The following is a 72089-nucleotide window of genomic DNA, read 5'->3' as shown; positions in this document are numbered from 1 at the left end:
TGACACAATCAGAGGGGAAAAATTTTATCAAAGGAAAAAATAATTCTCTTTTCAGTAAACCGCAGAGTTGATCTAACGGCTTTATTCGATTTCCATCATTTTATTCATGTTTATTTAAAACATTTTTTTCTCTTCCTCTTCCTCTCTCTCTCTCTCTCTTTCTCTCTCTCTCTCTCTCTCTCTCTCTCTCTCTATATATATATATATATATATATATATATATTTTTATTTTTTTATTTTTTTTATTTTTTATTTTTAGTCATTCAATGAATTCAGAAATTTGTGACGTGAAATGTTTGAGTTTGAGATTGTTGGCTAATTTTATTCTGAAGTATATATATATATATATATATATATATATATATATATATATATATATATATATATATATATATATATATATATATATATATACATATATATATATACATACATATATATATATATATATATACATACATATATATATATATATGTATGTATATATATATCTGTGGAAATATGATTTTTTAAAAATTATATTTAACTTTTTATATACACAAATTCGTAATTTAAGAAGCTCAATGTAATTACAGAGCATATAACAAATAAATGACAAAGTTCTCTCTGATTCTCTCTCCTCTGATCTCGAGCGTGTAGTTCAGTGGGAGAAGACGTTGCTGGTTACCTTTAATGCATCCAAAACCAAACTCCTATCCTTACATCATCAACGCTCTGATCCCCATCTGGCATCAGTTGTGATGGATGGCTCTCGTCTGGGTGAGGCCCCGTGTTTTGACAAGCTTCTGGGTTTGACCTTTACTCCTGATCTGAAATGGAACACGTACATCAAGTCTGTTGCCAAGGTCGCTGGAAAGATGGTGGGATCCTTCTACCGCTACAGAAGATATCTCACTACTGATGCAATTCTCTATCTATATAAAAGCCAAGTACGTCCAAGGATGGAATACTGTTGCCATATCTGGGCAGGAGCTGCTAAAAACAGCCTATCCTTCCTTGACAGAGTACAAAATAGACTTCGTGGCTTAGTGGGGGATGCCCTTTTCTCTACCCTGCAACCTCTCTCCCACAGAAGAGACGTTGTGAGCCTATCCTTGTTTTATCGTTATTTCCATGGCAGGTGCTCGTCTGAACTCCAATCTCTGGTCCCCCCTCGCCAATCTTTCACGAAAAACACCCGTCTTGCTGAATCCACTGTGAAAAATTTCCCCCACTCTATATCTGTGCCTAAATCAAAACGTGGATTCCATGAACAAAGTTTCTTTCTTAGAACTGCACGCCTGTGGAACTCTGTTCCGTCTGCCTGCTTCCCACCGAACTACAACTTGAATGTCTTCAAGTCCAACGTTAACAAATTCCTAATGAACCGCCCCCTTAAGTAAACACTTCATCAAATCTCCACACTAACCTAATGTACTTGCAATAACCCTTATCCATGAGTGGCTTCCGGGCCTTGATAAGTGGTGATCACTGTGTAAAAAAAAAATTTAAAAAAAAATAACAAACAAATGACATAAGTCTATATTCCAAATTTCATGATGTTGACCATCTTACAATTTATTCCTTTAATTCCGTTGACATTTACAATTCTTGACAGTAACTGTTTCGTAGCACAAAATCATTCACTTAATTATTATATCAATCAATCAATCTGTTTTTCCCTTTACTCATCAGAAGCAACAATCAATTCACCAAAAGAAAATATAATGCATGGTCACATCATGATATATATATATATATATATATATATATAATATATATATATATAAATGACAAAAGTCTATATTCCAAATTTCATGATGTTGATCATGCATTTTCTTTTCTTTTGATGAATTGATGGTTGCTATTTCTTCTGATGAGTTAAGCGCAAAACATATATATATATATATATATATATATATATATATATATATATCAATCCGTTTTGCCCTTAACTCATCAGAAGAAATAGCAACTATCAATATATATATATATATATATATATATATATATATATATATATATATATATATATATATATATATATATATATATATAAGCTCTATGGCTTGTAGTTTCATTAAATGCTTTGCAAGCAAAATCCGATTCTGCAATTTGCTAATTCCTACCCTCTTATGAGAAGGAAAGTATTTCTTTCGAAACTCCATGGATTAAGGACAATCCATTTCTTTTGTGTTTCCTTTTTAAAATTAAGTATGTTTTTAACTCTTGCTAAAGTGTTTTTAACATGTTTTATTAATTCTTTGTTCTTATATATATATATATATATATATATATATATATATATATATATATATAGTCATCCACATACAGTACTGTTTCACTGTTTCACAGCTCATCAGTGCGGCTAGACAAGCAACTACCTAAAACCAGGATCAAAACCCGATCGCCCAAACGAGAGTCAGAGCTTTTAACCATTGCGTTATATGGCTTCTGCTATGCGGGCAGTGAATTAACAGTGTTTTGTCATTGTCCAAAGTACCTAAGCTCAATTTTTAACACAAAAAGCATCGCTTCATACGCTAATGGTAATTTGTATATCACTTCCCAAATGCTCAACCTAAGATAGAGAGCATTATAGTCATCCATATACAGTACTGTTTTGTGTTTCACAGCTCATCAGTGCGGCTAGCACTCTAAAGGTGCTAAAGAAAGTACTAATTAAAAGTAAGAAGATCTTTAGAGCACTACTAAAACCAGATTTCTGACTCCCCTAAAAGAGAAAATATTTTTTTAGTGAGCATTGAAAAAATAAAACTCAAGAGGCTTCCAAAGCGCCCCTTAGAGTGATAATATTTTTTCAGTGAGCAGTGAAAAAACAGAACACGTAGGAGTCCTCCAGAGCGCTACTGAAAGCACTAAATAAAAGTACGGAGGTCTAGGGGTACAGAAGGAAGTGCGTGTTTCATCTCACAGTCGGGTGTCACCAATTTGTAGGGGAAAAGAAGTTTAAGTGAAATTAAATTTCTCTGCCCCAAACTAAAATAAAAAAGAGAAAAAAATGACACCACCTTTTCGTTTAAAATGCACCGCATTTATTTTGCAACAGAAATAACAAGATGAAACAGCGAAGGTCTGTTCGGTAAGAGTTCTTGAGAAATCATTATGATTAGAATATTCAAAGTAGGTGAAAAATCCTTTGTGGAATTATTAAGATTAAAAGGTCATGTTAGATGAAAGTCATTCGTTGAATTTAGAAGGTAAAAGTCTTTTGTGAAAATAATGTCCTTATTTCAAGGTTTGTGCTTTAACTGGCAAAGTTCGCTTTATTCAAAAGTCCCATGAGAAAAGTAGTCCGTTGTTATTAATTCTTATAAAAAAATATACAGAAATGGGTGCGTGTGTGCACTAGTGTGATTTTTGGTGCCCGCGTGGCGTGTGTAATTATGGTTTCGCCAGATTTGAAAACGACGATGAGATGAAAACGAGAGGCATGTTCTCGTGTCACGTCGGAGCGAGAAGAGAAGAAGAAAGAAGGGAGAAAAAGGGGAGAAAGAATGTTTGTTGCGTTTAAATACTTTTTGAACCGGATCCAGCGCAAGATTGCTGCTGCTAGTATTAGTTTTTTTTGGAAAAGCGTTAAAAAGATAATCTTCTAAATTTTCTCATTGGTTGCTTGTGTCACGTGGTACTGTCTTGAACTACGTCCGCCAGAAATATTTTACTTTTGTTGTTGTGAGGAAAGCGTGTGGGTGTATTTGAAATTATGTCGTTGCTGGAAGAACTTATTTTGTGCAAATGCGCGGGGAAAATGAAATAATAAACGTTCGTTTATTTGCGCGCACGCGCGTGTGAGTGAGTGGGTGAGTAAGTGACAGCACAGAGGCCTCCATAGCACTAATAAAATAAAGTTTCTAGCCATCTCTATTTGTCTTATTCGATATTAAAATATGTCCTCATATAACGCACTTCACCTCTATCGTCTTTGGTCATATATGTTTAGGCTCATTTAAATATGACGTCATGAAGTTAAAATTTGAGAAGGTGACACAGAGTTTAGTATGAGATAAAAAAAAGTACATTATTTCTTATTTTAAAAATAAAACTGCTCGATTATTTTACACGAGCTTTCCTTTGTACGACCTTTTCTTTACGCCACAGTTAAGAGTTTATTTATTTATTTATTTTTTCATATAGGTAGAATTCTGTACAAGTACCTTATTTTCTTATTCAAGATTAAATTATCTTGCCTTTGGTAACAGTAATGTGCTGTACACTGCTTTTATTTTTAAGAAAAAAAACGCTTTAAAATAACTTAAAACACAAAAAAACTTATCTACGTAAGTAGAAAATTAACTTTCTTTCCTTAGACACACATACATAGTAATGTTTTCACGTGAAATGCGTTCGTTTAAAAGATCACTAATCGACACAAGTACTCGATGTCCTCAAATAACGTACGCAACTCGCCCAGTTCGTTTTCGGTAAGATTTGTTTAAGCTCATTAAATATGACGTTGTCACGTTAAAATTTGAGACGGTGACATCGTGACAAACAAACATTGTGATAAAATTTTAGTATTTCTTTTTTTTTTTTTCATTTTCTTCCTTTGAAGATTGTAACGCTGGATATGGGGCAGCCAAACCAGCTGCCAACATTACCCTGCTTTTTATTGAAACCAACTGAGAGCTCTTTTTAGTATCTTCGCTGTTCCCTTAAGTGCAATTGTCTGGATCTCTTTTGCACTTGGTTCACCAGGAATATTAGTTAGGTAGGACTTCAGGTTTTTCTTCATAAGCCCTATGCCACCTATAATAACTGGTATGATTAATATCTTCCTAAGATCCCAGTTTCTTTTCATATCATACGAGACCTTGATATTTGGTCTGTTTATCCATTTCAGCTCTATTCAAACCTCCATCATTAGGGACACTCACTTCAATTAAGGTTGCAACTCTCTCTGACTTATTCCATATAACTATGCTAGGTTTGACAGCAGCATTTTCAAGGTAGGTTGCTGTAGGGATTACGTGGTCGTAATGTATGGTATATAAGTCATTTCAAACTGTTCGTGAGCGTGACTGTATAAGTCAATATATTTATCTATGCATACATGATTTAACCAGTTAGTATATTGTGCACACACTTATCAGCACACACGCATATATGCATACACTTTAATTCATATGTACATAAAAAAGAACACAAATACGTAAGCAGATTTGTGTAAATATAAATACGTTCATATTTATTAGCTTTCTATGTTCAACATGATGTCAGCTATTTCCTAGCGGCTTTTTTGGTTGTATTTTCTAGTGCTTTTCCTGCTCATATATATATATATATATATATATATATATATATATATATATATATATATATATATATATATATATATATATATATATATATATATATATATACGTGTATGAGAGAGACAGTTTTCCAAAGTTCAGATAACGCCTGCCATCAATAGGAGAGAACGTGTTTTGTGAATGAATTTGAGGAAGCTTTAAAGGAACTGGAGATTTTTTACGGTTTGTGAATTTACTTTCTCCTAGTGTTTTCGTATTAGTGACACACTATATAGATCTCATCTTATCTATCTATCTATCTATCTATCTGAATAAATTGGAATGTTTGGCTCGTTCCTCATAATAATGACTTATTTAAAGCGAATTCATTATTAATATATATGTTATATGTTCACTAGTAGGGTGGCGCCCGACTTTGCCCGGGCATAAAATATGCTTAAATATGATATTTTAAATTGTCCAGATTTCGTAAATATTATTATAGAGTCGTGAGTAAAAAAAAAGTATTTGGGCGCTACCAGCTAGAATCGAAACTGAAATTGCAGCATTCAAAGCTGGTGACGTTACGACTGCACCAACGTTACACGTATACAAACTGATTAAAAATAAATTAACATGAATGAACAAAATGTTTAACGATTTTTTCAATTCTGACCCATTTTTGACCCCTTAAAAACTATTTTACCAGCTTAAGACAAATAAAATAACGGTCTGTAAAAAACCCGATCATTTGAGGCCCCAAGTGCCGCTCTTCAACTTTTAGTTTCAGAGGAGATAGGGTTTGAAAATATGGAGCCAGACAGACCGACAGACATACACATAGACGTTTATATATTTTGATTGCCTTCATTATTTTATTTCATGGGTGTGTAGCGATTGGCCTAGTAGTATATATTATTTTATTACACCACTCTGTAAGGAAAAACATATATACTAAACTAATTTCGTGAGTATCCGTTCGCCTCTTTATCACACGCACACACACACACACATACACCCCCCCCCACACACACATACATTTGGAACCTTACCAAACTGGTATTGACCCTTTGGACGGCAAATATCGAAAAATTGGCCGAAAATATTAATTCCTTCACCCTCAACTGAGCAGATTTCTACAAGGAGGGGTCGGTTTTTTGCGTCGCCATTTTTGCAAGTCATCATATCAGCAGGAGTGACTTCACTTAATTTCAACGTTCCAAGCTTCCGGTGGTGTCATGGAGCATCGGTAAGATGCCAGATTTTCTTTTACTTGCTTTTCTGCCTTCGCTTCACGAGTTCAAGCCTGCCTGCCAACTACTACATTTTTTAGCACCTCTCTCCACCCTGGCTGTCTACTGTTGTTTTACTTCTCCCCCCCATCTACTACCATTTTTTATTTTAGCACCTCTCTCCACATGGGCTGCCGACTGTTTTTTGGATTCCCCGCCCCCGCTACTACCACTATTTTTTTAACACCTCTCTCCACCCGGGGTTCCTTACTACATCACCTACACACACCTGGGCAACGCCGGGTACCCCCCACTGCTACCATTTTATTTTTAACACCTGTTTCGACCCGGACTTCCTACTGCTATTTTAACCCCTACCCCACACCTCTCCACGCCCGGACAACGCCGGGTACCCCTACTAGTTTATATATATATATATATAGATTAGACCCAATATATTGTAATGATTTAAAAAGTTAAAAAAAAAAAAATGACTCGTGCGCTACCAGCGATAATCGAAACCAAAATGTTTAGCTTACGATTTATTTTTTCTTTGACGTTAATGCCTGAGCTATGAAGATATGCTTGCTGCAAGGTTAAAAATTAAATCATAAATCAATAGCTATTATATTACGCATGCATATTCGTAATGCCGTCGTTCAACCTTTACCTGGCAAATTCGATTTTTAAAAAATTTTCACACAGTTGCACAGGTTTTCCCCGGCTAAAACCCAAATATAAAGTTTCACATGGATTCGAATACCCTATATATCAAGTTTCATGTCTGTAGACCAAAACCTGATGGAGGAGTTTGGTAGGAATTTTTTTAAAACAAATATATACACGCATACATAAGTATAAAAAATAGAAAGAGGTTTGTGTTTACTATAACCTTTTTACGCAAATATTACGCAAGTATAGATCATGTAGAATATCTGCATGAATATAATTACACGTCAGCTAGAGATGATTATCCTATAAGAAAACCAAAAAAACTAATATGGAATTAATAAAAATGAATATTTAAAAGAATATGCAAATTAGCTAGATCTTTCGCAGATGAATGCAATTCCACGATCCATGTATAACAAAGTTGTATTTTCTTTTTAAATAAATAGAAAAAAGGATTTTTGATATGAATATCAATACACACACACACACACACACACACACACACACAAAGAGATAGATGTGAAGAGAAGTGTTAATGCAAGTTCTTTAAACAGGAGGTAGATGCATTTTCGAAGAGGGGGAGGGGGATACAGTCAACCTTTCAAAGGGGGATTTAATACAAAACGATAAAGACAAAACACATTACCTTGAGGTTAAAAGACAAAGAAAGATAAAGGCCTTACATAACAAATACAAGACGTTTATTCATCCAGCTAGTGATTGAAATTCGATACTTGCTAAGTTGCTACGTTTACGTCTTTTCCTGACCCCTCCGCCCCTAAAGAGTTTTTGTCAGTCTTCCCAGTCTTCTCTGCTGTACTAACTGCCCCTCTCTTCCAGACTCCTTCGGACTCTCACCTTTTCTAGTCCAACAAGTGTATATATTAAAACTATATTTCTTTGTGACGTCAGCACGTGGGCCAAACATGTGAATCCCATGCGTATGCACATGCACCTGCTTCCAACACGTGCCCTGGCAACACAAGTCCTAGATTTTCTCTGTGGACATTCTTTAATTCTATTATTCCATTATTCCTGCTCCGACCCAAATTAAACCAACATAACTTTTTGTTTACCTGCATTCTTTGTTGTATAAGTTATTTCTGACTTGCATTCCTCACTGCAATGGATAATTCATTACATTCCTGGAATCGCATCTTAACTAACAAAAATGTATTCATTTAAACTTTCAATAACTGCGTTCGATTCCAGAATTCCCCTTCAATAATAATATTCGATCCTAATTACTTCATTTCTAACTAAAAACCGGGAGTTGTGCCCTTCAATATACAGCACTAAGTTTTATTTTTTTCACTCTATGTGGGGAGAGGAGAAAGAAGAAGTTGGAATGACAGAGACAGAAAATGGAATATATATATACAGGGTGTCCACAAAGTCTGTCTACATTATGTAGCCAGACTATGTGGAAGCATCCTCTAGATTATGTAGCCAGACTTTGTGAGCACCCTGTATATATATATATATATATATATATATATATATATATATATATATATATATACGCGCGAGCACGTGTGTGTACATATACAGGGTCTGGCTATATAATGTAGCCAGACTTTGTGGACACCCTTTATATATATATATATATATATATATATATATATAGAGAGAGAGAGAGAGAGAGAGAGAGAGAGAGAGAGATAGATGTGGAGAGATAGAATGTTTAATAGCCATATGTTGCACTTATTTTTCGTGGCTTCGGGCAACACCTGATACCCCTATTAGTCAATCTGCTTTTATAATTTTTGTGTAATTTCTAAAGATACAGATAGTTAAAAACGAAAAGTATGAGTGCGCGCGTGTGCATGTGTTAATTTTTTTCTAGGCCAACTTACTTTAATTTAGCAGGAAGCCGTGATGAAACAAACATCTAACAGATTACCCCCCCCCAAAAAAAAAGAATACAAACAAACAAGTATTTACATATCTATTATATAAAAGGCTATCTGTCTGTCTCCATATTTTCAAACTCTATCTGCTCCGAAATTAAAAGTCGCAGAGCAGGGACTTCAACTGATTAGAGCTTTTACAAACTCTTTATGGGTCTTTAACCGGTTAAAATAGTTTTTTAAGGGGTGAAAAATGGGTAAAAATTGAAAAAAATCGTTATACATTTTGTACATCTTTATACATTGTACAATTTATATATATACATTTATACAAATCGTTATACATTATACGTCTTATACATTATACATTCATTACACAGGATACATTATACATTATACATTTATATATACATTATACATTTATATATATATATATTTTTACAAATCGTTATACATTATACATCCTGGTTGATTTTTAATTTTTAATCAGTTCATATGCGTGTCACGTTGGTACAGTGGTAACGTCACCAGCTTTGAATGCTTCGGTTTCGATTCTAACTGATGGCACTCAAATACTTTTTATTTTACTTTGGAAATCACGACTCTATAAAAATATATATGGAATCGGTACAAATTAAAATATCACATTTAAACGTATTTTACAGCCGGGAAAAGCCCGTCCCCCTACCTCCCGGTAGTATATATATATATATATATATATATATATATATATATATATATATATATATAAAGGAAGAAACAAAAAAGATGATTCAATGAAAAATGACCGAAACAAAACACAAATTATTTTCCTGTCGTAAATATTCGCCATTCTTTTGTACGCATAAACGAACACAAGTTTAAAAGAATTTTCTTTTCTTCGCTCCCAAAGACAGCAGTTTTTGAATTCACAGAAACAAAATGGTCTATTGTCTCTTGTTTTCCCAAGGCCGGTCTAGACGATGGTATGTCTGTCTTTATTATATTTTTTTCGTGGAGACTCCCACTGTCTGGGTCACTGGGCGGGTTGCGCAACCACTTTAAGGGCTGGCATTAGACAGCCCCCTTTTTTTTCTTTTTTTTTTATTACATTTTCACCCCAAACAAGGCGCATTGCCACTTTGGTGTAGGGGGCTACTATCAGGGGCAGCAACTACTGGAGCACTATGTTGGGATTTGGGCAGCAAGATGACGGTTCACGTTGCACTTGAACTTCCGCATGTCAGTACAGTTAGGGAAGTAGGAACCTGGAATGGGATTCCAAAGTCTAGCGGTTCTGGGGAAGAAACTACTGGAGTAGAAAGATCTTTTACATCTAGGGATCTCTACTGTGTGGGGGTGGGATTTAGCTGCCTGTCGGGTTTGTCGAGGGTGTCTACGTCATAGGGGCACAAGTGTCTGCAGTTCGTCAGAGCATTCACCATTAAAATACTTGTAGAACAGGCAGAGCAATGCAACGTTTCGTCGATGGGACAGAGGCTGAAGCTTAGATGCCAGTTCAGGGCCTATCAGATTGGCGACTTTTTTTTTTAACCTTGTCTAGGAGCGAGAGACTAGTAGTAGATGCACCAGCCCAAATGTGACAATACTCCATACATGGGCGAATGGTGGCCTTATAGAGGTACAGGATACTTTCAGGTGTTAGTAGTTTTCTAGCACAGTAGAGAGAGCCTACCTTTTTTGCAGCGGCCCTGGCAATGTTTTCAATATAATTGTTCCAACTCATGTTTCCTGTACACGTTAGGCCAAGCAGTTTGAAAGATGTACTCTCAGACAGGGAGTCACTAGCCATTGTTATTGATTAAACACGCCACCCAGACCGGCGACAGCACTACCTCACACACAGAGGTTGTTTTGTGTGCAAAGACCGGCCTCAGGATAGGGGCACCACTGGAGTGCCCTATCGGTAACTTACGGTGCAGTGGCAAGCAGAGGGGACAGACATGGAACTTGCACATATACATAGCTTCTGCATGATGGAGGGTTTTTATGTACCATGCATGTTCATGTCATAACATTTTAGGGAACCCACCATCACAAGGAACGAGATATCACCCAGATCCCTCGGAGAAAGCCCCAGACCAGCAAGGTCCATGCTGCTTGACGGGTGGAGCAAGCTTCGATAGGTTAGCTCTTAGCTTCACGGGGTAAGAGGATCGACAGTCCAGTACCTGGGAACAAAGGGCATCGTTAAACAGGAGGAAGTTGTACTTATCTATTTTCCCATGATGTCCTGCGGCAAGACCGTCGTCACTAACGATGGTCACGTCAAGTACGACAGCCATATGGGGGGGTTACAACTACGAGGTCCGGCTTTAAAAAGCTCTGTCGCAACAGGACCCGGGGCTCTTCATGAACCGTCAGGTCCTTCTTACGCAAGAACTTGGTCAGAAGGTCTGAAGCTTGGTTGTGTCACGCACACCTAGCGTCGTGTGTGATGCAGCATCCTGTCTGGATATGGCCCAGGCTTTCTACTTGACCGCACCGTCCATGACAGTTTAGGTCGCCGTCAGATCTTCCACCCCTTGCCTGTCTTGATTTAGTGCTCAGCAGTCTACATCTCAAGTTGGTGCATTGGATGTATAATCTAGGGAATACCCATTTCGGATGGCAGAGCCAGCGATGGGAGGCCTTCGAGGCACTGGTGTGAATGAATCCAACCCCATCAAGAGATTGATGGAGGACTGAAGCCCACTCCATTTCAGCTTCTTTAGGGTCCCTTACCAACTTCCCGCGTACCTTCACCGGGCGGTTAACTAGATTGAGCATTGTTCGGAAAGCCGGGCTCTGGACAGATTCTCTGACAACTTCCGAGGTTGCCGCAATGAACAGCTTCTGGTACCTTTGCTGTCTCATCAAGGGAACTGACACTGCCAGGGTTGGCAGGCCGAGTCCGCTGCCTGAGATGGCAGCATGAAAGAAGCTGACTGGACAGTTTTTCGGAAGCCTAAGCCAATGACGTACACCGCCCCTGATTATGATGTCAATAACTTTCAGGATGTTGCTGTGTGTGTTCCCTAATACTAAACCGTGGAGAAGCCTCGGGATTGCGTAGTTGCGCAGCAGGTCAATACGCTGGTGCGGTTTGAGGAGAGCGTCCGAAAGCTTCTCAATCCAGCTGTGAACTTTTCTATCCTGTTTACGCTGAGCCTTTTTGCTTGTTCAGTAGTAGTTTGCGAGAAATATTTAAGTGACTTCCCTGAAGTTAACAGCTTTGGTTATTTGACATGTTTTCTTTTTAAATCTGAAAAATATGCATAATCTGCTTTGCCTTATAATCTAATTCAAACTCCTCACCTTAACATTCGCAGACAACATTGGAACAAATACATAAAAGACATTGCCAAGGCTGCTGCAAAGAAGACGGACTCTTTCTACCATGCTAAAAAAAAAAAAAAATATGGCACTTATGCATGACAACGATTCCTTCTTGGTCAAATAAAGCGGCAAATAAATAACAAGATTTTTTTCCCGAACACAAAAATATTTGAAAACCAAAAGATTTATTGTATAAAAACGTATTAAAATATAATTGTAAAAACATTTATTGTATAAAAACGTATTAAAATATAATTGTAAAAACATTTATTGTATAAAAACGTATTAAAATATAATTGTAAAAACATTTATTGTATAAAAACGTATTAAAATATAATTGTAAAAACATTTATTGTATAAAAACGTATTAAAATATAATTGTAAAAACATTTATTGTATAAAAACGTATTAAAATATAATTGTAAAAACATTTATTGTATAAAAACGTATTAAAATATAATTGTAAAAACATTTATTGTATAAAAACGTATTAAAATATAATTGTAAAAACATTTATTGTATAAAAACGTATTAAAATATAATTGTAAAAACATTTATTGTATAAAAACGTATTAAAATATAATTGTAAAAACATTTATTGTATAAAAACGTATTAAAATATAATTGTAAAAACATTTATTGTATAAAAACGTATTAAAATATAATTGTAAAAACATTTATTGTATAAAAACGTATTAAAATATAATTGTAAAAACATTTATTGTATAAAAACGTATTAAAATATAATTGTAAAAACATTTATTGTATAAAAACGTATTAAAATATAATTGTAAAAACATTTATTGTATAAAAACGTATTAAAATATAATTGTAAAAACATTTATTGTATAAAAACGTATTAAAATATAATTGTAAAAACATTTATTGTATAAAAACGTATTAAAATATAATTGTAAAAACATTTATTGTATAAAAACGTATTAAAATATAATTGTAAAAACATTTATTGTATAAAAACGTATTAAAATATAATTGTAAAAACATTTATTGTATAAAAACGTATTAAAATATAATTGTAAAAACATTTATTGTATAAAAACGTATTAAAATATAATTGTAAAAACATTTATTGTATAAAAACGTATTAAAATTTAATTGTAAAAACATTTATTGTATAAAAACGTATTAAAATATAATTGTAAAAACATTTATTGTATAAAAGCGTATTAAAATATAATTGTAAAAACATTTATTGTATAAAAACGTATTAAAATATAATTGTAAAAAACATTTATTGTATAAAAACGTATTAAAATATAATTGTAAAAACATTTATTGTATAAAAACGTATTAAAATATAATTGTAAAAACATTTATTGTAAAAAAACGTATTAAAATATAATTGTAAAAACATTTATTGTATAAAAACGTATTAAAATATAATTGTAAAAACATTTATTGTATAAAAACGTATTAAAATATAATTGTAAAAACATTTATTGTATAAAAACGTATTAAAATATAATTGTAAAAACATTTATTGTATAAAAACGTATTAAAATATAATTGTAAAAACATTTATTGTATAAAAACGTATTAAAATATAATTGTAAAAACATTTATTGTATAAAAACGTATTAAAATATAATTGTAAAAACATTTATTGCATAAAAACGTATTAAAATATAATTGTAAAAATATTTATTTAAAAATTACCCTAAGAAAATATAATTTTAATAAAACATTGTTTGAATAAAAGCAACATTGGAGTTTTTTTTCTTCAAAAACATTTTTTGAATTAAAGTAAAATTGGATTTTTGGCATTAAAATAACAATGAGTTTTTTTTCCGAACAACTTATTGAAAAGCCACAGTAAGTAAATATATTTTTAATAAAACATTTTTTAAAGTAAAATTGGACCTTTTTTTTTAACATTTTAACAGAAAGTCACCGTAAGAAAATATAATTTCCAAAAAAGTATAAGTTATCATGCCCTGCTCTTTGACCGAGAAGCACCACCTGGCGACAGTTTAGTGAAACACACTAAAAGTGAAAAAAAAAAAAAAAAATGGCGCCATTCTTGTCATGCCAAAATTACTCACACTAGAGAGTATCGTGAACCTTTACAAAGCCACCATTCGCCCATGCATGGAGTATTGCTGCCACATCTGGGCTGATGCATCTATGTTTCTACTTCTTAGACAGGATCCAAAACAAAGTCTCAAATCTAATAAGCCCCACACTATCAGCCATGCTCGAACCTCTGTCCCATCGCCACAATGTTGCATCCTTGTGCCTGTTTTACAAGTACCTTAATGGAATGTGCTCTGATAAACTCACAGCACTTGTGTCACCTTGATGTACAACTCGACCAACCTAATAAGCAGCAAAATCCCACCCCTTTACTTATGTTAAGGTCCTCAGTCTTTTATTCCAATAGTTTCTTCCTTCAGACTGAAAAAGTTTGGAATTCCCTTCCTGTTTCCTGCTTCCCTGACTGTACTGACATGTAGATGCTTAAATGTAATGTGAACTAACATTGTGCTATTCAACTCTCGACAATCCTCTGTTAGATATGATCTCAAATAGTAGCCCATTATGTCCAAGTGGCTATACGCTTTGTTTGTGGGTGAAAAAGAGTAAAAAAGAAAAAATAACATTAGTAGTGCATATAAGTCGATGAATCATCCACTTATTTCTGTATGTCACACATGAGGATTCGTCCCCGACAATCAGTTTGTTTTCTGTCAGCTGAGGTATGGTCCAATTCAGTTTCAGGAGGCCGATCTCTTAAGCTTAAACCTCCAAATTTTAGACATTTTCTAGGATCAAAATCATGTAATGGATTTTCAACAAAAGAAGAATAAAGTTTTCTGTTCATACCAGTCGGAGATGTATCCTTGACAATCAGTTCAACTTTGTTGCTGATTGGCTGAGGTGTGATTCAGTTCAGTCCTAGGAGATCGGCCTGCCCTGGCTTAGCCTTCTATTTTGCTAATCGCCTGAAGCACTTCTAATAGGGAATGTCGACGGGGCTGCTCAGATAATTTTGTAGGCCAAAATATGCTAATCCCAGTGCACTGGCTTTTCAACTAAACACCTGACTTTGTGTTTGATCGCTTAGAAACATAAATAAATCTACGAACTTACAAATGAATGAAAACAAAATAAAACAAACAAAAAAAAAAGACTAAAAGGTGAAAAGGTGTTGACACGGTCACATTTATAAAAGACATCCTAAATGGACTGTTTGTTCGTTCACATTAAGTTTACATTTCTGCATATTCGTACAATTAGGAAAACAGAGAGCAGGGAGGTAATTCCAAAAACAAACTGTCCAAGGGAAAAAGATATTAGAGTAGAATATTTTCAAGCGTCTGAGGCGTGAGAAGTTTTCTAGCCTGGTAGAAGGAACCTGCCTTATTTGTAGCAGCCTTGGCAGTATCGTCTATGTAGTCGCTCCAATCATGTTGCCTGTAAACGTCAGGCTAAAGAGCTTAAATGTTGGACTCTCGGAAAGTATACTATCAGCCATGGTGATTGGAAACGTTGCGTATAGTTGTTGAAGGAAAGAAACTTTAATAATATGTTTCACCTTTATATTTTGACCAAGAGTTTGGGCACTTCTTCGCAGTCTTGTTCCCGTTTGTCGAAGCGTGGCACATTTAAGCAATGCTAGATATGTGTTACATAATAGGGTCCCTACATCAATAAGTGGCGATTAAGTTAGCTAGTGTGACTTTTTTAGTGCGTGCCAGTAGAACCCAGATTTGTAAAACAGAACTGTCCTCAGGATTGAACGAAAGATGTGATGATACCGCAAGAGCAATAAGTCAACTGCTGCAAACAAACAGGAGTCGAACGATATGAGGATATGACATGACGTCACGTTTTTTGAGTGAGATAAACAAAGCTTGTTTAACCAATTCTCTCCAGACATCCCTACAAACGAAACATGGCCAAATGATGTAGAAACTGATAATCTTAGCGGATATTACTTTGATGTCTATTCGTATCACTCATTTCTTAAGTTAGTAAGTCTAGAGTTGTAAGCTATGTTTAGTTTCAGAACAGTTTCCGATGGTTAGATATTCTATACAAATCCTGGAGGTAATCGGTTCTCAGTAGACAGAACAGTTTCCAATGGTTAGTTGTTTTACGCAAGTCCTGGAGATGACTAGTTCTCAGTAGACAGTTCTTGAGTTGGAAGCGACAGAGCAAAAGATTCTTCCCATGTATCTGCTACTAGTCTCTCACTCCTGAACAGTGTTCAAAAGAGAGTCACTAACCTAATAGGCCCTGAACTGTTAGCTAAGCTTCAACGTCTGTCCTGTCAACGAGATGTTGCATCCCTCTGCCTTTTTTTTGCAGATATTTTAATGGTAGATGCTCTGACAAACTTCAAGCCCTTTTGCCCCCTCGATGTAAATATTCACAACAAACCCGACAGGCAGCAAAATTTCACCCCTACACAGTAGAAATCCCCCAGATACTAGAAAGCCTTTTACTCTAATAGTTTCTTTCTTAAGACTGCTAGACTTTGGAATTCCCTTCCAGGTTCCTGTTTCCTCAACTGTACTGACATGCAGAAGTTCAAATGTAATGTGAACACATCTTGCTGCTCAACTGCCTACATAGTATCCCTGCAAATTATGTCCCTGATAGTAGCCCCCCCCTACATCAAAGTGGCACTGTGCCTTGTTTTGAGTGAAAATACAAAAAAAAAAAAACAACAAAAAACAAACAAACGACGTATGCATAAAAAAACTCGTATTAGGTTTGTTGATCACTCATTAATGAAAACATAACCTCTGTCAGAGTTAGCATTACAGGATGAATTGTATTACGTTAAACATTTTAAAATGTTGATTTCATGTGCAACGTTAATTTATTTACCTCCTCTCGGAAGGGGAGATACAAGGTCAAGTGTGAGTTTTGATGAAAGTGTTTTTGTGGAATGAACAGAATTTGAACTTGGTCCACCCAAGTTGTCAGTCTGTATCATCTATTTATAGTTATAAAGCCCCTTTAGGTAATTAGATTTGAGCCCTTTTTAAGGAATTGAAAAAAAAAAAAGTGGTCAACTTTAGCATGAATGTGATATTGATGAAAATGTTTCCGTGGAAAAGAATGGCATTTGAATCTAGCACATCTAGGTTTTCAATCCGTGTTGTTAACCACTTAGCCACCGTTATAATGAATGTATGTTCTATATGTATCACTAACATTTTCGATTCTTTGTCGAATCATCCTCAGTTGACAAAAACAAATGAACAAAATGCTGGAGAAAAGGAGAGAGTTTAAAAAAGCAGACGATAACGCACACCTGAAGTCAGTCATATGTCAAAAGAATAAACCAGTGCAGTTCCAGGAGAGATTTAATTTAAATTCCGAGACGTGAGAATTAGCATCATGGAATGAATGGCATTACGTTAAACATTTTAAAATGTTGATTTTATATGTAATGTTATTTTATTTATCTCCTCCTCAGAAGGTTAGACACAAGGTCGAGTGTGAGTTTTGATGAAAATGTTTCTGTGTTCCATAGTTGGGACCCTACGTCTGTAAGTAGCGATTAAGTAAGCTAGTGTGAATTTTAACAAGGATCACATTAGTACATGTTAGGATGGCCTTATTCTGCATACAGAATTGTACCCTGAGATTGCTGATGCGAAGTTGAAGCAGGAACAAGAGGTTAAACTGGATAGATAAAATAGGAGTTAAACAATGACATGACCTTGAAGAAAACTCAGCAAAAGTCTCCTTGTGTCTTTTATGCATTATTCATCTAAGTTTAAAAGAAAAGACGCTCAAGAACCACTAGACAAAGTGGACACTCACAGAAAATCAGCAACGATGAAGAGAATAAACACTTTGCACATGTAAAAAAGCTTTATTTGTTTTGCTGATCGCTCATTCATGAAAACATTATACTTGTGATTTGGTGAAAAGATAACATATGGTGTCATGCTAAACATGCCCGTTCCACCTTCCCTGATATGTGGGGTTTCACTTTTACAGATGCTTGGATAAAAATTACAAAATTTCCTTTTGTTTTCTTTTCACAAGGTTTTGAGAGATTCGGCCACATTCAAGTGCAACATAAGTTAAAGATGCAGTTGAAGATGAAGAAACTGATTTTCATGATAACAACTTTATGTGGTGAGTTGTTACAACTTTATTTATTTGTTTTTTTTTACAAGGAAGTCACTCAAGGATAAAGGTTAATGAATATACAGTGGTGACTAAAATAAATAAATAAACCAGTGCAGTTCTAGGAGTTCAAGGTCGAGTGTGTGTTTTGATGAAAATGTTTCTGTGTTACATAGTTGAGACCCTACGTCTGTAAGTAGCGATTAAGTAAGCTAGTGTGAATGTTGACAAGGGTCACATTAGTACATGTTAGGATGGCCTTATTCTGCATACAGAATTGTACCCTGAGATTGATAATGTGAAGTTGAAGCAGCAGCAAGAGGTTAAACTGGATAGATAAAATAAGAGTTGAACGATTACATGACCCTGAAGAAAACTCAGTAAAAGTCTCCTTGTGTCTTTCATGCATTATTCATCTAAGTTTAACAGACAAGATGCTCAAGAACCACTAGACAAAGTGGACACTCACAGAAAATCAGCAACGATGATCGTTCATGATGGAAGGTGAGTAGAACTTGATCATTTAAAGGGGCAACTCAACAAGAACTTGTTTACATTGAACTTTAAGACGACCATGTTATAGTCGGCTGGCAAGCAGGCTAGCAGAACAGAGTTCCACAGGCGGGCAGTTCTAGGAAAGGAGCTTTTTTCATGGAGTTTACATTTAGATTCAGGCACAGATAGAGAGCGGTAAAATTGTTAACAATAGTGGTTGTAGCTAGACAAGTGATTTTTGTAAAAGTTTGACAGGATGACCATAAACTGAAACTCAAACGAGCACTTTCCATGATTTTTAAAAAATTTTATTATATTACAATTGCAATTGAGTCTTCACTTAGCAAGGCCAAAAGCTACTCAAGGATAAGGATTAAAATATGGGTTGATTGTCAGTTAAATAATGATGAATGGAATGAACAAAATTTGATTACTTATTGGTACAGTCCATTACAAGTACCTTTTTTTATATTCTAGTGAGTTACTGCTTATTAAGGCCCAAAGGCCACTTGAGGATAAGAGCTAATGAGTTTGACTGGAGGATTGATAATGATGAGTGGGACTGTGCAAAGTTTGGTCACTTCGGAAGGCAACAAGAATTTGTTAACATCAGACTTGAAAACGACCATCCTATAATCAGCTGGGAAGCATTCCCTTGATATCGTGTTCCACAGACAGGCAGTCAAGAACTGCCTGTCTGTGGAACACAATATCATGCTTATGGAAGTTCCATTTAGTTTTGGCTATGCAGTAGAAGGAATAGAAATTATTTTCAATCGTTGTAGCGAGTTGAGTTCTTGCTGTGAATGTTTTACGTGTGAACCCATGGCATAACAGATAAAGTACTAAGTAAAATTCAGTTCCGAAGTGACATTCTTTTGGAAGTTGGAGGTTCAATCCTTAGTGCCGGTGATGCTAAGAATAGAATTGCTAATTACTTAAGGCTTCTACCTGTTTATGGCTAACTGAACAAGAGTATGCTATTTTTGAGGATCAAATGAAGAATTCTGTCTGAAATTCCATACAGATTTCTGAATTTTGGCAGAAAGATTCCCAAGTTCAACAAGATATGCTTTAAGAAAGTTGGAGGTTATGTAACGTGGCCGTTACTATTGGTACCATCGCAAAGGGATGTTATGTAATCGCTGGGCAATGCTGGCTAGAAAGTATTATTCATCTATCTATCTATCTATCTATCTATCTATATATATATATATATCTATATCATTATATAATATATATATCTATATATATATATATATATATATATATATATATATATATATATATATATATATATGCAGCGGAATAACAAAGTTGAATAATGGAAAACGATAAGAAGCTGGCATTGTAGGTGTAGAAAGGTGAAAGGGTCATGACATGAATCAAACTCTGTGACCGATTTTAGTTGACAGGACATCGAAGAGACAAGATGTGTTAAAGCAAGTCTTCCCATAATGCACCACAAGCCAAAGATCGCCATTCACTCCAGTCTGCTGTGACGAAACACCTGGGAGTGAATAAAAATTACACATTAAAAAAAATCAGCGTCTTGAGTTCCTGTCTCGCATACGTCCTTGATTATAACCGGACCATCTCCTTCAAGATGGTCATCAGATCTCTTCTAGAGGAGCAGAAGAAGACAAGTATGTTGTCATCTATATTCGTATTATATGTTCTCACACACACACACACACACACACACACACACACACACACACACACACACACACACACACACACACACACAACACACACACACACACACACACACACACACACACACACACACACATCCAGAAACCAGACATATAAATAGACATTAACTCGGCGATCACTGGCCTGATAAATAAGAAATAAAGAAGTTAAATACACAGCTAGAGAACACACAAATATGTAGATAACATACAAGCACTTCATTACATAATATAACAAGAACAAACACTTCATTACATAATATAACAAGAACCAACACTTCATTACATAATATAAACAAGAACAAACACTTCGTTACCTAATATAATAAGAACAAACACTTCATTACATCATATTAACAAGAACAAACACTTCATTACATAACATAACAAGAATAAACACTTCATTACATAATATAACAAGAACAAAAACTTCATTACATTACATAACAAGAAACAAACACTTCATTACATAATATAATAAGAACAAACAAACAAAAATAAATAAATTTGACATGACATTTTTTTAAATGCAAAATGAAATACATTTATTTTTGATTCTTCCAAAACAACACATTTCATTATTTTTTCAAAGTATTTTTCGTACACACGTGCTTTTCACAAGGCTTTGTCTCTGCCACTTCCTGGCGGCACCCGCCAGCATTTTTCTGCCCGGCCTGCAGTTTGCTTCTCTACTCGATCATATGTTATCCTTTTTTTTTATTTTTATTTTCACCAAACGCGCATACTTGCTAATTTACATATGTTGCTTTTACAGCTGCTGCTGCCAATATTTTCGCTAACTATCTATCCTTTGGCTGCTGCTAATATTTTAACATGCGCTTGTTACAGTTGCATTGGACAAAATGTTGTTAAGATGACGTTCAGGATGAAAATAATAATCTGAATAATCCATATAATCCAAATTATCAAACTTTATTTTTAAAAATTCACAAACATGATATCCTTAATTTTGTCCCTTCTTTTGTGGTGCTGTTACGTTTGCCAATATGCTTTGAAAATCGACATTAATAAAAATGGTTTGAGGTTTTGAAGTGAAAAAGAAAATGCACATATTTTAAACATCTTCTCTTAAAGTAAGTTTGAATCAGCTGGAATGATGTTTTCAACTTCTAAAGAATGAATAATCAGTTGATGTGAGTGCTGGAGAATATGTTGGGTGATGCATACTTGCTTGGGCATATAATTCTAAGATATCGGTGTGAGCCGTAGCTGAAGGCTGACGTTAGAACGCACACTTCACAAATGGCAAAGATCTAGAAAAATATCTGAAATGAGTTTAGAACATCTGTTACTGTGCTTGCAATCAACTCGAATAATTGAAAAACGTTATTCTATTTCAGCGTTTAGTTTGCTCGATATAATCAGATGTCAGCAGACAGTCGCTCAACAATGTCTAACTCAAGCGGTGGTCAATCAGAATGCTGATACAAATTTGAATCCAAGAGTAATCAACAGACAATCAGTTGACCCAACAGATGCAACTATCATTCATATATTGGAGTCAGTATGCAGGTACGCTAAAATTCTACTATTACTACTATTACTACTTCATTTAATTAAATCTCCAATTTAAATTAAATTAAAAAAAAATACAGGGGCGAATGATAAAATTGTCGCCCTAGAAAAGACGACATGATTCCATTTCCATTTGATGAAAACCGGTTTTCTTTTTGTGTTTGCAGACAATCTACTAGATGGTCAGTTGTGTATAAATCCCAAGAGTAATAGAAGCCTTTTATCATGTCTGAAAGTGACACAATGTTTAACAAGTGAGATTGAACATGCATCACTATACAACTCATGCTCTCTAGTGATCCAAGTTATGACAACAGGACCATTGCCAGCTTCCTCAAAATGCATTGCTGGATTGCCACGAATAACATGGACGTGCCTAGGGTGATGTAAACAAAGTTTTCAGCTACGGTTATGGTCTTTGGTGTGGTTTCAAGTGAGGGCCACATCATGCCACCTCACATTTTCGAAGTTGACTTGAAAGTCAACATCAAAGTGTACCTGGATGTGCAGAAGAGTTTGGTGATCTCCTGGGGAAATCAGGTGGTCACTAACAGACACTGAGTGTGGCAGCAGGACTCAGTGTCGGCCCACAAGTCCAAAGAGACCCAAGATTAGCTCCAGAAGACGTGCTATGACTTTGTGCCCTTCTATCACTGGACCCCCTCCTCCCTCGACCTGAACCTGTTGGACTACTTCATTTGGTCATACATCGAGAACATCGCCAACATAACCTCCCACAACATCAAAGCCAGCCTGATCACTGCCATCTGCTGAGTATTCACCAAGCTCCCGCCGGCACATGTGGAAAAACCATGCTCCCAGTTCCGGACCTGTATCGACTTTGTACCCTTCTCTCACTGGCCCCACTCTCCCGACCTCAACCCGTTGGACTACTTCGTTTGGTCATACGTCGAGAATATCACCATGATCTCCTACAACACCAAAGCCAGCATGATCGCCTTCATCTGCCAAGTATTCACTGAGCTCCTATCAGCACTTGTGGAAATAGTATGCTCCCAGTTCCGGACCCGTATTGAGGTGGTGATTGAGGCTGAAGGCGGCTACATTGAATAGATGTCAGCTCCACTACATAATCAAGTTACCTGGATTGATTTTTTCAATAAAAGCTTTAAAATAAATTGTAGTATTGTTTTCTTTAGGGCGACAATTTTATCCTTCTACCCTGTAGCTTTCAAATTATCTATCTTATTTATTTATTTAATTTTTATATTATCAGTATTCTAGTTTAGGAAAGCCTGTTTTCCTCCTGCCTAGAGACTGTGTCTTTTCAAGACTTCAAGTGGCTTCACGTCTTGCCTTGAGCGATTTCCACAAAAGAAAAAATACAAATAATATATTGATTTATTTGTTACAACTTTTGTAGAATAGAAGGCAATTTTTCATCCTAACATTAAAATAAACAAACTTTACTGAGTCGTTTTTGTTGACATGCAAAGAAACAAGTGAAGCAACAAGTGAAGCATGCATGGTCCCTGTGAGAGCACCATGAACGAGGCATAAAAAAATGACTAAGTTCAGCATTTGCCCCCTCTCCCATTTAGCCCCAAAAGTCCCCAGGGGATGTTAAATCCTGGTGAAAATGAACAAACGGTGCAGTTGTAGGCCTTAACATATGTACATTTGAGTTCTGCACCAGGAAAAAAAAAAGAAATTAAGTCCATCATTTGCTCCCCCCCCCCATTTAGCCCCGAAAGTCCCCAAGACCTTACCATATTTAAATTTGAGTTCACCACCATGCAAAACTGCTAAATAGACATACACAGAAAAATTTGGACAAATATGGTAAAATAGTCTACCAAAATGGAGTGTTTTTATTGGCCCTAAAAGAGCCATTCAGGAACACCCAAGAGTTATTGCGAAGTATAGACAAACAAAATTATATAGAAATCAGTTAGTTACAACTTTTCAGAAAGTTTTATAAAAATCCAAGGCATCAATTTTTTTTTTAATAAGCACAAAAGTGTCAATTTTAGCTATATAAACCTTAAAAGGCACCCCCTAGGGAGGGGCAACCGGCGTTTTCCCTGAAAATCCGTTCTGTTACTTTTTTACTCACATCATGGTTAATGTTTGTGCAAAATTTCAAAAAAAATTCCAAGACGTAGTTATTGAGAAAAGTGCGGACAGACGAACGGATGAACGAATGAACAGACCAGGGTGAAGTTACAGGTTCACCTTTTTTTTTCCGGGGGTGGGGGGGGGAGGGGAACCAAAAAGAGAATGAAAGAGAAAAGTGTTCGTAAAAGAATACATCCTTGAATATGGATGCAGACAAAAAGGTTATAAAATCCATGTGTTGTAAAATCTGATATCAATAAGGAAGATGTGAAATTAGAAGGTAAGAAAGAATTCATACATAAAGGATTCGATGAATGTGACAATTGTTTGTAAGGAAATGAAAAGAAAGTTCATTTATGAAGAATTTGTTTATGTATATACACCAGTGTTGGGACGATTAATCAGGATTAGGAACCGGAAAAATCGGAACTTTTTGGGGTATCGGAATTAGTATCAGAAGCAGAAAAAAGTTGTGCTCATATTTCGATGCCAAAAACGATTCTTTTAATTGTCCTTTTTATGTTATTTTATTTTTTTTATTTTTATTACATTTTCACCCCAAACAAGGCACATTGCCACTTTGCTGTAGGGGGTTACTATCAGGGATATAAGCTACAGGGGTACTATGTAGGGAGTTGGGCAGCAAGATGTCGGTTCACATTACACTTGAACTTCTGCATGTCAGTACAGTTAGGCAAGCAGGAACCTGGAAGGGAATTCCAAAGTCTAGCGGTTCTGGGGAAGAAACTACTGGAATAGAAGGCTCTCTTACATCTACGTATCTCTACTGTGAAAGGGTGGGATTTAGCTGCTTGTCAGGTTTGTCGGGGTATTTATGTCAAGGAGGTACAAGTGCTTGCAGTTTGTCGGAGCAGTCACCGTTAAAGTACTTGTGGAACAGGCAGAGAGATGCTACATTTCATCGATGGGACAGAGGCTAAGGCTTAGATGACTGTTCAGGACCTATCAGGTTGGCGACTCTCTTTTAAACCTTGTCTAGGAGCGAGAGACTAGTAGCAGATGCACCAGCCCAAATATGACAACAATACTCCATACATGAGCGAATGGTGGCCTTATAGAGGTACAGGATACTTTCGGGCGTTAGTAGTTTTCTCGCACGGTAGAGAGAGCCTACTTTCTTTGCAGCGGTCCTGTCAATGCTCTCAATGTAATTGTTCCAACTCATGTTTCCTGTGAACGTTAGGCCGAGGAGTTTAAAAGATGTACTTTCAGATAAAGAGTCTTTGGCCATTGCTATTGGTGGTAGAAAAGGTTTCTTGTAGTTATTTGAAGGAAACAAGTTTAGTCTTGGCAGCATTGAATGTGACCATCCATTTTTGTCCCCATTCCACTACAGATTGGAGGTTATCCTCTAGTGTTTCTGCCATTTCTTTAGATATGTGTTCATTTGTTTTCCTGTCGTGTCTGTTATAGATCGTGGTGTCATCAGCATACATACCCATCTCAGAGGCAACTTTGTCAGGGAGGCCATTTATGAATATTAAGAACAATAGAAGTGCAAAAATAGACCCTTGAGGCACTCTCGCATTTATATCATATTGTTTAGATGTACGACCGTCGAGGACAACCTGGATTTTTCTCTTATCTAAGAAGGATTTAATTATGTTAAGTATTCTTCCAGTGATACCGTATGATCTGATTTTCTTGAGAAGACTTTCATGCCATACCCTGTCAAAAGCCTTAGATATATCTAGAGTTACCGCTCTACCCTCTCCTGCTTTGTCTAGTGAATGGTATATACGCTCAGAGATTACAGTTAGAATGTCTGTTGTGGAATAGGCTTGCCTAAATCCATATTGTTGGTCAGTCAGAAGTCTAGCATCTGTAAGGTGATGGACTAGAGCTTGGTTAAAACAAAGTCTTCCACTGTTGGTAGTAATGATAAACTAATAAATATTTATAAATTTTTAAATACCAGTAAAACTAAATATATAATCCCCCACAAAGGTATTTTTACGTTTGATAAAATATCTGCACAGTTAACGCGTGTTTTAACAGTAATCGGGAAAAAATAACAGCTTTTTAGTTAAATATTTAGAAATCTATAAAGAATCAGAATTGGAATCAGTAATTGTATTGGAATCGGGGGAAAAATAGTGGAATCATCCCATCACTAGTACACAGGTGTAGAAGTCAGGCTACGTCTATATGTGCATAGGTATGTGTGCATGGGTTACATTATTTACTGTTCATGTGTCGGTGGTCGCCATGTTGGATTGTAGAGTCATCTTGTTGAAATCGAATCCAGGGCCAGAGCCCTAGGAAGATTTCTGCTGTGTCCCAAAAGAGAAATTTCAGGATTGATCCAAACAATGCGGATGATGTTGTCAGTTCCGACTTGTAGAAAAAAAAAGAGGAAGTAAACACTGAATTATCGCTTTTATAATCTCTCCTTATGCATTCAGCTGAGTGATTGTCTCTGATTGGATAAGTCAGAAAAGAAGTTAAATGTTGCACCAATCAGCGCCAAGCTTCAAATTAACCATACGTTCGAAATCATAATGGCGGTTGTCATTACTGTTGCAGTTGTTACTCCTGCTAGTGCTGTTACACTTTCACCTCAAAAGGGGGATTCTGCAACATTTTGGAAGACCTCAATAATTTGATCTCACAAAACATATCAGGTTTAAGAACTGAAAAAAAAAAATATATATAATATAAACAAGATCGATTTTCTCCCATTTTTCACACAAAAAATTGCAAACAAGTAAATATGTGTTATATAAATAAGGTGGGGTTGGGGATTCTGAGAGATAGCAGAGATTGTGATTGCTGGTGTGAGGTTACGTGTTCAGAGAAGGAGTTTTTGTGTTTAAATTTATTATTGTTTTATCTTTATATTTCAAGCAATATTGACAGCTACACACAGTGTTTTGGCAGAGTGCAGAACGTGTCGCAACAAGACCCAGCAGATTTCTTCTTGGGTCTTCTCTTTAAGTCTTCGTCAATAAGGAGTAGTTACCAAGGTTTCTGCAACGACATCGAAGGTAAGACAGAAAAAGAAATGAAGCCTTGAGTATCGCCACTTGCAGGCCTTAGCTTTCAGAATGTTGTGCAACTATTGTAACGTTGTCCGGAACCAACACGTATGCAGTTTCTCGTTCCGTGCTCCACGTCTTACATGATCGTTCTTTTTTTCTTTTCTATGTTTTCTGTGTTTCTTTACTGGTGACGTCACTGCGTATTCATTTACATACGTGCTATCTTACACTATGGTCATGCATTTAACAGACTACATTGCGGCAAATGCATATGCCGTGGTTATTGTTGCTGATGTTGTGATTGTTGTTGTTGCTGTTGTTTTTGTTGTTGTGATTGTTGCTGTTGCTGTTGTTGTTGTTGCTGTTGTTGTTGTTGCTGTTGTGATTGTTGTTGTTGCTGCTGTTGTTGTTGTTGTTGTTGTTGCTCTTCTTCTTCTTCTTCTTCTTCACAATACAATTCTCTTAATTGCATTTAAAATGACCCTTTCATTTTTCTTTTTCATTTCATGACTTGATTTTGTGTTGCGACATTTTTGTCTGTGTTTTTGATTATAGTCTTTTTAATTGGAATGATAAAAACTAAGAAGAAAAAAAAAGAATATAGAAATTAAATATATATTAACTAGCAGGGCGGTGTCTGGTCGTAAAATACACTTAAATATGATATTTTAATTTATGCAGATTTCGTATTTATTATTATAAAGCCAATTCTGTATTGATTATTATATTGTACCCAATATATAGTTGTGATTTTAAAAGTAAAAAAAAATATTACTTGGATGACATCAGCTACAATTGTACTCTTGACTGTGAGACATGGTTGATGATGAAGCGTCAAGACAACATGATCATGGATACAGCAATTTGAATGGAGAAAATTGTCGACCTTGGTGGAAACTTCCATCAAATCACACTGATAATATTATAACATAACAAGGAAAAAAACACTCATTTATATATATATATATATACTAGCAGTTCATCCCAGCTTTGCTCGGGCCCTATGTACTGTTCATAACTTTATGTGCATATGTATATATATATATTAAAAAGTTTGTACTCATGTCCAGGTAACCTACATCTAAAATTTCAAGTGTTTAAACCCAAAATTGTCGGAAGAGTTTGGTAGAGTTTGCAATGTCCAAAAGTTGAAATACAAAATGTTCATTCCAACTTTCCGACATATTTCTATTACTTTTGCACATGCGCAAATTCATTCATAGCTTGAAGTGATTTAATTTTAAATCTTTCTCATCTATCTCACGATAGATCAAACGGTAGGAAACTTGGCTGGATCGCTAAATGTTTTGGTTTCAATTCTAGCTGATGGCACGACTACTAACTATAACTACGATATTATCCTATTGACTACTCTACACTCATTAGCACTTATCCTCGAGTGGCCTTCAGGCATTGATAAGTGGTGACTCCTATGTAAAAAAAAGTCATTCTTTTTAATTTTGTAATCAGTACTATATATTAGTTTCAATATAATATTTAATAGATGTATGTAATCTATGTAATTAGCCTAGCTGCCCAGTTTTGCCCTGGTGTTTGGATGGGTATGTTGAGCAAAATAATAAAAAAAAGGAAGTGGTAGTAGGTAGGCAGGCTCGAACCTGTGACACGAAGGTGGAAAAGAAAGTGAAAGAAAATCTGACTTCTTACCCCCTTCTCCATGACGCGACCGGAAGTTTGGAATGTTAGGTAAAGTCAATCAAACCGATACGATTACTTGCAAAAATGGTTCGCAAAAAAATCGGCCTCTCCTTGTAGAAAACTGCCCAGTTGAGGATGACGGAATCAATGTTTTTGGCCAATTTTTCGATATTTGTTGTCCGAAGGGTCGAGCTTCAAAATGATACCGATCTCGTAAAATTCCGTCGCTGCTGTCGAAAGTTTTAGGCATACATACATACATACATACAAAAAAAAAGGCTTCCTTTAGTCTTAACAGACTATGGATACCCACTGTAAGGATGCCTGCGCGTGGAATTTTTGTGGCAAGAGTTGCTCAATCTCCAACCACACCTCTCCTGAGTCGAGATTGTTTAATTACCAGTGGCAAATGAAGGTTCAGGACGACTGGAAACAAATACAGAGATAAGCGGAAAGCACATAGAGTGCCTAGAATTCCCAAATGGTCACCCATCTGGTACTAGCCAGGCTCAATGTTGCTTAACTTCGGTGATCTGACGGGAATCGGTCTGTCAACGTAATCATGCTGTATACAAACATGATGATCGCAACGTCTTGTCAGACGAGTGCCACTCCCTCACACACTTAAAGTCCATGAGCCCAAAAATGACTATTTTTTTTTGGTTAAGTCCTACCGGTGAATTCACACGCTCAAGCAGGCATGACACTGAAGACGGTCATTGAGATCAATTATTACATGCTTCCAGCATTTTAAGCTTCCACACATCACAACTTTTCCATCGCCATAGGGCCATTTTTATAGACAAATGCCTGAGGGAGTATCTATACACAGATGATGTTGTTACAGAGTCTTATCTAAGTCTCTTTCTCGGTTCAAAATGCTGAGATCCAGCAACAAGCAAGAGCAAGATAGCCAGCAATAAGTTAAACTGCAGACCAGCTTAATGCGGGTACTAGTCTCCCGCTTTATGTTTTTTTAAATCAGAGATTTGCTTCTCCTAGAAAGCTTGCCTTCACCACGGCTTACGGGAGCCCTCTCCACCCCAATATACAGTATACATACATACATACATACATACATACATGCATACATACATACACACATCCATTAAAACAGAAAGGTGAGATTTATGTTATAGATGATAAATACAAAATCTGCATGAATTAAAATGTATTTAAGCGTATTTTACGACCCGTTAGTATCCAATAAATATTTAAACAGCATCACCTTGAAGGTAAAATTAGTTATAATTTGATAATAATTTCGTTCAGTTAATAATTTAATGAAAAGTATTGTAATAATGAAATTTAAATTTGAAAATCTTATTTTTGAAATTTTTTTAGATGAGGTTTGAGAATTCGTATTATTTGAATTATTCATACTACTGTTCTCATTTGTATTATTTAGATATTTCGGACTATTGCTCTCATCATACTGTATGATTTTTTTTACAACATTTCGATCGATGTAACTTCTGACCTTCTTTACGTGTATTCTGTTGAACTTGAGAATATACAAAGATGTAACGTATCAACACAAAACGAAATAAATTAAGACGTTTCACGGTGGGGTAATCTATACGAAAATCAAACAAAACACTGATAGAAACTCATCCAATAAATGTCACTAATCATGCGAAAATGTAATGTTCTATCAGTATTTTGCTTAATTTTCGATTTTTGAGTGATTATCGAAGCTCGACTATGGCTCTAAATAGACCATTAGTTTTTTTTTTCGTTCTAACTGGATAGTTTTTACACTACCTTCATTTTAAAATGAAATAACTTTAAAATAAGTTCAAACACAAAAATGTATGCAGGAAGTTAAAAAAGTAACTTAGTTAACCTTTGGCAATATTTATTTGTTTAAATTTTATCCGCAGGGGTAGCATGTTCTCGTCCTATCAGTCATGACTGGGTAGAAGTTCAAAGTAATTTACAATTGTATTTTAAATGTTGCCCTCATTGATTGAAGAGTTTAACTTATAACTGAATTTTACCAGCCACCACACCACGGGTCCTTGCATAATACAGGTATCATCCCGAGTGTTATTTTCACAAAGCTTCAACCAATACAACTAAGAAGGTCGGAAGTTCGTTTGAGAAGAATAACGCTCAAGATTAGACCGGTAGTCTGAATAATCTAAATAATTCCAAATCTTATTTGCTAAAAAAATTAAAAAGCAAAAAAAAAAAAAAAAAAAAAAAAAAAAAAAAAAAAAAAAAGAGCAAATGAACGTGAAAATAACTCCCAAGCAACGCCAGATAAACATAGATATGTATAAGTACGTGGCAGTATTCATTTGGAATGAAGTTAACCCTCTTTAGTAGAGCTATGAATCTGGAAAGAATTCAAAATTGAATGCTAGTTTCATGCATTTCAGATGTAGAAGCGAGGGTGCACTGTTTGCGTATATCACCGCCTGTCCAACGTTGCCATGACAACTTCAACAATGCAGTTAACCAGATTGCTCTACACAGACCACGTGTCCCCATCAATGTTCTTCGGACTTTAGCCTGCAAGTGAGTAGCCATTTCGTCAATTAAAATGTATAAAACACTTGAGAAACCGAGAGGTTGTACATACATTTACTCTGCCAAAATGCATCAATGCTGGTGTTCCTCAAGACCCTATACTAGAACCAACACTGTTTCTTCTTCATATGAATGATCTTCTGTATTTCTTTATTTCTTTATTCATAAAATTAACATCTATGTTGATGATACTGTGAGAGTCATCAAAGAAGCAAGTGCCCACGTGTTTGTGCCTTGTGTGACTGTACTTAAAAACGACCACAATAGCGAACTTATCTTCAGGTGGGATCTGAAAGAGAGATGCCATGAAGATTGACTGAGCTTTTATACCAAACCCGAGTCACATGTTTACAAGTCATGTGGTGGTGGGGTGGGGGAAATGGATAAAAACGGTGTGAGAAGTGGAAGAGGGAAAGAAAGGAAGAAAATGAAGTCAACAGGCATTTTGTTTAATCACTACTAGGAAGCAACTGTTGCAAGAACGAATTTATTTATTTATTAATTTATTTATTTATTTTTTTAGAAAGGAAAAAATCGGCAACTGAAGTTAATTCAACAGATACAACTCTCTATACTGGTGTTACTTCTCGCTTATCTCCCTTGGATCATTTTAAATATGCAGCTAATCTAGAAGTTGACATGGGTTCAGTTGTAGATTGAGGTAAAAAAAAAATGACTTGTTTTGTTTAATCCTTTAAGACTCAGCTATTGTTTTTCAATCACAGGTGTTTCCCTTTTCTTCCCGAGATTCGAGATGTCTCTGCTTGCGAGGAGAAATTGATCCTGAAACTACTTGGTCTTTATTTCCCATCAAATCTTTCTTGGGGATCCATTGCTGTTTTTGCGTCTCATAAAATCAGGTCTCTCTATCGCTTTAAACACATTCGTGCACCTGAGACTATTCCTGCATCTATAAATCTACTATCAGATCATGTATTGAGTTTTGTTGTCATATTCGAGCTGGTGGATCTCTGCCCCGTTTGAGGGTTCTTGATAAGCTGCAGAAACAAGTGTTGGGTCGATTAATCAGAATCAGAATCAGGAATCGTTAAAATCGGAACTTTTGGAGATATCAGAATTAGAATCGGAAAAATTTGTACCTATTTTCTAATGCTCCAAACTTTTGATTATCTTTTTAATTTGATTGTGTTTAAAGCAAAATCTTCCACTGCTGGTAGTAATAATAAAATAATAAATATTTATTGATTTTCAAGCTACGTGAAAAACTAAAATCTATGGATCATCTTCCACTAGTGTAATTTTCCGCTTCAGAATATCTCTGCATACTTAATATGTGTTTTTAATCAGAAATAAATAAAAGTTAAACATTTAGAGATTTAGAAAGAATCGAAATCAGAATCGGTAATTGTATCGAAATCGGGTATTTAGTATGGAATCGTTAAATGTACTGAAATCAGGTATTTTGTACAGAATCCATAATCGTATCAGAATCGGGAATAAAATTGGAATCGTCCCATCACTAGCAGAAACGTATCACTAATAGGACTTTTCTGCAAAGTCCCCTTGCAGATGTGATGTTGCTAGTCACATAGTTTTTTATAAACACTATTATGGCATGTATCCTTCAGTTGAAAGACTGCATCCCTTTCACTGGACCAATAAAAAGAGATATAGAAATTTAATTAGAGTGATGAAAAGAGATACAGAAATTTAATTGGACTGATAAAAAGATATATAGAAATTTGATTGAAGTGATAAAAAGAGATATAGAAATTTAATTGGACTAATAATAAGAGATATAGAAATTTAATTGGACTGTTAAAAAGAGATACAGAAATTTAATTGGACTGTTAAAAAGAGATACAGAAATTTAATTGGACTGATAAAAAGAGATATAGAAATTTAATTAAAGTGATAAAAAGAGATAAAGAAATTTAATTGGACCGATAAAAAGAGATATAGAAATTTAATTAAAGTAATAAAAAGAGTTAAAGAAATTTAATTGGACCGATAAAAAGAGATATAGAAATTTAATTGGACTGATAAAAAGAGATAAAGAAATTTAATTCAAGTGATAAAAAGAGATAAAGAAATTTAATTGGACTGAAAAAAAGAGATACAGAAATTTAATTGAATTGATAAAAAGAGATATAGAAATTTAATTGAATTGATAAAAAGAGATATAGAAATTTAATTAGACTGATAAAAAGAGATATAGAAATTTAATTGAATTGATAAAAAGAGATATAGAAATTTAATTGAATTGATAAAAAGAGATATAGAAATTTAATTGGACTGATAAAAAGAGATAAAGAAATTTAATTCAAGTGATAAAAAGAGATAAAGAAATTTAATTGGACTGAAAAAAAGAGATACAGAAATTTAATTGAATTGATAAAAAGAGATATAGAAATTTAATTGAATTGATAAAAAGAGATATAGAAATTTAATTAGACTGATAAAAAGAGATAAAGAAATTTAATTGAATTGATAAAAAGAGATATAGAAATTTAATTGAATTGATAAAAAGAGATATAGAAATTTAATTGGACTGATAAAAAGGGACATAGAAATTTAATTGGACGGATAAAAATCTGTTTCTGGGGATGCGGATCTTGATAGCGTTGTATTCCCTGTAAGAAGTAACTGTAGAACGACCAGATTTAGGGGCATCACAAACACTGCCGGTGGTTTGGTGCTTTTGCACAGTCATCCGTACCGTTTTCTTATCACATTTCAATCTACGGCCGATTTCTCGATTGGATAAACCAGAAAGGTGGAGATTAATGAACTCCTGACGATCACTAAGAGAGACTCGAAGTATATGGACTAAATGCTACGTTGCATAACCTAAGAACAACAACAATTACGATTAGAGATGATAAAAAGTGAATATTTAAAGTTGGTTTGAAGCTCATTTGTTACTGCGGACTTTCTTTTTGCCTTCTCGATTTGATGCTATTATTTTTAATTGATGTAAACACTACGATACTTAAATTAAAAGTCAAACATGAACAGGTAAAATTATAGAGGAATAAAAGGCGAATGGGGTATACGTTGTTTAAACAGTTGCATTCAAGTTAGCTTAATTTTGCTGTTTTTTGAAAAAATGACAAGTGAGAAATTTCTTGATGGCGGCACTGTATTTCGTGTAATAAGCAGGGGAGGTCAGTTAAAGAGTTGCATCTATGTACCTCTCAGGCAAAGATTGTTTGTTCGCCTCTAAACTGTAGGACTTGTGTTTTGATTTGATTAGGTTAAGATTTATCATATGCAAGTCCATTAAAGGAAGAACACGATTTAAAAGGGATTTAAATACTGACCGCTTTTTTTTCGTGAATGTTACATCGGCATATCTTTGCAGCTTCTTTGTGAATGTTTGATAAATTTTGTATCCCATAAATTTATTTTATGTATAAAAAATTGAAAAACAATTGTCTGTAAATAAAATGTCAGAACGAAAAACATAATGGTGGTCTCAACCGAGTCTCAATAGTCGCCTAATAATCGAAAATTAAACAAAATATTGATAGAAATTCATTCAATAAATGTCACTAATCATGCGAAAATGTAATGTTCTACCAGTATTTTTCTTAATTTTTGATTTTTGAATGATTATCGAGATTCAGCTATGGCTCTAAATAGACCACTATTTTTTTTTGTTCAACGTGATAGATTTTATACTACCTTCATTTTAAAGTAAAATCATTTTAAAATAAGTTCAAACACAAAAATGTATGCAGTTAAAAGAGTAACCTAGTTCACCTTTGGTCACATGTATTTGTTGTGTATTTATTTTTCTCATACATTTTTTGCTTTGTTAGCCATTCTGGAAAATCACCGAGATTAAAATAATATAAAAGAAAATGTGCGACGCTCAAATAAGGTAATAATATAACGCAGTCTAGACGTCGCAAATGGACAAGCAAATAAAACAAGAACAGAAATAAATAAAAATCCGGGTCGGAATTTTTCTCTTTTTAACAAAAGCATTTATTACCGTCATTACTTTCGGCACCGTTTAAAAAAGTATCTTGCTGCCACATGTTCATTTTACCTGAAACGCGGTTCTCCTTCCGACCAATCGGCAGCCACAGCCAACCGTTTCTTGCCTTTGTTTTACACTTCCATTCCCTCGCGAGCACGTGTTGCATTTTTTCTCTCCTTGTTTTTCTTTTTCCTCTTGCGCACATTTCCTAATTTGCATATGCGCGTTTTTTTTTTTTACTACTGCTGCTGCTAATCTCCCCGCAAGCCAACCATCCTTTGCTGCCGCCGACATCTTCCCATGCGCTCATGTGCACTACGTTACGATAAAAGCATGTATTCATTCATAAAAATACCAGGGTGGTTCATTAAGAAACTAGTGTTTCGCAGGGAGAAATCGTGTATCAGGAAAAGCAAGAATGACCCCCCCCCCCAAAAAAAAAAACAATTCATACAAATAATAATGGGTACAATGTAATAATCAATAGAGTATTGACTCTAAAACAATAAACATGCACGTTTCTGAATTTTTGAGATGATGATTGGTTATTCATATTATTTGAATTCATCGGACTACTGCTCTCATCTTGAGTGTGATTTTCACCAATCATACTCAAGATGAGAACAGTAGTCCGATAATTCCAAATGATAAAAATAAAAATGCAATCTACATAAATTAAAATACTAGCGGTTACTAGGATGGCCGACTAAATGTTTATCCTTAAACTGGCTACGTGGATAACCAGAAACTGGTGCTTTTATCATGACGCCAAGAAAGACTAAAAATGGCTTTGTCCCCCCGCCCCCAAACAGGTAAAATACCAGACTGACATTTTAGAAGAATAGAGGATGAGAGTAAAAGAAAATAAATAAATAAAGACTCGGTGTTAAAAACGACAAGGAGATATATAATAAAGATGAAGAAGTCAGAGATGATGATGATGATGATGATGATAAAGAAGAAGAAGAAGAAGAAGAAGAAGAAGAAGAAGACTCGCTGTCAAGAACGAAGAGGAACTATATAGTACAGCTCGGGAAGGCCAAAGAAAATAATTGGGTTAAAATATCAAGTAAAAATGTCTCCGGTAGAGAAAGGTTCGCATTTTAAAGTAAAATTTGAAAGAAAAGATTCAATCTTCTTTACAGCGGGAGAAGGAGCCATTGCGCACGTGGGTAGTTTGTTTATGGCCAGTTTAATAGTAACTGTTGTTTGCGCAGCTTTTCTATGGGAATGAAAGACAGGAGTTTGTGCGGAAGTTTCCAACTGGCTGCTTGGATGCCCATTATATCCTCGCTTATTCCGACTTCCTATCGTTGAATACTTTCTGACTGTTTACTGTATGTGTCCGCTGATTTGGCATTTATGGGTACTTAATTTCCCCTCAATGCTTGTGTTAATTGCCGGTGGCCTTTAGGTAAAATGCTAGCCTACAAAGGCAAGGATGATTTTATGACTGGGGTTGGATCTCTCGACCAACAGTAATCCTTTCCTAAACTGATAATTACGTAAACATGAGGCGAACTCGATCTTTATTGATATCAGCACAGGTATTAGATATTTATTATATTATTTTTTGTTGTTTTCATGATTTTCTTCGAATAAATAAAGTCTTTTTTTTTCCATTTTAGTTATGTCATGCCTTTCATTTTGGATGATTATTTAAAAAAAAATCTCTGCTTAAATGTTATTTTTATGCACAATTATCTTTTTTATTCAGCATATCTGTGTGGCGTTACTCTTGTGAAATCAACGTCTACCGTCAATGCGATGCTCGCTTAGCCGAGATAATGTCTGACTTCCTGTACGGGGGACTTCCGGTTGAATGCCAAGCACAGACCGGCGTAACGTCCCTTTACACCCAGCTGTATGGAGGGGCAGAACATGTGTCCATGACGAAACGACTGGTGATTATTACGTCCGTGTTTGCTTTGATGTGCTTCTCATATACATCGGAGTAAAGGACGAGAGTAAAAATAATTTGGTATATGTATATGGCTTGTTCAACAGACATAGACAATTCAAGGTTTCTGTTTGTATGACGTAAGTTGAAGATGACCCCCCTTCACATTTGCAGTATATTTCAGTTAATATCTAGCCTAAAAATGACATCAACAATAAACAGTTCCTCACCGACATAATCTGAAAAAAAAATAATTGAATAGACTGAAGTCTTGATTTAAGCTAAACAGACGATATACAGGGTGCTTGATTAAATAAACCTGCAAAAAAAAAAAAAAATAAATATTAACTATTAATACAAATATAATACAACAAAACAATAAGACTGTATATTAACTTTACGGACACCCTGTATATGAAGTGTTCGATTGCAAAACGAGATAAAAGCCGTTTTCAAAATTTATAGTTAACACAACCAAGCTGTTTATATTTCAACACTCTATCACACCATAATCAATTTTTTCTTTTACAGATTTTCATATTTTCCCTATTTTGCAATAAAATCTATTTTGCTTTTCGAAAATCGATTTTATTGCAAAATGCGATAAGTACAATACTGGATTCTTTTGCAAAACCTGATAAATCCACGAAGTTGTCATATATTCGACAATATCAGGTTTCAAACTCCTATCTATCTATAAAATTGAGTTTTTTTGTCGCACTGACAGTGATATTAAATGCCACCTTTTCAGTTTAAAATGTATTAGGTTGCTGCAAAAATAATGTCGTTTTTTATATAGTTGAATGCCAAAAAAAAAAAACGACATTATTTTTGCACCAACCTAATATTAAACCGATTTCTTAATATAGTCAGTCATGGATAGGTTCATGAAAGTTAACTAATTTCCATATTCCTTTGAAAAAATTAATTAATTATTCATTTTTATGGGTTTTTATTAGATGTTTTCATTTAATTATTTTTATGGGTTTTTAGTAGATGTTTCATTTAATTATTTTTATGGGTTTTTAGTAGATGTTTCATTTAATCATTTTTATGGGTTTTTAGTAGATGTTTTCATTTAATCATTTTTATGGGTTTTTAGTAGATGTTTCATTTAATTATTTCGCTGAATTTTATTTATGCATATTTTTACATTGTGCATAAATGCGTAGCGTTAAGGACGAAACAGTTCTAGCATATAAATGTACACAAACACACACACACACACACACACACACACACACACACACACACACACACACACACACACACACACACACATATATATATGAGAAAAGTATAAAATGAAGTCACAAGAACTACATATTGATTTATATAGAATGATTCATTTATTTAATAAGGGTATACATACATTTAGTTGGGGGATAAAGGGGACTCTGTATACCAAGGTATTTCGAAACCTAATGCTTCTCATCAGAAGAGTAGAGAAGATGCTAGGTAACATAATGAGGATGTGATGTCTAGCGAGGGATTCATCAGGAACGAAATAAATAAATGAAATTAGACTTCGAAATATCTTGGTATTAAAAGTCCCCTTTAACCCCCAACTAAATGTTTGTATACCCTTATTAAATAAATGAATCATTCTATATATATACCAATACATAGTTCTTGTGACTTCATTTTCGACACTTATTGTCTCCTATATAAGCTCCAAAGCAATTTGTAGAGCTTTATATCCCGATAAGTCTCCTCTTATACGGGGTGGCCGAAAAGTCCCAGGACACTGGCCGAAAAGATGTTCGAAGTGCTTTCACAGAAAGATTTGGAAAGCCCGCGCCATCAAGAAGTAATCTGTATCTGTGGGAGAAGAAAGTTTTTGAAACAGGTAGCGTTCTGGATCAGGCAAGAAGTGGCAGGCCTGAAACACGAAAGGAAACGTGTGCTGGTGTTCAAGAATCACTGCAACAGTCTCCCAAGAAATCCACCAGAAAACGTTCTGCTGAACTTGGAATACCAAGGGCTACCATGATGGATCATATGAAAAAGGACTTGGATGTTAAAGCTTATAAGCCATGTGTATAGTGTCCTGGGACTTTTCGGCCACCCTGTAGAACTGAATTTACTCTCTTCTTATAACTCACCAAGCTATATATATATATATATATATATATATATATATATATATATATATATATATATATATATATATATATATATATACTAACAGGTCGCCTGGTCGTAAAATACGCTTGAATATGATATTTTGATTAATGCAGATTTCGTATTTATTATTATACTAGCAGGCCCTGTTCACTGGCGTTGCCCGGTGGAAGCATGTCCCACGCTCGTAAAAAGTTTAAGTATGGCTGTTGTTGATATTGCCCAACACCCAACCACCAAACCCCAACATCCTTATGTTAAGAACAGCTTTTGGAATAGACACTCCCAACATCCTCATGCTAAGAATCGCTTTTGGAATGGACACCCCCAATCTACCCCTGTTAAGAACGGATGTCGGAATAACCCCCCCCCCCATTTTGTGAAAGGCGGGTTCTCAAAGTATCTGCACAAATTTAATCTTGATAATTGTTGTCATGATCCCACGCGCAAATACTATGAACCAACCTTGTAATTTTGATCGGAAAAAATGTAAATGTTTTGGGTGTGCAGTGTCGGTCGGAAAATTGTAAATGTTGGGTACTTATGTACTTTTTGTTACCGTGCTGAAATAATGTTATTATTTTGAAAGCCATTCTTAACATGTGAATATAATTTTAGCAGATGAAAAATTGGGAGACAGATAGGTCGGGAAAACCCTATTTCCTTATATTTCTGAAATGAAATATAATTGTTAATTAGTTTATTTTTTCTATACGCACGTGAATATAATGCGCCGAAAAGGAAAGAAAATAAAAAAGGAAGAACACAACACCGGAACAATAAATATAATAATAAGTTGGTTTTCGGGCCAAGGCTAAAAGTGTAGTATCTGTTCTGATGCTGCACCTTCATATTAATATAATAAATACACATGTGCAAAGAAAACACACACACATGCACGCACACACACATACTCAAGACAAACACACATGCACGCAAGCAAAAAAATAAAACAAAACAAAACACACACACACACGCACATGTATGTGTATAAACACCAACACATGCATGCCCAAGTTTACGTGGCTTAATTAGTTTTATGGCACACACACACACACACACACACACACACACACACACACACACAATTTTTGCAGCCTATTGGTTTAATGACACGCGCACACATGCACAAAACACGCATGAAAGTAAACAAAAATAAACACACACGTATGTGTATAAACGCAAACACACGCATGAGAAAATTGTTGCGGCCTATTAGATTAATGGCAAACACACACACAGCAACGCTGCGTTTTTTTAATGTGTAAATACATGTATAATGCGTTGTTAGTATATTTAATGCCATAAGTAGTAAGCCAGAAAAGAGGCCATATTGAAATACAAGTACGCGTTCGGTTTTGAGGCTGATACCGTTAATCTTGAATGTAGGAATGCTTAGATTTCAGCCAATCAGAATGCATGGAATACGGTGAGGGATACCTCATTATTTGTGTAGATGAGAAGTGGTAAGAGTATGCGATGTGTATGAATTCAGTAACCAGTTAATGGCGGCGTAAACACAAAAAAGTAGGAAAAAGTATAAATTCATGCGGTGAAGAATGGTGTTGTAGGAAGATTATGGAATAAGGGAACAATAGAAACTACTTCCTTTCAAGGTAATGGCGATAGTGATGATGTCGCTCCTAGGATGTAATGTACGATTTTATTATGAAGCCTAAATATGTCTGCAATGAAGTTGTAAAGTTACAGAATGTCGTAACTAATATTCTTGACATAATAGATTTGTATGTGGTATCTGTTGTTACAAACCTACAGTATTTTGATGCAGAGAGAAACAAAAACTGCATCGCTTTTATTATATATGCACACACATTATGACTTGGGATAAAGTGACTTTATCTATGTGCATGCGTACAGGTTTCTACCAAACGTATCTCTAAATTTTTAGTCTACAAACTTGAAACATGATATAAAGGGGATTTGAACCCGTAGAACAATTTCCATTTTGTTTTTTTAACCGGTGAAAAACAAAAAACACAGTTGATCGTAGCAGGTCGATAAAACCCATTATTTCTGCACATGCGCAAATATACATTCATAGTTTGAAGTTGCCTTATTTTTAACCTTTCTTATCTATCGGTAGCTCAAACAGTAGCGACAGAGTTTGAAACGATGCTTTGGTTTCGATCCTAGCCAATGGCACCCAAGTCATGTTTTTAAACTTTAAAAATTATTGCTATGTATTAGGTACAATATAATATACAATTATTACTATATATTAGGTACAATATAATATACAATTGAAAATTTGCTCTGTAATAATAAATACAAAATCTGTATGAATTAAAATATCATATTTAAATGTATTTTATGTACAATATAATCACGTTGACACACCGGTTCTCGTCAGATCACCGAAGTTAAGCAACGTTGACCATGGCTAGTACCAGATGGGTGGCCATTTGGGAATTCTAGGTGCTGTATGTGCTTTCCGCTTATCTCGGCATTGTTTCCAGTCGTCCTGAACCTCCACTTGCCATTGGTATTCAACAAAGTCGACTCAGGAGAGGTGTGGTTGGTGATTGTGCAACTCTTGCCACAAAAATTTCATGCGCAGGCACACTTACAGTGGGTATCCATAGTCTGTCAAGACTGAAGGAAGGTTCACGTTATGGCCACGCCAGTGGGAGGGCACTACTATATATTGGGTACAATATAATAATCAATACAGGATTGACCCTATAATAATAAATATGAAATCTGCATAAATTCAAATATATTTGAGCGTATTTTATGACCAGGCCACACTGGGAAGCTTGTTATATATATATATATATATATATATATATATATATATATATATATATATATATATATATATAAAGTAACATTGTTTGTCTGTGTAGAGAAACTGTCTCTACCAAACTATTCTGTCAATTTTTAAAATTTGATATATAGGAGACTTGGAGCTGTGAAACAAATTCTATTTGGTTTTTATCCAGTAAAAATAATTACTAAGAGGTCAAAATTAAAATAAATAAATAAATTAGGACTTGGCTGGAGTTAGTTGACTAAACGTGTTATTTCTATGCATGCGCAAATATACATTTATATCTTTAACACTATTATTTTTTAAAGTCTTTATACACCTATGGATTTAGATCAGAAGTCTGGAGAGCAACATGTTTGGGTTTTGATTCTAGCTAATGGCACCCAAGTCCTTTTTTTTAAACTTTTGAAATCAGTAATATAGATTGGGTACAATATAATAATCGATAGAGTATTTGCTCTAAAATGATAAATATGAAATGTACATAAATGAAAATACTAGGATGGCCGACTAAATGTTTATCCTTAAACTGGTTATGTATGTGGATAACCAGAAACTGTTCTTTTTATTATGACACCATCATTCTTCAAGAAAAACTAAAAATGGCTTTGCCTCTCCGTCAACCAACAGCTAAAATACCAGACTGAAATTTTAGAAGATTGGAGGACGAGAGTAAAAGAAAATAAATAAATAAAGACTTGGTGTCAAGAACGACAAGGAGTTATATTATACAGATTATGAAGGTCAGAGAAAAATTATTATTATTATTATTATTATTATTATTATTATTATTATTATTAATAATAATAATAATAAGAAGAAGAAGAAGAAGAAGGAGAAGAAGAAGAAGGAGAAGAAGAAGAAGAAGAAGAAGGAGAAGAAGAAGAAGAAGAAGAAGAAGAAGAAGAAGAAGAAGAAGAAGGGGATTGTATAGTATAGTACAGCTGAGAAAGACCGGAGGAAAAAAAAAAAAAAAAAAAAAATAATAATAATAATAATAATAATAATAATAATAAAAAGAAACAAATTTGAGACAATACGAACGAATTACGGCAATAAAATCGAGGAAATTAATCTTGTATAATTCAAGTAGTGCAACCGAAATGAAATTGAAGTCATAAAAAAAAATGTCGTTAAAGATTTGAAAACATTTTTTTAGGTAATACAAACGAAGAAATGAAACTTTTATCATTCAAGAAGTGCCGCCGAAATATATTGTTTAAATGGTTGTTCTCCTACGTTATATTTCTGACGATGTCTCTACATCTGACTACGTTTAATTATAATAATTTTTGTCAATGTGTCATCTTGATGTCGAAGTAGAAAAATAGTTTATACAGATATAATAAATGTATCGGAATTTTCAAAAAAAAAAAAAAAAAAGTCGTGGATTTATCTGATTTTGCAAAACTACGCTTTCGATTAAAATAAACTTTTACAATGAAATTGAAAATTTTTATTTTCTGTCTTCTAATAATCAAATTTTGACTTATTAATGTTTTAAAAAAGATAAAAATGGGTTTTGTCCAAAATATTTGCGCTATCAGAAAACGTCTATTTCTCAAGTTCAAGAAATTGGATTTATCGTGTTTTGCACACGAACTCTTTAAACACACACGCACGCGCACACACACACACACACACACACTCGCATGCGCATGCACACACGCACACACATATATATATACACAAATATATATACGTATATATATATACGTATATATATATATTTAATTGAGAAATTTTTGAAGACTTTGAAGTGTCGAATATAATAAAATCATTTTTGTTTATTGCTTTTTTTTTGTAAGTCCTATATTTCGCTAATACATAACCTCAAGTGCTCCAGTTTCGAGCGGGATTTAAAATACTGGAGCACTACGCACTTGAAACCACCGGACTAACACGTAAATTCTTGTCTCTTCGCCATAACACCAAAATGAAGAAAAAGAAATTCACGAACCGGACTTTCGACCCTGATGAGGATATGTATTAGCGAAATATAGGACTTACAAAAAAAAAAAAAAAAAAAAAAAAAAAAAAAAAAAAAGCAATAAACAAAAATGATTTTATCATTATATTCGACACTTCAAAGTTTTCAAAAATTTCTCAATTAAATTTTACTTTAAAAAAAATGTCTTCAAAAAGTGTGTGACCATCTTTTACTTTATATATATATATATATATATATATATATATATATATATATATATATATATATATATATATATATATATATATATATACAGGGTGAACAGAAAGTCCTTGGGCCAATTCAAAAGTGGTTTATTAATAGAAAATTACAAAAATATGAATTAAACATGAATGAAAATTGTAAGTTAGGAAACCAAGAATAAATTCAAATTATTTATTTTCAATGTGATGTCCCTTCCTTTCGATTAGACGTTCAATTCTCTGTCTGAAGTTACCAACCGAGGCACGCAGCGTTTCCTGAGGTATTTTAGCCCATTCACTCAGAAGAGATGTCTGCAAAGCATCAACACTTGGATGAGCAACAGAACAGACCTTTGCCTCCAACAAAGACCACACCGAAAAATCCATGGGATTCAAATCAGGCGATGCAGGAGGCCACATCTCCTTACTCCAAAATCTTGGAAAATGACGTTGGCACCAGTCCTGAGTTTTTCTGGAGGTGTTGGATGGTGCTCCATCTTGTTGGAAGGTGAAAGGCTGATCATCTCTTCAAATGCTGGAACCAAAATATCGTTAATGTAGCGATCTGTGTTGATCTTAACCCCCTGCTCCACGAAAATCAGAGGCGACTTCCAAGATTTGGAGACTGCAGCCCACACCATGAGGGAAGACGGCTTTTGTTGGCGGAAAACTATTCTCACGGAGTCATCAATGTCTGCTGAAGATTTTGCGTAAACTCTGTCGTTCTGATTGTTAACAGTTGCTTCAATTGTGAAGAGTTTTTCATCAGAAAAAACGATCTCTCGCTCTGCCGTGCTAGCCTTCAGTTCTCCAAGACAAAGCTTTGCTCTTTCAAGTCTCTTGTGCTTTTAGGCAGGTGTGAGGTACTGTATCTTTCTCATCTTGTAGGGGGACAACTGGAGATCGTTTTTTACGATGGTTCTCATCGAGGTCACGCTCACATTCATGTCTTTAGCCAGTTGTCTTGCAGATCTCTTCGGGTTCCTCCTTACCCTCTCTCGGACAGCTTTAATCACCTTCGTTGTTCGAGCAGTGCGAGGTCTTCCACTCCTAGGACGGTCTTCAGATGTACCAAGTTCCTTAAATATGTTCACAACATGGTACACGGTGGATTAAGCCACTTTCAAGAGCTTAATAATCTCTGAGTTTGTCCTTCCCGCGCAATGAAGCTGAATTATGTCCTCTCGTTTGCTCATTTTTCTGAAAGTTTCAACAAAATTATTTTAATATTTTTGTTGAAAATAATTAGATCAATAGTTAGACTAAATAGTTACTTTATTCGAAAAGAGAAAAAGTGATTTTAACAATATTTAATTTTAAAACTAAAAATGGTCCAAGGACTTTCTGTTCACCCTGTATATATACTCTTTCTCTTTTTTCTCTTCCCTCCTACCTGTAGATCCCCCTTATTTCTCCCCCTTATTTCCCCTCACCCTTCTTAAATACAAAACAGTTCTGATTTTGTACCATTATTTCAGTCGAACGATAAACCTCGACTAGGTCTCTCATTTGAAAAGGCCCTATTATTTTGAAATAAATTTATCAGGCTAAGTTTTTCATTGTTTTTTTTTCTTTTAACTTTTCTTTTTATTCTGCTACGCATGTAATTCTCCCACTTAAGATTTCCTCCAGTAATTGCTCTATCCTTTACGGATATATAAAAATTCCATATATATATATATATATATATATATATATATATATATATATATATATATATACACACACATATATATATATAGTAGAAATGGTAATTAATAAAAACCTGAAGAAAGTGCTCAATACTGTTGTAGAGCAAATATGCGTTTTATTTTTTATTATTTGTTATTACCGTAATTTTCTGTTAAGTTACATTTTTGTTTCTGCTACACGACCTTTTTTTCCGTCATGTAGCTTCCTCAGACTTTTACAGAAAAAAAGGTCGTGTAGCCGAAACAAAAATGTAACTTAACAGAAAATTACGGTAATAAAAAATAAAACGTATATATATAGCTACTTAATTTACTCACATAAAATTAATATACGAAAGTATAGATTTATGCGTAAACTTTAAGTATTTACTTCAAAAGTGCTCAATACGTAGGTAGAGCTAGTTAGTAAGTTATAAAATGTATATGGCGATTAAGCTACACCGAATATTCCGCGTTTCATCCACTCTAAGATTCTTCAGGCTTATGCGCGTAAGCCTGAAGAGTCCTAGGGTGGAGGGTTGGAATTTTGCTGCTAGTTGCATTAGTTGGGAGTATGTACGTCGAGGGGTCACAAGTGCTATGAGTTCATCAGAGCATATTCCATTAAAGTACTTGTAAAACAGTCACAGGGATGCAACGATGGGACATAAGTCAGAGCTTGGCCAATAGTGCAGGACCTTTTAGATTTGAGACTCATTTTGGGACCTTTTCTAAGAGAGAGAAAGAGAAAGAGAGAGAAGGAGAGAGAGAGAGACGGGGAGAGAGAGATTAGTTGTTGATGCACCAGCCAGATCTGGGAACAATACTCCATGCATATGTGAAGTGTGGCTTTTTAAAGATAAAGGATACTCTTAAGTGTGAGTAATTTTCTAGCACGGTAGAGAGAGCCCACTTCTTTGTAGCAACCGTTGGTAATGTCCTTAATGTATTTGTTCCAATTCATGTTGTCTATGAATGGTAAGCCAAGGAGTTTGAGTTTTCAGGTACAGTGTTATCAGTCGTTGTAATCGGTAGTTGAGAAGGATTTTTGTAACTGGCAAAAGAAAGACGCTTAATTCATACTGCAGTCACCTTTGTATTCGACCATTGGCAACATACAACGTATTAAACAATACACGTGACATTTCTGAATTTTTAGATGAGGATTGATAATTTGGATTATTCCGACTACTGTTTCTCATCTTGATTTTTATTCTCATAACGTTTTGGTCGATATAACATTAGACTGTTTCCAGGCGCACGTTGTTGAACTCGGGAATCTTTCTACTGAACCGGGGAATCTCACGGAATTTCAAACGGAACCCTTTATTTAATCCACAGGAGTAGCATGTTCTCATTCCGTCAGCCATGACTCGGTACAAGTCTTAAACAATCCGCAATTGTATTCTTTGTATCGGCCGCATTAAGGAGTGAATGTTCAACCCCCAGGAAAATGCCACTTTAGAATGTTGTATGCTGAAGGAGACAACTCCCGGTTTTTAGTTAGAAACGAAGTAATTAGCGTTGAATGGAATTATTATTAAAGGAGAATGCTGGAATTGAACGCAGTTATCAAAAGTTAAACGAATGCACATTGTTAGTTAGAGATACGATTACAGGAATGCAGTGAAATTATCCATTATAGTTAGAAATAACTATACAACAAAAGTTACGCCAGAGCAAAATAATAGAACAATGAAATTAAGGAATGTCCTTGTGTTGCCAGGGCATGTGTTAGAAGCATGTGCAATGTCCATGTGCATAGGATGCCCATGTTTGGGCCGCGTGTTAACGTCACATAGAATTAATATATACACTTAAGTTAGATTATAGTTCAGTTAGAAAGAGAGAGAGAGAGAGAAAGAGAGAGAGAGAGAGAGAGAGAGAGAGAGAGAGAGAAAGAGAGTGGAGTCGGAGAACAGACAAGTTAGTCTGGTAGAGAGTTAGCTGGAACGCCTTAGGTTGGTTGGTTGTTTTTGTTTTACGGCATATCAATCCTTTTCAGGTTATTTAATGCCGAATCCAGTGATTTTGAAGAACAATTTTTTAATAGAATATTTTTTTTTCAAATCGCTTTCTATTTAACCCATAGTTAGAACCCTAACAGGTACTACCACTCCGGGTCAGAGTGGACCTGGGAGCAAGAGCAATTAAAGGATGGCTCCATACTTCCCAAAGCCTGCAAGCTGGGGCTTCACCATCGGATATAGTTTAAGGTCATATCCAGGGCCAGGAACTGCTTAGGAAGCGACGGTGAGACAAAGACGACAAGATGTAGCAACTTAGCCAGGCATTGGATTCTCATCACGAGCTGAAAAAATAAATGTCTTCTATTTGTCATGTAAGTCTTTTTGTCTTCGTTTGTCATTTCAACCGCAAGGTAATGTGTTGTCTTCTGTTTATTTATCATCAATGCTTTTGCAGATGTGCAATATTACCATTCATCACTTATTACGAAGTAAAATTCGGTTCTAAAAGTGGCACATGGACTATCTAAAATAGCGGGTGAATATTTTGGAATCCGGTAGGATACACCTTCCCCACAAAACCAAAAAAATAAAAATAATTGAAAACAAAAACAAAACAAAAGACAATGAAAAAACAAAGAACCCAATCAACAACTTATATCTACAAGTAATATACTGGAGAATGTAAGAATTTATTGGACTTAAAAAGACAAATTCCATATTGTCACTCATTTATGAAATGAACAAGTGAGGACATTACTCCGCTACACACATGCACGCGCGCTTACGCGTATATATATGTATGTATATATATATATATATATATATATATATATATATATATATATATATATATATATATATATATATACATATGCATGCTTTGGGGAACTTTGAATCATTTCTCGTGTTTCCCCCCCTCCGTTGTGCCAATATTTTAATCGTTTTTAGACGTTAATAAATGTATTTTAGTTTCCCCATACTTTTGGCACATTCAATAAGTTCTCCATTAGAACTCTTTATTTCCGACATAATATTATTTTGTACGCTATCGATTTTCTCCTGATGAGATGATAGCCGAAAGAGCTCTTGAGAAACTTCCGCCTATTTTATTCAAAACTGTATATATATATATATATATATATATATATATATATATATATATATATATATATATATATATATATAGTCTTGGAAAGAGTTCAACTTGTAAAACTATATAAAACTTTTAATCTCAAGTCATTTGTTGGAAAACTATTTGGCTTGTAAGACAATTAATCTATTGCTATCACTGTATTAGTTTGCTTTCAAGAATCCACATCAGACCTGGATTCTGAATCTCTACATTACAGCCGTTTCGTTAATGGGATGACAATTTTATGATTTTATGTTTTCATAAAAATCTCCTTTCTCACCAACTCGTCAGATATAATTTCCATTCGATGTTACCAACAAAAAGATAATTTGTACACGATAAACCTGGTGCGTTCGTTTGGGGAAAAGGATTTCCGTCATCACCTTGTTACAAGTCGGCCATTTTGTGTGTGTGTGTATGTGTGTGTGTGTGTGTGTGTGTGTTTGAAAGAGAGAGAGACAGAGAGAGAGAGTTCCTTCCTCATAGATTACCAGCTGATAGGCTGAGCCTATCTTTTACAAATTTCACATAAAGCTAATTTATATGTCTAGCAGTGTTCTTAGATATGTTTTATACATCCGATAAGTATCGAAAATTCAAAAATTCCGATCTTAAAAATAGTTCTTCTCTCTTATAGACAAAACAAAAAAAAAGAATAATTTTTACAGGGACATATTTTTCACCGGCCAAGCGGGATAATAAAATTTTAGCAAACCATTTCTTCTGAAAAAAAAAAAAGACAAAAACAAACAAACAAACAAACAAAAACAAAACAAAACAGATTTATTATCATCTGGAGATATAGCTATGTCATCTAGAGGTAGAGCATTCGACTACAGACCGAATGATCTTTTCAAACCAGTGTGTACCTCATCATTTTTTTCTTATTAAGTTCCATTTACGATAAAAAGAAAAAGGTACCATTTAAAATCACCGTAAATAATTTCTTCGTTTGCATATCTTAAAACTAATTATTAATCAGAAGTGACTTTTCCAAGGCATTCATGATCAAGCCCGAATATCAGCTGACGTGATATTGTAAACAAAAACAGACAGAATTTGATGAACTACATTATCATTATTATTTTCTTTTTTTATTAAAAAAAAAATATTTTTACGAATTAGTCCACCGGACAAATTATTTCTCGTAATATAAAATAATCAATGAAGAATTCTATAATAATACATACATAATCCGCATAAATTAAAATATCATGTTTAAGCGTATTGTACGACCGGGCAACGCCGGGCGACTAATTAGTATATATATATATATATATATATATATATATATATATATATATATATATACCGAGGAAGACTGAAGGGAACGGTCGAAATTATGTTCTTTAAGATTTGTTTAAAGACTTATTATTTGGATTCTGTAGATTATTATTATTATTATCTATATATTAATATGCTTGTCCGTACGGTGTCACGTCATTATCATCGCAAACATTAATTAATGAAACGCGTCATCATCATCGCAAACATTAATTAATGTGAATTATCTCCCTTTATTGTTCAATCTTTATTAGTTAAAAAATCATTAAACCCTTTTATTTCCCAAAACTTTCCGAACAACAACAACAACAACAAAAACCCCAAAAATATATATATATGAACTGTCTATTTATGTTTCCGGATTATTTTAAAGACAATTATGCATAGAAGGTATCGTTCCACAGTTTAAATGGTATAGTATTTTACTTACATTTTTAACGATGTCTTCTGTAGTACGGAACGCTTATTCTATTTTATTCAGTAATAAATATATTTTTTACATTTAACGCTACGAGTTCGTTTTTTTTTACTGTGCCACTTTATTTTTTTTATTATTTAATTTTGAGTGAGCCTTACATAACAAAAAATATGTTTAGAAATAAATGTTACAAAAGTCAAGAATGACTTTATTAAATAAATCACCAAAGTCACCATTCGCAAATACACTGAGTATCACAGAGTCCAAACATATTTTACGTCTTGTTCTATTTTGCTTCTGTTTTACGGCATATCAATCCTTTTTCGTCTTATTTAATGCCGAATCGAGTAATTTTGTAACATTTATATATCTTCACGTTGTTTACATAGTTATTACTTATGTTTTGTTCGTTTTATTTTGCTTCTTTTACAGGCATTCATCATCTTCTAATGCCCACTGACAGGGCATACATATTTAAATACTATAAAAAATGGACACAACAATTTTTTTTAATGTGACATAAAACATTTTGTTTCATTACTTACGATTTAATTTATTTAAAGAAATATTTATTTCCTATTTAAAGATTTTCAATATATTTTATTTAACTAAAGAATTTTTCCATTTTTATTACATTGTTAGGTGAAGTTTCAGAATAGTTAAAACCCTCTCCCCATATTAAGAATGGCTTTCAGTATGATTCTTACAATAGCGGTATCAAAGATTTTTTCCTTATTTTAAAACAAATTATTAAAAAAAGATACAAGACCATTAAATTTTTTTTCATTAAATCGCTATTTAGGTGAAGGTTCAAAATAGTTAACCCTTCTCCCCATAATCGTTTTTTTATGCAGTAAAATACTTTGTTTCAATAATTATGGTCTAAATAAATATTTATTCCTTATTAAAAGATTTACAGTATATTTTATTTAACTGAAGAAATATTTATTGTTCATACATATATTTTCCCTTATTTTTTTTACATTGTTAAGTGTAGTTTTAGAATAGTTAACCCCCATCCCCATATTAAGAATGGCTTTCAGCATGATTCTTACAATAGTGCTATCAAAGTTATTAATTTTTCTTATTTAAAAAAAATTATAAAACAGATACAAGAACATTTTAAACATTTTTTCATTAAATCATTATTTAGGTGAAGATTCAAAATAGTTAACCCTTCTCCCCATAATCGTTTTTTATGCAGTAAAATACACTTTGTTTCAATAATTATGGTTTAAATAAATATTTATTCCTTATTAAAAGATTTACAGTATATTTTATTTAATTGAAATCTATATCAATAATTCGACTTAAAAAAATATTTGTGAATTTCCAAATCTTCATTGATGAAAATTCAAAATAAATAGAAAAGTCTATTGCATATGTAAAAGTTGACGGTTGCTTATTTAACTTCATTAAAAGCTATCAAAGTCAACCAAGAGCTGCTCAATATTCTGGCTTAATGGATCATTTAGCAAGGAATGAAGATGGTTATTCTTGCGAGTTACTTGTGACTTCTACCCGGTCATGGCGGCAGAATTCGAGCATGCTGTCCCCGTGGATTAAATAAAGGCCCCCGTTCGAAATTCTGTGCAGATTTCCGAGTTTGACAGAAAGATTTCAGAGTTTGACAAGATACCCCCGAAGAAGGTCGGATGTTACATCGACCGAAACGTTGTAAGATGGAAAACGTAGTCTAAATAATCCAGATAATTCAAATTATCAATACCCATGTAAAAAGTACAAAAACAAATATTGGTACTCATGCAGATATTGATCCAGACGTAATTCAGCGTTCGCTCGGCTTTCCCCGGAAGTGACGTCAACAGCCGGATAATGCCGAGCGTTGTCGATGAAATAATAGCAACACCACATAAAAGAAAAACTAAAATTTGAAATGTAGTAACATCAACAGGAAAAAAAAGAAGCAAAACAAATCTACTGAAATTTTTAATTTTTATTAACTGTGTGAAGAAAAGGTGTTTTTTTTTGTATCTAATAATTTTTAAGCAAATTATTTTGAAAGATATTTTTTACGACCTGCCGCAGGTAGTATAAACACCTCAACCTCCTCATGTTAAGAATGGTTTTCGAAATAAACACCTCCAACCACGAAATCTGTTCTTAACATAGGGAGGTTGGGGATGTTTATATTACGCTGTGGCAGTCAAGTTGAAAATCACCGCGCATAGGGTACATATCGTTGTTATTATTTCATCGGCAACGTTCGGCATTATTCGGCTGTTGACGTCATGTTCCGGGGAAAGCCGAAGGAACGCTGAGTTACGTCTGAATCAATATTTGCATTAGTACCTAAATTTTAAAAGACATTTTGCATTCCTATATGCCATCAAATAAGGAATAAATAGAATCAAGAGAAAGAGAGAGAGAGAGAGAGAGAGAGAGAGAGAGAGAGAGAGAGAGAGAGAGAGAGAGAGAGAGAGAGAGAATATTTTCGAGAACGGGATCATCAACCTGTTGTATCCCCTCACCCACAAAAGTGGCACAACCCAACGTTTAGATACACATTCACCATCGTTTCACGTTTCCGCATCGATTATGTCTGTCTGCCATATTGTAATTTTCGTATATGATCAACCAATGGAAGTTCATTCATTGTCATTATGTTGCATTCTTCAATTCCGATGGAGAACTCGTCGTGCCATCGACTGGCAGCAATTCTTAACGGATTATCGTTACTTTGCTCGACCCATTCGCTTTGGTTCCGTCCGTCCTGCAAAAAAGAATCGCCTCGCACAGGGTCGGGATCAAACTGCTGATACTGGATATAAAAACAATAGTCTCGCACCAGCGAGAGTAACGACCGATAGTGGTGTACCTCGCTAAAGAAATCAGGACCTTCTGCATGCACGGCACTCCAGAAACGCGGGCGGAAGTAGTCGTAAAGCGCGCTATCGGCGGGCGCACTTTTTTGGCGGAACCGTTCTTGCTGCTCGCTGCTCACCCTGATTCGAGGTCGACTTTCACCTGTGTTTCTTAGTATGTACAGAATATCGACAGTCTGCCAGCACAGATGCCGTCGGAGGAGCACCATCGATTCGTCGAAGTATTCCATGAGCAAAACGAGATCAAAGTCGGCGTCGATGCTGGTTATAAACTCTTGGACTTTAATCGGGTTGTGGAAATGAGACGGAGGCAGGCCAAGATCAAATGACATTCGATTGTTTGTGAAGAGGGTCGGTGTGCGTAAAATCTCCTCCATCAGATCAGAAGCCGGAACTCCTGGGAACAACTTGTAATAATAGACGGCCGAAATAACCTGACTCAAGGGTCGACGTATCATTGTGAATAGCGTATAGTCGCTTATATCGATGCTGCTTTGGTTTTGGTGCATTTGAGAGTCGCATCGTTTCTCCTTGGCGTTTTTCCGGGATTTGGCGACGAAATTGCGGTTGCAAGGCCGCCCGGCCACTTCTAGATTCCTTTCACGGACCACTCTTCTACCGTTTAGAGCTGTACGAAATGCTGACCGGTTGTACACGACGTGATTACAAAGTATATTGATGGCTTTGTTGTCGCGTGGGACTAGGATACGTTGCGAGAGGTGAAGGGTAGTGTGCTTACCGAGGTAATTGTTTACCAAGGGTAGGATGAAGGTCAAATTTTTCGACAAACCGTACCGTTGGAGAATGTTCATCACCGAAGTGCTTCCGGTTTTGTGCACCTGCGCAAAGAAGACATTAAGGAATTAAAAGACATTCGATTCTACAGTTCTGAATTTTTGAGATGAGGATTGATTATTCGTATTATTTGGACTCTTCGGACTATTGTTCTCATTTTCGGTGTTATTTTCACAACGATAACGCGGTTCTTCGGGTGTTTCTTGTTGAACTCGAAAATATGCATAGAATTTTGGAACCCTTTATTAGACCCACGCTCTCATTCCGTCTACCATGACTAGGTAGGAGTATGATGTAATTCGTAATTGCATTTTTTGCGTAGTCCGCACTGCGTTGACGGTTCAATGCCCAGTGCGGGTGACATCAAAAATATAATTGTGAATTACTTAAAACTTATACCGAGTCATGACTAACGAAACGAGAGCATACTACACCCATGGATTAAATAAAGAGTTCTGTTCGAAAGTTCGTACAGATTCTCGAGTTAGTCATAAAAATTTCCGAGTTCAACAGGTTGAAGGTTATATCGACTGAAACGTTGTGAAGCATAAGTGAAGAAAAGTAGTCCGAAGAATCTAAATCACACGAATATTCAATTAAAAAAACAAACAAACAAAAAAAAAATTCAGAAATTCAGAAACTACCAAACAAAATGTGACTCAATCGCTAGATATACTTATTGAGCTAAACACGCAGTGGGTCGAACGATCCCAACGTTTCATCTTCTCAATCACGTCTTGAACAATAGTTAGAACAGAAAGAATCGCGACAGCAACAATATTATACTATATATTTGATTTAGATCTTTCCAACAAAGAGAAACTTCCGCACATCTTATGGGAGGTTATACACGTAGTGGCGCCCTTCGCATTTGTAGAGTCTATTTCGGACAACAATTAAAAAATGTCAACAAAAGTTATCTTATAGCAAATATATATATATATATATATATATATATATATATATATATATATATATATATATATATACACGAACATGCATATAAAAATGAAAATAAATCAAACACTAAAACGCGAACAGAGTTTTGTTCATGAAGAATTGAGAAAAAAAAACAACAAAAAAAAACGAAAATTTATAACAAATATTTCTATACAAGAGATAAAAATATAAAAGTTATTTTCAATCATGAAAACGTTCATTAATGTAAATACGTGCTTGGTAAAGAAAGTTACGTTACTAGTTACAAGGATTAGAAATGTATTGGTTAATATGTTTATATTGTGAATATAGTCATATTTGCATGCAAATATTTAGCATCGTTGACTTGTGTATGTATGTGCGTTGGTTTACCTTGTTAGTGCGTGTATAACCATGAGTGGTAATTTGAAACGACTTTTAAACTCCAAAAGTAACACGTCTATGTGAAAGTAATAAGCATGTGCGAACTATTAGACCTGGTCAATAAAATCAATTTTTTTTTCAGAATTCTCAAGCCGTCTGCAGTACCGAAGGACATCAATAACGTATATTCAACAACCTCTTCCCGTGACCTCCGTGCTTTGGACCCGGAGAGGCAACGCGGTAAGGACTCAATGACTCACATACAAACCTCCTCCATCTTGCGCACACATCCTTACACACTTGTGCAAGTCAGGCAAACAGAAACGAATTGAGTTACTTTGAGTTAAGAAGTTCGTGTGAAATTTACTTGCCTTTAAAAGTGACGAAGAAAACGAATTCAAACGAAATAGAAAGAGAGAGAGAGAGAGAGAGAGAGAGAGAGAGTAGCAATTAGAGACACTTGCTTTTTAACGTTCGTAGGAACGACTTCATGATTCTGCTACACAAACCACTAGCTATGCATATTCCATGACTTAACTTATCAGCTTTCAAAATCGTGTTGGAATTTTCAATTATCTTTGATCTCATCTGGCTAAACTGACCAACCTACTTATCCAGTTAAACACGCAGAGGGCCGAACGACTCTTAGGTTGCATCCCTGCTAATCACATTTGCTAACCTGTTTAGAATCTAGTGAACACATACATCCTGATGTAGGGTCCTAGCAGTTGAGATGGCGGGGGCTTAAATTCTAATCTGCTGCAATGATCGAATCGTAATCAACGTTAAAGAAACGTGGATATCCATATAGGTAAGATGGATAAGTAATACTTTAAGATCAACCCATTGCCGCCTGCTTCTTCATGCATGAATATATCGGCAAAGGATATCGGATGGCAATCGGTACCATTTGTCAACGTGAAACAGAGCCAGACACTAATCTATATAAATAGAATAGTAGATGTATGTATGTGTGTTTGTATGTGTGCCTGTGTGAAAATATTAAACCGATAAACTCTTTAACTACTGGTCACATAACACTGAAATTATCAGAAAATAATAATCATATACTAAATACTAAGGATGGTTTATAAAGAGCAAACTCTGTGTTTGGACGGAAGAATAACGCGTACAGAAATATGTCGGCAAGCTGAAAGGCAAAACGTTCATTTAAACTTGCAGACATATTTCTATTATTGTTGCGCATGCGTAAATTCATTCATAGCTTGAAATAGTTTAATTTTAAATCTTATTTATCTGTATAATAATAATAATAATAATATATATATATATATATATATATATATATATATATATATATATATATATAATTAAAACTACCGTGTTTGAATTATAGGTTAAGTGTTAGTGTCACTAATTTAGAACTGCTTTAAAGCTTCACCGCTCACTCATTTTGCGACTAACTTTCAAACAACTTTTACAGTTCATACGTCACCTTCTAACCTATATTTTGAAATAAAAAATTCCATTTTCGCCCATTAAAACAAAAGTTATAATAAAATTACTGATGTTCAAAAGTCTTCAGAATAAGTGAAAGGAACATGGGAGAGGGTTTCTTCTGATTGGCTGTTGATTACTGTAGTAACTTTTTCAACATTGACGTTTTAGAGACGATTTCTTCTGATTGGCTGTTGGTTATATATTATATGATATAATCTTCGACCTGTTTTTCGTCGACTCCTTCATAAATCATAGTGGGAATGTCACTCGCATGCCATCTTATTTGGGTTATTTAGAGAGAATTAACAAAAGTGATGCTCTCTTTGCCGTGCTAGGACTGATAATCTTTCGCTTACGATGTCATCTGTTAATTCTGTTTATCTCGTTTTTGTCCCTTTTTATGTTTATTTACTTAATTACGTCTTTTATTTGATTTTTTATTTAGTCAATTTAAGAAGATGGTAATTTTTTTATGGATTTTTGACAATGCGTATAATATTGAACACAAAAAAGAAAATATTGTTTCAAAGCAAAGCCTGGAAAAATCATGGATTACATAGAAAAATGCAAGCATGAAAAATAATATGGCTAAGATTAAGCTTAGAAAAGTAAAATACCAGTTGTTAAAACTGGAAAAGAAAAATACAAGATATTCTAGTAAAAAATATATATTGCAGGATTAAGAATTTTTTTCAAAAATTAAATTTAACATTATATATAAATTATTAATGCTGCAATATTTTAAGTTATAAATTTATTATGTTTTACTAAAATATTTTATCTTTTTCTTTTCCTGTTTTAACAATTAGTCGATGATGTTTTAACAATTAGTCGATGATTTTTTAACCTTTAAGATGTTTGTATTAGTTTTTTTTTATTATTTTTATGTACAACCGTTCTCAACTTGAGTATTATTTTCACAACGTTCTAAATTTTGTGCAGACTCCTGAGTTCGTCAAGACACCCCTAAAGGAAGTTACATCGACCCAAACGTTCACAAGATGAGAACAGTAGTCCGAATAATCCAAAAAATACGCAATAATCCGTGACTAAAGTAAGTGATAAATTAAGTGATAAAAATCCAGTTCTAACTTACACTATTCTGGAGGTTGAAGGTTCAGTCCCTAGTGCGGGCGGCATTAAAAAAAATTAAAGTTAGGAATTTCTAGGTGATACGAGCGAGAAGATGACAGAAGATGGCGTACGAGGTTAAAATGGGATATTAACTTGAAAGAAGATGGGCGAACCGAAAACGCTACATGTGATATTTGTTTCTTCTGGACTATGACAACAATGAGGCATAAAATGAGCAAGAAACACACACAAAAACACACAAAATGAGAGAAATCACCAGAAATAGGATTCTTCTAGTTTCGTGTGTACTTACCTTGATGAAGAGAATATAATTTTGTGGCCGACAATAAGTAGCGTTTAACTTGTAGGTGTCCAGAAATGGAAGAGTGAGATGAGTCACGTATCCCATCATGCAATATATCGCAAACGTAACCAGAAACGCAACGGCAAGCAACCCGAAGCCCAGCCAAAGCTTTACGTGAATTGTCCGGTTTCTGAAACAAATAAGGAAATACGATATTGTTTTACCTATTAATTAAAAACAATTAATTTCAAATAAAACATTAACGAACTCAACTTAAAAAAAAGGGCTGTTATTATGTTTTTGAATTTTGGAGATAAGGATTGATTATTTATATTATTTAAATTCTTTGGAATCGCTCTAAGACATAAAGCCATTTGATTGAAGGAACTAGCTGGAACGAAAGATGGTTATCACAAAGACAGGAAATGAATATTAACCTAAGTGTTTAAAAGACCACAGTTAAAGGTGTTCATCAAACACCACCTCCTTTAATCACAAGAACAAAAATGTTCCGAATATTTGATCTAGTTTCTTGCTCCAGATTAATTTGGCTAATCTATTCGTGCCATCAAAAAATGTCTTTCTTACCTGTGACACTCGTCCTTGCCTCCAGATTCAAAATAGATATTTAAATGTTGCTCTCCTCAGCATTATGTGACACAAGGTCCGGAAAGTGGGGTGTCAAGCAAGCTTCCTTAAAGAAGCGAGCACTTTTGCCTGAGAATTCCCTGATCGGGGCCTCTCAGGCAACAAGGAATAAACTTACCCCACCCAAAAGCCGGGTGGCATAGCCTGGGAGGGTGTACCTCCTGTGTGATACCCAGATGGCGTACATCAGTCCGACAAGCATTAGGCCAGTTTCTGTCCCCGCACCTGTCAGGCTGATTGTCAATAGCGGATTCTTGTCTGGTACTTCATCTACCCGGTCTCCAAGCAACCGAAGCCGCAAGGAGACTATACCAATTCAAAATGGATATGTATTTAAATGCTACCCATCTCAGGATTATGTTACACAAGGTCGGGAAAATGGAGTGTCAAGCAAGCTCACCTAAAGGAGGGGCACTTATGCCTAGCAAAAATTGCTCGAGCATCTGCGTCGGCATTCCCCGATCGGGGCGCCTCGAGCAGCAAGCAATAAATCCCACCAGAAAGAAAAATCATAAGTTGCTATAGATTTTGCTTTTATTCTAGAATTCATGCTATCTAATTTTAATATATACATATATATATATATATATATATATATATATATATATATATATATATATATATATATATATATATATATAAGTATACGTGTCTATCTGTCTGTCTGTCTGTGTGCCTGTGTACATTTCCCTACGCAATAACTCTGTCAATTTTAAGTCTACAGACTCGAAATTTGATATACAGGGTACTGAGATTTGCGAAAATCTATGTGATTGGTTGTCGGCCAGAATTTGGCTGTTAAGGGGTCAAAGTTCAACGATTTGACCTTTGAGAACTCTACAAAACTCCTCCAACAATTTGAGGTCCAAGCACTTGAAATTTTAGATATAGGTTACTTGGACATGGATCTAATTTAATAACTGGATTTGAGCCCAAAATGATAAATGTTAAAATGTTAAGGGGTCATAATAAGGGTCAAAGTTAAAAAAAATTGACGTATTATTTTTGCTTAGCATACACCTTCAAACACCCGGGAAACGCCGGGCCAAAATGCTAGTATATCTATAAAAGTGAACGTGTCTGTGTATCTGTCTGCGTGTCTGTCTGTGTACATTTCCCTACGCAATAACTCTGTCAATTTTAAGTCTACAGACTCGAAATTTGATATACAGAGTACTGAGATTTGCGAAAATCTATGTGATTGGTTGTCGGCCAGATATTTGGCTGTTAAGGCGTCAAAGTTCAACGATTTGACCTTTGAGAACTTTACCAAACTCCTCCGACAATTTGGGGTCTAAACACTTGAAATTTTAGATATAGGTTCCTTGGACATGGATCTAATTTAATAACTGGATTTGAGCTCAAAACAATAAATGTTAAGGGGTCATAATAGGGGTCAAAGCTAAAAATATTGACCGCTTTTTTTTTTTTTGCTCAACATACACCTCCAAACACTCGCGCAACGCCGGACACCCATGCTAGTATATCTATAAAAGTGAACGTGTCTGTGTGCGTGTCTGTCTCTCTGTCTGTCTGTGTGTCTGTGTGTCTGTGTACATTTTCCTACGCAATAACTCTGTCAATTTTCAGTCTACAGACTCGAAATTTGATATACAGGGTACTGAGATTTGCGAAAATCTATGTGATTGGTTGTCGGCCAGAAATTTGGCTGTTAAGGGGTCAAAGTTCAACGATTTTACCGTTGAGAACACTACCAAACTCCTCCAACAATTTGGGTTCTAAACACTTGAAATTTTAGATATAGGTTCCTTGAACAGGGATCTAATTTAATAACTGGATTTGAGCCCAAAACAATAAATGTTAAGGGGTCATAATAGGGGTTAAAGTTAAAAAAATGGACCGTTTTTTTTTGGCTCAGCATATACCTCCAAACACCCGGGCAACGCCGGGTACCCATGCTAATATATATATATATATATATATATATATATATATATATATATATATATATATTATAAAAATATTTGACCTGTAGGGCCACCCATTCACTTCAGATTCCCTTGTTTGAATCAAGAAAATATGAGTTAGCAAATAGGATTAAATATAAAAAGTAAACAGATAGCATTTCAAATTAGTCACTTTCTACTCATTATATATCTATTCTTTCACTCGGCTATGGTTTAAATTGTTTTGTTCATGATGTTATCCTCTCTTGTTATAATAGATCATTCCAATCTTTATATTCTGTTTTTATTGCATCTTACTGATAAAAGTAGAGAGAAAGAGAGAGAGAGAGAGAGAAAGAGAGAGAGAAAGAGGGAGAGAGAAAGAGAGAGAGAAAGAGAAAGAGAGAGAAAGTGAGAGAGAGAGAAAGAAAGAGAGAGATAGAAAGAGAGAGAGAGAGAGAGAGAAAGAGAGAGGGAGAGAGGGATGGAGGGGCGAATACCATACCGCGGGGCTGCTTCCCAGTTGATTATAACGTGACCGTTTTCAAGTTCTTCTGTGCTATCCTCCTAAATGAACACACTCTAACCAAGTTCCATCATTACCGATAATCACAGTTTTGTATCACCGGCTAACTGACACTCATTAATGCTTATCCTCGAGTGACCTTCGGCCCTTCATAAGCGGTAAAGCCCCATACTTATTAAAAAAAAATATATACGGCGAGAGAGGAAAAGAGTTAAAGACGGAAACCTGGTAAGAGATTGATCACTTCGTGAGTTAATGTCAGATCACGACTAATAAGAACAATTAAAATGTTTGCTTTTTTTTTTCAAACATAACTCAATCCCACAATGCAGGAATATTTTAACATGTATTTTGTGTGATTTAAGTATACAGGAAAAAAGCTTTAGGCAAGCAAGCGTTAAGTGAGCTTTAATTTGATAGTTTTTGTATAATAGGGGATATTTTATAAAATAGGTTCAAATGAAAAAAAAATGACATATTTAGCTTCATCAACAAATTTCTATAGATTAAAAAATGGTTTTTACTTACAAACGCATATTCCCTCTACCGAGTCTTGTTCACGGGTTGAACGAGGACACCCACACGATACACGACGAGTGTTTTATGACTGCAGGGACAACAACAAATTAGAAACACTCATCACGTTTGTGATATACACTTTGCATATATCTTTCGTCGTTGTATATAGATGTTCATGAGAAAGGAGGGGGTATATTATCTATCTATCTATCTATCTATCTATCTATATGTATATATATATATATATATATATATATATGTATATATAAAGTTGTATTCATGTTTGTTTATTCACACCTTGATTAATATGTTCAACAGGTACACTGTCTCACAGCTAGTATATATATATATATATATATATATATATATATATATATATATATATATATATAGTTATAAAATATATATGGCGATTAAGCTACACTGAATATTCCGCGTTTCATTCACTCTAGGATTCTTCAGGCTTATCCGAGAATTTTGTGGTTGCCTCGCGTTTTTATATACGCACCTTCTATTGAGTTTTTTTTCTTTTTTACCCAATCAGCTTTCTAGTATCCACCGTACCCTTCCTAATCAGACAATGAGCAGGCACTTACAGGACAAAGGTCCATTTGACCTCCGGTTGACCCGTTCCTTTGTGTTTGCTATTTAGCGTATATATCTAGTGTCTTGACCTGTTTTAAATCTAGGTTAAGTTAGTAGCTTTCTAGCACGGTAGAGAGAGCCTACCTTTTTCGCAGCGGTCCTGACAATGCTCACAATGTAATTTTTCCAACTCATGTTTCCTGTAAACATTAGGCCAAGGAGTTTAAAAGATGTACTTTCAGGTAAAGAGTCTTTGGTCATTGCTATTGGTGGTAGAGATGGTCTCTTGTAGTAATTGAAGGAAACAAGTTTAGTCTTGGCAGCATTGAATGTGACCATCCATTTTTGTCCCCATTTCACTACAGATTGGAGGCGTCCTCTAGTGTTTCTACCATTTCTTTAGATATGTGTTCATTTGTTTCCCTGTCGTGTTTGTTATAGAGCGTGGTGTTATCACCCATCTCACAGACAATTTTGTCAGGGAGGTCATTTATAAATATTAGGGATAATAGAGGTCCAAGGATAGAACCCCGGGGCACTCCCGCATATATCATATTGTTTAGATGGTGAATCTAGATGTAGTGAGTCTGTTCACGAAAGTACTCACCGATCAGACTCTGAAAACAATTCTATTACAACAAATAATTAATAACATGGAGATCATTATTAAAATATATTTTCTTTAATGGCATTACTTGATGAATGCTTATTTCCTTTGAATAAATAGTATATATATATATATATATATATATATATATATATATATATATATATATATATATATATATATACCTACTGAGGTAAAGTGTATAAATGCCCGTTTTCAATATGGCTTTAGTGATAGTAATTGTCTATTTTTTTTTTATAGATGAGGTGTTTTCATTGATTGAGATTGTCGGACTGACTTCCTCATCTTGGTTGTTATAGTCACAACGTTTCGGCCGTTTCCAATCGGTACGGGCCCGACATTAGGATTGAATAGCGACACCTAGAAAAGCGTCATGTGAAACTGGCAAGACTCGATAACCATCTAACCTTCCTGTACAGATGTAGACAAAACACCTGATGAAGGCCGGAGGGCAAAACGGTCGAAACGTTGTGACTATAACAACCAAGATGAGGCTTTAGTGATGTTGATCCTAATGCCATTTCCTCAAAGTATTCCATGTATGCATTGGCCAGTACCAGAGACAATGGTGATCCCCTCGCCAGACTTTCTTCCTGCCGATATATATCAGATCCCATCACGAAGTATATAGTTTCTACACAGGTCAACATCTCCATTATATTGTCAAATACGTTCTGTCAGTGAGACATTAAATGTCAACTGATCCCATACCACCGTCAGAGTCTGATCAGTGAGTACTTTAGACTCACCATCTGGTTGGAATGAATTGGAACATTGCTTATTATTTCGCCAAAGTGAGCTGAATTCTTGACGTATGATGGAGATTTGCCGATGATTGGGGTGATTATAGCTACTAGGAATCGGCTCCATGGATGACATGCTGAACCTCGGGCACTGCCAATGGGTCATAATGGAATACCTTCCTTGTGAACGTTAGGGAGGCCGTATATGTGTGGTAGCTTGCTGTAATGTTATACTAGCTGTTTATATTTTGCAAGTGATATAAGGTCCTTATTTTTACTGAGGATCTGTGACAGCTCCCTTTCCGTTTTCAAGATCGGATTCTATTTAACTTTATAGCAGCCACCAGATTCTATTAAATCTGCCAATTTCTTCGAATGTTCTGGTCTCTCCATTATCACTATAGCATTGCCTTTGTCAGTTAGTAGTATTATGATATCACTGTCATTGCGCAGGGACTTGATAGCCAATCCTTCTTCCTTTGAGAGGTTCGGTTTTGGAGGGTCTGAATTCTCGAATGCTTGTCTCACTTTCCGCCTTAGTTCATCTTCTTGTGCTTTGAGTTAATTCAACGATAATTTCTTCGATGTAGCCTCCGACCTTCTTCAGTTCTATTGGAGCAGAAGAAGGTCGTAGGCTACATCGACCGAAACGTTGTGAAAATCACATTCAAGATGAGAACAGTAATTCGATGAATCCAAATAATATGAATAACCAATCCTCATCTCAAAAAATTCAGAAACAAAATATTTCTTTGTTCAGATTTAATTTATTTGTTTGACTTTAAATTTTCATTAAAATTACTTATCGTTCGTTTTAATTTGTTTGTTTATTGAATGATTGTTTGTTTAGTCTTTAGATTCAGTTTATTTCCATTCAGTTTTTGCAGTATTGAATTGTATCCTGCTTTAAACATCTTCGAACTTCTATACGCTTAGCGAAACATACACACACGCATACGCACGCCACTTACATATACACACACTCTCTTACTAGCAAAGCTAACTAATAGTTAATAAACACGTATCTTTATGCATATTCTATTGTTTTTTTACCGGGGGATCACCAATTATCAAGGCTCAAAGGCAACTCGAAGATAATAATTACAGTGGTAATCGGGACAATAGCGTAGTAACTGTTAGTGGAAGAAATTGGAAATAATTTTATTATTTAAAAAGACAGCCCAACAAGAACTTGTTTACATTGGACTTGAATACAGCTATGTTGTAGTCAGCTTGAAAGCAAGCGAGCGGAACATAGTTTCACAGGCGGACCGTTCTAGGAAAGAAACTTTGTTAATCGAATCTACCGTTAGATTTTGGTACAAATAGAGGGTGGAGAAATTTTTTGATAGTAGTTATTGCCAGTCGAGTGCTTTTTGTGAAAATTTAGCAAGGGGCACACACTGTGACACACAAATGCAGTCGAAACAAATATGTTAACTTAAGCACACAACTTTTTCATTCTTTCGTTTTCTTAAGAAGTTGTCAATAAAAAAAATGATTTATTTGTTAAAAATAATAGAAATTGACAGTACCCATTTTATTGAAGTCAGACATAATTCGCACCACCTTTAAACTGCACTGTGTTCTCTTAACTTCCAATAACACGTTACGCTTTAATGTGGCACGTGTTTACAGCTTAAAACACGGACTCCCCGGCTTGCTATTATGATGGCATCCTTTCTGTTTAATAAGTCAATAGCATTTTGCATCGAGTCTGGTGCACTGGTTTTACAGTTCGGTGCAAGCCTGGGCGGATGATAAGGAGACCTAGGTTTGCTCAGTTACCAGGGTTCTCTCGGCGTTGCAGACCAAGTCAAAGGCAAACCAAGACGGTCGAAGCCGACAGAGCTGCAGGAATTACCGGAAAGTCGTTGCAGTACTAGACGATCCGCCTATCGGGACTTCAAAGCTTATAATTTGTCAAGGTTTACTTCCCAGGCAGTGGAATTATTTGTCCATTGAAAATTTGAAAATATTTCCAATTTTGAAGAAAATAACGGAGGTCCTCATTGTAGTTATGGTTGTATCAAAATCAAAGCGAAATTCTTAAGGGTTTTTTCTTAAAAAGAGTCGAGCGAAAGAAACGCAGAATTCAATAACGGTGAAAATTTAGAAAATACTTCAAATTTTGACCAAAATAACGGGAGTCCTCACTGTAGATAACTACAATAAGGATTATATACAGCCTAAGATAATCTAATCTGCATACTATCGGCGAAACTTCGACGAGAGTTCGTGTGACCAGTGAAGGCAAATTCACCTGGGCGTCGCCATTTTGGTTTCTTCTATCATTCAGCAGTCGAACCCTACAAGGCGCACATACACGCGTTACAACTTTGTCTACATTTTCTACGAGCAGACTTCTTTTCATTCCATAATGTCCCATCTTATACAGGATCGATGAAAATCTAATGAAATTGGATATAATGAAAACTTTGGTTATCTTTAAAATTAGTGTTTCTACTTCACTTCCGGTTGCCTTTCCCTATGTTAAGAACGTTTTATTTTTTTTTAGAAAAACATTTCTTAACATGGGGAGGGGGGACTCCCTATAACTATTCTGTACTTTCACCTAACAATTTAATAAATAAAAAATACTGTAAAAAAATCAGTTAAAAACTAGAGCAACCGGAAATGAAGTGGAAACAGTAATTGTACAGATGTTTTTATTTTTATTTTTTCTTAAACGCGTTTCCTTTAATGTATTTATTTGCTTCCGTACCTAAGCAAATTAGGCACAAGGCGTTTTTAATGTGGGGTAAAAACCAGTTCCCCTAAAAGTAGGCAAAAAGGGGGCATTCTGGTTACCAAAAATAATAATTGTCCCAGTATAGAGGGTTTCCCCTCCATTGACTGGTACAAATTATCTTAAGTGCAGCATCTGAAGAACAGATGGTATTTATTTGCTCCCCCACCGAGCAAATTAGGCACAAGGCCGATTTTTAATGTGAGGAGTGAAGGGAGGGGAAAGGGAAAAAGGGGACCAGCTCCTGAGAGGTGGGAAATGGGAGCTGGTAAAAGGTCAGGCATGTGGGGTTGCCCCCCACATCTGGTCTTTGCTAGTCATAGCTTGCAGCATCTGAAGAACAGATGGTATTTATTTGCTCCCCCACCGAGCAAATTAGGCACAAGGCCGATTTTTAATGTGAGGAGTGAAGGGAGGGGGAATGGAAAAAGGGGACCAGCTCCCGAGAGGTGGGAAATGGGAGCTGGTTAAAGGTCAGGCATGTGGGGTTGCCCCCCACATCTGGTCTTTGCTAGTCATAGCTTGCAGCATCTGCCGGAACAAATACTACACTTTGATCTTGTCCCGAACGCCAAGAAGAAGGCGACGCAAAACCGATGTTAATGGCGACTTTCAGTAACGTGACTAAAAGGATATTTCTTTTTCCTTCTCTCTTTTTAACTGACACGTTGATAAAGAAATATGGGTGGCAAGAGGAAGAAGGGAATATCAGCGGATGATGATGATGATGATGATGATGATGATGATGCTTGCAATGCTTTGGATGGCTCTCAAAAGTCGTCTGAACATTCATGTCCGCCATAAATCTGACATCTGAAGGACCATACAAATTTGGTCGTATAAATCTAGCGGCATGGAAGAAGGAGAATCGCTCAGCGGTATTTATCTGCATCTATATTCATGGAAAGTTAGGTATGTGTATATGTTTATATATCTCTATCTACAGGATTCACTCCTAAACTTACTAATCGATTATTATGGATTTTTGAATACGATTACTAGGCATAAGGAATCGAAATGTGAACTACGTTTAGTTTAATTAGTTTCGTGCAAAGAGGTAGAAATCCTTCGTGAAATTCCGGATAACATTATGTTTTGTGTGAAATTTTAACAAAAAGTATCAAACATTAATATTCTTTAGATTAGTTTCTTTGGAGTAGTTAAAAGCCGTGTTTCTCAACGCGGGCCCCCAGGCCCACAAGTGGGCCTAAAGAATTTTGAAACATTCCTGGAGCTTTCATTGACCCTGGTGTGGGTTCCAAGAAAAATATATGAAGTTGAAATTCTATGGTTTTTCTATTGACGTAGATTTCAGCAGCAATCGCATGGCACGTATGCAAATGACCAAGCGAAGTGACGTCACAGCTAAAACGAAAGAAACAGCGGAGAGAAAATGCACCACGTGGCGAGGAGGAGTAAAAAGCGCGCGTTGGCATGAGATGGACGTGTGACCTCATGATGGCGGCGAGAGACTTTTAAGCTCGTGTCAAAATGGAAGGGTTTTGTAAACTACATGGCAGATGAACTAATGACTTTTAAAACAATATGCAATGCGTTGTTTGGGAAAGTTCGCATGGATTTCGTTGAAACCTTAATGATAGACAAGAGTAGTTTAGTCATTGACATTTTTACCACATTTTTTATGTTAATAAAAACATTTTCATGTTACTCAAATTTTTTTTTATTAAACGTTATGTGGACTTGAGATTTATTTCTACACTGAAAATATGGCACAAGAGAAAAAGGTTTTTTATCGAGCATAATATAGACATAAATTCTCATATGAAAATTTGGTCCTGGATATGACCTTAAACTATATCCGATAGTGAGGCCCTAGCTTTCGAGCTTTGGGGAGTGTGGAGCCACCCCTTAATTGCCGTTGCTCCCAGGTCCACTCTGACCCCGAGTGGTAGTACCTGTTAGGGTCCCCAACCATGGGTTAAATAGAAACTGACTTAAATATATATATATATATATATATATATATATATATATATATATATATATATATATATATATATATATATATATATATATATATATATATATATATTCTATTAAAAACTTTTTCTTAAAAATCACTGGATTTGGCATTAAATAACCTAAAAGGGGTTGATATGCCGTAAAAACAAAAACAACCAACCAACCATATGAAAATTCAGATATTTTGGATTTTCATTATCATCGTTAATAGAGAGAAAAAAAGCACGATTTCATGATTTAAAATAGCTTATTAAAGCCTATTAAGCCAGTGGTTCCCAACCTTTTAAATATGACGACTCATTTTAGAACAAGCAATGAAGAAGCTATTCCAATCTTTAAAATATCTTATATATCCGTTCATTTTTTGTACAACAATTTGCCACATACTGCGATTACTGAATTATTTATTTGTGAAGTAAAAATGCATTTCATAAATTTATGATTCATTCCAAATTTATTCAAGAAAAATTTACAAGGGTGCTACAAAATTGAATTAATTGCAAATTAATTCTAAATTGTTTAAACACACAAATTTTCACCGTTATGTTTCACGTATGTTTATGAGACGGCTGGTAGTGCAGTTTTTAAGCTGGCAATTATATCCAGGGCTTTGTTGTGTCATTACATTTTATACTTAAGCGTTGATGTTTATGATGGAGAGCACATATATGAGGGGAGGACAATGTTCTTTGTGTTGGTGATGACAAAACAAAATGACGTACCTGGGTTTAAAAGACAAACACGAAGACCAGGTTTAAAAGATAAACATACATACATTTATTATTCACGGTTAGAATACTCTTTCAGAACGGGTAAAGATCCATAAAAGAACAGCCCGTAAAAAAATTCAATCATTTGAGGACCCTAGCGTTGCTCTGCGACTTTCAGTTCCGGAAAAGATAGAGTTTTAAAATATGTAGACAGACAGACAGACAGACATATAGCCGTTTATATATTAGATTTGTAGGAATTGCGTGGTCATAATTGACAATGTCTGATTGATTTCCAACTGTTCTTTCCAGCATATTAGCGGGGTACACGGCGTTACCCAGGTGTGGAGATGTTCTATGGTAAGGTTATTGCGCAACTGAGCCTTAAAAAATGTTTCAAACCCTCCGAAAAAAATGAAAATAGCAGCGAGTACTCGTGCGAGCGCAAAAAAAAAGGCAGGCAGGCAGGTTCGAACCCGTAACGCTAAGAGGAAAAAGAAGTGGAAAAAAAATGCGAACTGTTTAGTCGCCGCGCCCACCGTGACAAATGAACTGAGTCATTGCAAAGCATATGATGACTTTCAAAAAATGTCGACGAAAAAAGTGACCCCTCCTTGTAAAAAACGGCCCAGTTGATGGTGAACGAATTAATGTTTTGGACCAATTCTTGGATATTTGTCGGCCGAGAAACTGAGCTTTCAAACGATGCCAATTTTGTTAGTGTTGGGCGCGTGTATCGAAAGTTTTAACGAAGCATACAAGCATACACAATAACAGACGTTTGAGATTTATATTATAGACTAGCGGGAGGTACCCGGCGTTGCCCGGGTGTTTGGAGGTAAATCAAAACTCCGAATGGGGGGGATGGTAAAGTAAAAAAAAAGTTTTGGTAGGTAAATATGAGGATCGAACCCGAACCCTTGAGGCAAAGTTGGAAATTAAAGTGTGAAAAAAAAACATGCGACGTTAACCTTCGGGCCACTGCAACGGGAGCGCATTTGAATTTATTTAATTACTTAGAATTTGCAGGTGCACGTGACTTAATGAGGTCAACTTTGACTGCGGAGTTTTTATTTTTATTTTCCTAAGATGTTGGGGGGGGGCAGCTCCCTTGTCCAAATTGAACAGCAATTGTTTGATATAAGGAAAATATTTCCACATTGATCAAAGCTGATTGCTTTCGGGCATTTTTGGCGATGGCGACCGGAAAAATACCGCTTTTATTATAGGAAAAAGCTTAATCCACATGCGGCGAGCGAAAACTGTTGAATATTTATCTTCCCGAAGTCGAGCAAATTAAATAGACAGGCGAGCTCCGTTGTTAACTCGGAGATATTATGATTTATATGTGATATAAAAAGTTTTAAGAAGTTGTGAGCCGACCGACCGCTTCTCTGAAAAAAGCCTTTCTTTGACATACACAAAAAGCGAACATACATACACACATTTTGGCTTTATATATAGACTAGCGAGGGGTACCCGGCGTTGCCCGGGTGTTTGTAGGTGTGTGTGAAAAAACCCGAAAATGTGAAAAAAAAAACAGGTGCCCGTGAAAAAAAAACGAAGCGTTGACGATGCTCAGTTGGAAAAAAATAAAGTGTGAAAACGAACAGGTGCGCGTTTTTGATTGACGTGACGGCGATAAGTATTAAGCCGTTACGATTTTGTGCGGGACAGTTTTTAAATAAATAAATCGGTTTGTTTGTTTTTAACTAAGTTCGGGGAAAACCAGCTCCCTGTTTATTAGGGGGAGTGTCTCGTTTCGAAATGAAAACGTTACTTAGCTCTCTGGAGACCACTGGCTCTGGGCCGGTGATTAGAGTCGAGTTTCGCTTTTTGGTTATACCGAAAACCGAATGTAACGCGTGCCGATACGGGAAATGTGGAATAGTTAACGTTTGAAAGTCAATAAAATTAAATAGACAGGCGAGCTCCGTGGTTAAGTGTGAGATATTACAATTTATGGATGATACAAAAAGTTTTAAGAAGTTGCGAAGCGAGCGAGCGCTTCTCTGAAAGAAGCCTTTTGTGGACATCGAGGAAAAGCGTACATACATACATACATTTTCGCTTTTATATATATAGAAGATGTTTCCAGGACTTGCTGCTGCATTCGATACTCAACTTTGTACAGATAGTCTAGTGGAAATATTTACACACCTATTGTGTCACATCATATAGTAGCCGTCCCCCAGCAAAACCTTACAACTGGATGTCAGGTGGATCACACCCTCTACTTCTGTTTATGAAGATTAAAATAAAGATATAATGAGACTAAAGCTTATGTCTAGAAGCTTTATCCCAATTTTGATCAAAATCCACTACATGATTTAAATTCTAGAAGATGTCAAAATTCTAATCTTATAAGACCTTCAAAAGAAATAGAAATCTAGGGAATCTGACTTAATTTGTATTTAATGGCTGCTTAAACACTCGAATGTTTTTGGATTGAATTATCGTCGATAAACGATAACTT

At 35.1% G+C, this 72089-nt stretch overlaps 2 protein-coding genes across 2 annotated transcripts; one reads left to right on the top strand and one right to left on the bottom strand.

Annotated features, from left to right (window-relative positions):
- Nucleotides 1-18917: 18917 nt before the first annotated feature.
- Nucleotides 18918-37680, top strand: LOC145242787 (uncharacterized). Its single transcript, XM_080105922.1, has 5 exons — nucleotides 18918-18924; nucleotides 21974-22145; nucleotides 27096-27235; nucleotides 31273-31411; nucleotides 37090-37680. Exons 1-5 carry the CDS (start codon nucleotides 18918-18920, stop codon nucleotides 37328-37330), a joined length of 699 nt encoding a protein of 232 aa, XP_079962048.1. The 3' UTR covers nucleotides 37331-37680.
- Nucleotides 37681-53390: 15710 nt separating this feature from the next.
- On the bottom strand, nucleotides 53391-58720 carry LOC145242786 (galactose-3-O-sulfotransferase 2-like). The gene is made up of 2 exons (XM_080105921.1): nucleotides 58625-58720; nucleotides 53391-54518 (listed from the first exon to the last, which is right to left on the bottom strand). The coding sequence occupies exons 1-2, from the start codon at nucleotides 58718-58720 to the stop codon at nucleotides 53391-53393; spliced, it is 1224 nt and encodes a 407-aa protein (XP_079962047.1).
- Between the last annotated feature and the right edge of the window lie 13369 nt (nucleotides 58721-72089).

This window comes from Euprymna scolopes, chromosome 21 (assembly GCF_053919585.1).
Source record: "Euprymna scolopes isolate OS-2025 chromosome 21, ASM5391958v1, whole genome shotgun sequence".
In the NCBI taxonomy this organism is placed as follows: domain Eukaryota; kingdom Metazoa; phylum Mollusca; class Cephalopoda; order Sepiida; family Sepiolidae; genus Euprymna; species Euprymna scolopes.
Note: the sequence above shows the minus strand (reverse complement) of the source record. Positions and strands in the feature narration are given on the sequence as shown.

Excerpts from the sequence above, each read along its gene's own strand:
- LOC145242787 (XM_080105922.1), top strand. Across the intron at positions 27,236-31,272 it reads TTTCTGCAACGACATCGAAG|ATGTAGAAGCGAGGGTGCAC; the intron begins GTAAGACAGAAA and ends CATGCATTTCAG. Across the intron at positions 31,412-37,089 it reads CTTCGGACTTTAGCCTGCAA|CATATCTGTGTGGCGTTACT; the intron begins GTGAGTAGCCAT and ends TTTTTTATTCAG.
- LOC145242786 (XM_080105921.1), bottom strand. The coding sequence starts at position 58,720 with ATGGGATACGTGACTCATCTCACTCTTCCATTTCTGGACACCTACAAG. Across the intron at positions 54,519-58,624 it reads ATTATATTCTCTTCATCAAG|GTGCACAAAACCGGAAGCAC; the intron begins GTAAGTACACAC and ends TTCTTTGCGCAG.